Consider the following 72089-nt stretch of genomic DNA (forward strand, 5'->3'; position numbering starts at 1 on the left):
AAAGGGTGATAAGCATTTATATAACACCTATTATGTACAGATGTAGTGCTAAGTTCTTTTTAAAAAATATTCTCTCATTTGACCTTTACAACCCTGCAAGGTAGCCCTATTTTACAATTGAGGAAACGGAGGCAGGCAGAAGTGAAATGAATTGCCCAGGGTCACACAGCCAAGAAGTATTTGAAACTAGATTTGAACTCAGGTTCTCCTGATCCACTATCCCTCTCTCCCTCTCCCCACAGCTCAGAGCTCTGTGCCATTGTGCCACCTAGTTGCCTGAAGTCAGGAAGTCTTGAGTTCAAATATGGCCTCAGACATTGACTAGCTGTGTGACCCTGGGCAAGTCACTTAACCTGCCTGCTTCAGTTTCCTCAAATGTGAAAAGGATATAATAATAGTACTTACCTTCCATAGTTGTTGAGAGCATCAAATGAGACAATATTTGTAAAGCGCTTAGCAGTGGGCCTCCTGCCTAGTAGATACTCAACATACTTATTTCCTTTCTTTTTCTTTCCTTCCTTCCCACTTCTTTCCTTTCATCCCTCCTTCCCCCTTTATTCCTTCCTTCCCTCTTCTTTCCTTTCATCCCTCCTTCCTATTCTTTCCTTCCCCCTTCTTTCCTTTCATCCCTCCTTCCCCCTTTATTCCTTCCTTCCCACTTCTTTCCTTTCATCCCTCCTTCCTCCTTTATTCCTTCTTTCCTTCCCCATCTCCTTCTCTCCTTCCCCTCCCTTATGAACAAATTTTAAAAAAAAGCAAAAAACAAAAGCCCTCAAGAAACAACTGCATAGTTTGGCCAGACAAATTCTTACATTATCCAAGTACTAAAATGTATGTCTCTTTAGAGAACAAGTTGAGAGGGTGAGTGAAGCCTGCCCTTTGAAAAGGAGGGAACCAGGGCTTCACTCAGGCCCTTCCCCTCCCCACCTCCTTCCACTCCCCAGCAGTAGTCCCAGAACCTCTCTTGTTCAGTGTACTGACATCATTAGAAGATATCCCCAAATGGTAGCTTAGAGCAGAAAAAAATCATCCTGGCATTAGAGTGAGGAGCTCTGACTTCAAAAGTTATGACACTTTCCTGTGACTCTGGACAAGTCCTTTCAGGTCTCAAATAGGCACAAAAATTCTTTCATGACCTATTTGGGCTATAGGATTTGGAGGCAGAAGGGACATTGCTGTTTCAGTTGTATCTGACTTTTTATGACCTCATTTGGGGTTTTCTTAGCAAAGATACTGGAGTGGTTTACCATTTCCTTCTCCAACTCATTTTACAGATGAGGAAACTGAGGCAAACTAGGTTTAGTGACTTGCCCATTCTGAAGCCAGATTTTAACTCAGGTACTCCTGATTCCAGACCTGGCATTCTATCTACTGAACCACTTAGCTGCCCATAGGAAGGATCTTAGAGGTCCTCTGTCAAGGGTTCATAACCTGGGGTCCATGAACTTGTATTTTAAATATTTCAATAACTATATTTCAATATAGTTGATTTCCTTTATAATCCTGTGTATTTAATTTTATACATTTAAAAGCATTATTCTGAGAAGGCTTCCATAGGCTTTACCAGACTTGCCAAGGGTGTCTAGGACACCAAAAAAGTTAAGAAACCCTCACATAATTCAACCCTTTCATTTAAAAAAATTGTTTGTATCTTTTGTTTTAAGAACAATAATAATAATAGCTAAACATTTATATAGTACTTACCTTGTGCCAGGAATTGTGCCAAGCACTTTACAATTATTATCTCATTTGATTCTTACAACAACCCTGGGAAGTAGGTACTATCGGTATCATTATCTCCATTTTACAGATGAGGAAACTGAGGCAAACAGAAGTCAAATGACTTGCCCAGGATCATATAGTTAGTAAGTGTTTGAGACCAAATTTGAACTCAGGTCTTCCTGACTCTAGGCCCAGAGCTCTATTCACTGTGCCACCTAGTTTTGACATCACCTTCATTTCTAAATATGCCCCTCCAGCTTTCCCTGCTCATTGGGTTATCCCCTCTAAGGAATAAAAAAGAAATTCAGCAAAACTGTCTGGCTGCATATACATACACATACATATGTATGTCAGTATATATATATATATATATATATATATATATATATATGTGTGTGTGTGTGTGTGTGTGTGTACATATACCAATAGTATTCCATAGCCATAGTCTCTTATTTCTAAAAAGAACCCACTAGGGGGTGGCTAGGTGGCTCAGTGAAAAGACCCTCGCCTAGACCACTATAATAACTTTCTAATTGGTCTCCCTCCCTCAGGTCGAGCTCTCCCCACTCTCATCCATCTTCCACTCAGTTGCCAAAGTGATTTTCCATAAGCTCAAGTCTAACCATGTCTGCTACTCAGATAAATCCCAGTGGCTCCTTAATACCTTCAGGATCAAATAGAACATCTTTTTTGACATGTAAAATGCATCACAACCTGGCTCCTTCCTGCCTTTTCAGTCTGTTTACATTTTCCTCTACTCATTGGACCCCATCATTCCATTGGACTCCATGCCTTTTCACTGGCTGTTTTCTATGCTTGAAATGTTCCCATTCCTTACTTCCACATCTTACTTAACTTTCTTCTTCAAGAGAACTTTTCTAATCTCTCTTTTGCCCCCTTGCCTAAGATATTACCTTCTAGCCACCCTGTATATATGTTGTATGTATATAGTTATTTACATGTCCCTCACATCAGAATGTGGACTCCTCAAGGGAAGGAATGGTGTTTTTGTTTTTATTTTTATCCCCAGAACTTAGCATAGGGCCTGGCATATAGTAAATGCTTAATAAATACTTGTTGGCTAGCTAATTAACTTGGTAAATGACTAGTAATTCAATGTTACAACAACAATTTGTCAAATACTTATTTTCTGCTTCATGAAATGTTCGATGTTGGGCACTAGAAAAGAAACAAAGTTCATATACAACACAATTCTTGCCTTCACTCAGCTTACAACCCAGTAAGAAAATAAGATACAAATACAGTTAAATATAATATACAATATAAGATATGTATTACAAAGGTGCACAGTACTATGTAAAGCTCTGGGGGCAGATTGGGATATGGGACTGGAGGAAGGTCAGGGAAAGGCATCTTTTTAAAATGTAAGAGTGGGTGTGGCAAAGGTTCTCTTCTCTTTTAAGTTTTCTACTCTTGGCTGGCTCATCATAACTTGCACTCATGACATGTGGCGGGGATGGGAGGGGCCACCATGAAGATGATGGCCTCTCACAGCAACAAATCACTCTCAGAGTCCTAGGAGTAACCCTGGTATAGAAAAACATACTCTACTTAACTAATTCAGCTCCTGAGTGTCCCTCCCCCCCCCCCCACTGGTGTGCTTACCATTTAAACAAATCAGCCAAGAAAATACCATTTAGCCCTTGATTATGAACCATTTACTAAACAAGAAGGCAAAAGTAAGACTAATCATAATAGTCCACCTATAAACCTGGCTTACACTCTCCCACTAATGCACATAGTCTGTAGAGGAGAGTGAACACAAAATAGTGGAGACCTAGCAGGGAAGCATATGAGAAAGGAAAGTCACAAGCTTGGGGCAACTCACAACTCCAGATTGTAGACCCAGATGTTCTTGATCTCCTTAAATAATCTGTACCACACATCATCTGCTATGTAGGGCCTCTCATCTTCTGGGTCTCTGCTCTCTTTTTGGTTGAAATTACTTCTCTGCAGGTGGCTATTTTTTGGCCAATAAAGCAATGTTAAGCCCTTTCAGTGAAATCAGAGAGCTTTAGTCTGGTGTTTACAAAGCTTTGCAGATCTGCTCCCTTGGCTCAGCTCTGAGCAAATATTGGCACTCTCAGCAAAACAATTTACCTAAATCTGGAATCCACAGAGCTATCCAGATCTACTCACTAGGTTCTAAGGGGTTTTTTCCCCTCTCAAGCCAGAACTGATGGTAAAGATCAAGGTAGACAAATCTCTGAGGGATTTCCAGCTTTCAAGTTGTAGGAGACAGTTAAGGCTAGGACTGCCTAGTCTTTTTTTTTTTGGAGGCGGGTGGGCAGAGCAATTGGGGTTAAGTGACTTGCCCAAGGTCACATGGCTAGTTGGATTTGAACTCAGGTCCTCCTGACTCCAGGGCCAGTGCTCTGTTCACTGAGCTATCTAGACACCCCCTGCCTAGTCTTTTCTTTGCTCAGACAGCTCTTTAAACAGTGAGGGTTTTTCCTTTCTTTCAGTTAGCTCTTTTAGAAAAACTTCCCTCCATTTAGATCAGTTCCTAACAGTAGCTACCCAACCTGCCTTTCTCCAGCCAGTGGTCTCAAGTCAACAGCTGCTTTTTTTCTTCTTCCTTCTTTTTTCTCTTTCAAGTAGCTCACTTCTGTCTTCACCCAGCTACTGTTTCCTTCCTACACTCACTTCTGTGCTGGTGTTGGCTTAGATTCTATGATCATTCACTCCAGTCTCTCATTCCGTTGCTGAGTCCTGCCTCAAAACAAGGTTCCCTTGTGTGAAGTGACTCAAATCTAACTCAGTTTGAGAAGCCAAAATTCACATTTCTGTAATATGTACCTTAGACAGGCAACATATAATTTTCCCACAGTTGTCAAAAAAGTTCTAGTCATAACAGTTTCCTAGCCATAACCTTCAAATGTCATATGCAAATGAGCTGCTAGGAAACAAGACACTTTGGTTACCTTTGCAGTTAATAAATCCTTTTTCTCTAAAGAACTGCTTTCACTCAGGTCCTTTCAAAACTGTGTTTTTCCCCAAGTACTTTTATCTGGGAACAAAATTATATAGCCATAAAGTAATCAAATGTATGTCACATGTTCCAATATTGCATATACATGCATAGCAATAATATACTTTACTAAAACATATAAGTGATAAATGATGATTATTACATAATAGCATATATATCAATATTTTATGAATAATGAAAGTGCATTTCAGTCATAAAAATAATGAATAACATAAAACTTCAGTAAAATGTAGTTCTAAACTTGTACATGTTACACATATTCTATTAAAGAATTACATTTGGCCATGTTTGGCCAATAGCCTCTCCTGTTTTTCCTGGTGTATTTTTTATAAACCTAATCTCTGACTTAATGGTTATAACACTCTTATCCTGATTTCCCAAATTTCTGCATAGTTAATTATTAGTGTCATGTAATGGTAACTGAGCTCATAGATGACTCAGTTTGGTTACAGTCCCCTATAGGTGAACTCCCTACAACTGGGTATTAAGATAAAATGAGGTTGCTTCTGGGTTTAATGTTACCTCATCAGCTGAATTGGTATTCTTTTTAAAATAAGCTTTTATAGATATTTTCTATTTTTTACATCACCATATTATCCCATGTATCCTTTCCCCTATCCCTTCTTGAGAGTCATCTCTTATAACCAACAGTAATATTTGATGAGCAAAAATTTGTTGTTCAGTCATTTCAGACTCTTTGTGAACCTATTTGGGGTTTTCTGGGAAAAGATACTAGAGTGGTTTGTCATTTTTTTCTCTAGCTCATTTTACAGATGAAGAACTAAAGCAAACTGGGTTAAGCTACTTACCAAGCATCACATAACTAATAACTGTCTGCAGCTAGATTTGAACTCAGGAAGATGAGTCTTTCTGACTCTTGGCCTGGCACTTTATCCACTGAAACACCTAGATTCCCCAGGGGAAAAATAAGTCAATACAACTCATTGATACCTTGAAAAAATCCAAAAGCATATGCAACTTATAACACCTATGAACCTCCCACCTCCACAAAGGGGTAGGTTGGGGTATCTTTACATATCTCTTCATTCAAGTCCCACTTAATCTTTACAATTTCATTACCTTTATTTTTGATTTCTGCTTGAACTGGTGGCATTTTTCTGTGACTATGATGCACTGGGTTGAGTTCTCTGAACTTTTGAAGGTAACAATTTACAATTTCATCCTTATCACTATCACAATTTTTTAAGTTACTATCTAGCTCTGTTATTCAGCAGTAGGCAGGTTGATCCTTTTTCTACTGTGAGAAATGCTAGTAGTTTGGTTTTTACAGATTCTATAGGAACAATGGATGTTCCAAAAACAGATGTTGCACAGAATGTGCAGAAAGGTGTAAATCAGAATGAAGGGAGAAAGGGCAGAGTGACTCTATCCAATCATATAACTGGAAGAAATCTGTAAGTTTACCCTTGGAAGAGGCCTAGGCTAAGCTGACTCAAACCAGCTAGGGTCAAAGGGTGGTCACCAACTTTTCATTAACACTCACGCTTAACTAGCCTCATACTTATTAGCTGATACACCCGACATAGAATTAGAGCCTCATTATCCGATCATGGGTCTCATGTCGGCTCATGTATGGGAAGAGGGAATACACGAAGGAACAGATATGTAGTGGACAGGTCAGAAGGATTGTAACCCAGAAGAGCTGGAACCAATCCCAGTTCTGAAGGGAGGAACAGGGTAGGAAATTCGAATGGAAGCAGCATAAAAGGGCTTGCATTTGTCTGATTCTCTGTTGTCTTTTGAAGAGGCTACCCATTTATTCAGGAAAGAATAAATGTAAAATAAAGATAATAACTTTCCTGGCTCTTCAATAAGTATTGTTCCTAGACTAAGTATGTTTCTAATACTAGGAATCCATTTAGTTGACTATCCATTATTACTGTCTGAAAGTTCATCAGGAAGTTTGATTCACTCCCCAATAAGCAACAGATGGTTTTGGTTCATTGCCTTTGAATAGCCCTGAGCTTCCTCTGGGAATTGCTTGGAAACTAAAAAGTTGCCCAGTCTCTCTAAGTGCAACATGATAGGACATGGCTTTCCAGAAGGTTGCCATTTTGTGTGTTCCATGTATATGAAGGTTCCTTATCCATATCTTTATCATATCTCATACGAAGATCTTTACACCAAATATGAGCATTGCAATTACTTATTTCAATCCATATTTTTCTGTTCTATTGTCTTTACTTGACAATAAGCTTTTTTCAGCTTAGCCTTTAAAAATATGCTAGCTATGAGCTCCACCATCTTTTTTATTAGCTTCAACTCCAAAGAACAAGTCAACATTAATAAGTATGGAGAAAAAGCAAAACAGAACAGAGAAAAGATTGCACATGAAAAGTGAATTTTCATTACCTATAGGTTGCTTTTAAAATAGGTATATACTGAACTCATGTTCATTTTAAAGTTTCTTTGCTTGTCTATATTTTTTGAAATTCTTTCTAATCTCTTATGTGTATTATTTTTTAATGCTCCATTGACTATCTTTTTGTCCTTTTCTACTTAAAAAAAAATCTATTGCTATTTCCTCTCTCACTTCCAAATTCCCACTTCTATTAAAAAACAAACAAACAAACAACCTTGTAACAAGCAAGGATAGTCAAACAAAACAAATCTACATTTTAATTTGCATTTATCTTATTAGGAGTAGTTTGGAGCATTTTCATTTCACAAAATCTGTTTCTCTACAATTTTTATCCATTGTTGCTAATTCTGGGCCAAGCAAAATAAATAATCCTTCTTCTAATAATTTGAAGGAAGTAATTATATCCTATCTAAGTCTTCTTTTCTTCAGGCTAAATAAGTTAAATAAAAACTTAATTTTTTAAAATTCAGGGTTTTTTGTTAATCAATGAAAACTCATCATCTCTTCTTCCCACTTCTCTTTCTTGCATTCTTGAAAAAAAGAAAAACAAAACCCTTGTAACAAATGTGCATAGTCAAGATGATGCAGTTTGAAGGGGGGGGAGTACAGGAGAGGGTGTTCTGCAATGAATTCAAGGACTCAAGCATTAAGTCAAGGTGGCAAAGGTTTACTGTAATGCCAATATAGTGGGCAGAGTTCCTTAGGGAACTTGCAACTTAACAGGAATGATGCTACACCTTAAATAGGAAAAGTAGTGGATTATCTGACAGATATGCTATTTAGGTGATAACTTACAACCTTGGTCACAGGTGTCATTCACTACTAAAAACCAGAGGAAGGGGTTTCTCAGAGGTGTATTTTTGGTCTGTTATGTCTGTAGAGAGATAGCTTTGAGAGTTGATGACTATAGCTTGACCTGTGGATTGAATATGATAACTTTGGGTGTCAATACATGATAATTCTGTGGTTACAAGATAGTCTTGTTTTTACAAGAGAATTTCTTCAGAGGTCATTTTATTCTTATGATGGGAAAAGACAGTTTGTTTTTATTGGGGCTTGTTTATGAGTAATTGTAGGGAAAGGTAGTTTGTCTTACTGGGGCCCACTCATGAGTTATTGCTAGGCACAGTGTCCCTGGGTTGGGGGAAAAAACTGTCAGGGACAGTATTTTTTTAATCTAGGGAGAAATGTGATCTTGGAATTGGAGTCCAAGCACAAGCATGCAAGTACTCCATAAAAGAAAAACAAATTCCCAAATTAATTAACAATAAAAAGTTTCAATTGAGTCTATCACTTTTCTGTCTGGAGGTGGGCAGCATGCTTCATCACGAGTCCTCTGGAATCATGGTTGGTCATTGCATAGATCAGAATTCCCAAATCTCCCTAAATTGTTTGTCTTTACAATGTTGTACTTAGATTAGAGAAGGTCTGACTCTGAATTCTTTGAGATGGTGCTGCCACCACATACCATGAAATCCCAACAGTTCTACTTACTTCACTAAGTATCAATTCACACAAGTCTTCACCGGTTTCTCTGAAACTGTCTACATCATTTCTTTTAGCATTTGTGATGTTCTTATACCATAATTTGTTCAGCCGTTCCCCAGTTGACAGGTATCCCCTTCATTTCCAATTATCACCACAAAAAAATGCTTCTACAAATATTTTTATACAGATGGGTTCTTTTCTTCTTTCTTCGATCTTTTTTTTCCTTTGACCTACTATCGGCATTGCTGGGTTAAAGCTTGGGGGGAAGGGGCATACCTCCAAATTGTTTTCCAGAAATGCTGGACCAGTTCATAGTTCTACCAGCAGTATATTAATGGTCCTGTTTCCCCAGAGTCACTCCTGTATTTGTCATATTCATTTTTTTGCTGACTTTGCCAAACTAATGGGTATGAAGGAGAACCTCAGGATTGCTTTAATTTGTGTTTTTTGCCATTATGAGGGATTTAGAGTGGTTTTGGGTTTTTTTGTTTTTTGAAGGGAGGAGGGCAGGGCAATTGGGGTTAAGTGACTTGCCCAAGGTCACATGGCTGGTAAGTGTTAAGTGTCTGAGGACTGACTTGAGCTCAGGGCCTCCTGACTCCAGGGATCGTGCTCTACTCACTGTGCCACCTAGCCACCCCTAGAGGTTTTTTTTTTTTTTTTATAAAGCTATTGATAGCTTGGATTTCTTCCTCTGAAAACTGACTGTTCATAGCCTTTGACTGTGTGTCAATTGGTATGCATTTTAACAGTTCCTTCTGTCACATGATCCTAAGGATTCTACCTGCCATGTGTTCTGATCTAGGACTATCAAGGGCACCAAGGGGGTTCCTTCTGCTGCTGCATGGTGAAAAAAGTCCTGAACTGATAGTCAATTAAACTTGAGTCTCTTTGGGTCACAGTTTCCCCATCTATAAAAGAAAGCAATAGACTGGATGTTCTTCCAGTTCTAACTTTTCTGTTCTTGAAAAAGAGAACCCAGCCATCATGATGGCTTCCATTCCATTCCATTCCATCACTTCCATTCCCTCCTTCCCCATCGGAAAACCAGGTTTAAAGTTACCCATTCTGAATTTACCTGTAATCCAAATCTTTTTAATTCCCCATCCCCACCCCACTGGGGCATCAGGGCCTACAAAGTCAGTAAACGCTTGTAGCAAAGGAGCAATCATAAGAATAATAGCAATGTAAGCCCATTCTCACTGGTATGGGAGCCTGAATGAGGGTCAGGATGTAGTTGGCAATGGAGAGGAGAGCTCTTTAGGTCTTCATGTCCATCCCAGCTCCACAGTCTCTTCAGGTAATTCTGGCTTCCAGCTTTGAGGAAAAAAAAAAAAAGAATGACCCGGTCCCACTTCAGATTGCTGAAGGGAAAATTAGACTCTGGGAAGAAGCCAACATGAGAGCAGTTTAGTCTCCATCATGTCCTTATCCCCAAATTGCTACAAACTCCCCCTTGGGTGAGATCTTTGGTTGAACTTACCTCACTCCCACTGGGAGAACTCCTTCACTCTGCATTGTCTAGTATATGTTCTCTTACGTACATTTTCTCTGATTTCTTTTTTCCTACCAATTTGAATAAATTACTTTCTTGGCTTAGTACTATTTAAGTTCATTGTGGAACTAGTATTTAGTAGGAAAGGAGTTGTCATAGATATAATAAAGTTTGGGGTTCTGCTTCCCCCATTAATGAAACAGCAATCAGAAGTTAAATTGAGACTTAGGGCGGCTAGGTGGCACAGTGAATAGAGCACTGGCCCTGGAGTCAGGAGGACCTGAGTTCAAATCCGACCTTTGACACTTAACACTTATTAGCTGTGTGACCTTGGGCAAGTCACTTAATCCCAATTTCCCTACCTTCCCTCCTCCAAAAAGAAAAAAACAAGAAGTTAAATTGAACCTGAAAATTACATCCCATAAACTAATATTTAGGGGAGCAGATAGATATAATTCTAGCTTAGTACCCCCTCTCTCTGAGGACAGCAGAGTAGCCAAGCATCGGTACCTCCCCCCACCTCCTGGATCCCCTCTTGGCAGGATTTAAGGTCTCCCTTGGGGAAGGGTTGGAGGAAAAGAAGCTAGAGATGTCTATCCTCCCTCCCTTTAAGCCACACAATGAAACCCCCATGCTACATGTGGGGGACAGTCCTTGCCACAGCAATAATGGAACTCCCATTTCTATAGAGCTTTGAAGTTTACAAAGAACTTTCCTCGTTAACAGCTTTGTGTGGAAGCATTTTTTTAAAACCCCTTCTTAGTTCAACTGAAAATATTAACTAAACATATTTCTTCAATCTAAAAATCCTTTCCAGACTTTTTTCCTGTTTGAAAATGTGCAAAAAGTAAAGAACAAAGGCTAAAGTCCAAGGATCAAAGGTGGAAACCAAACTTCATTCTTATCTAGTTAAGATCATTGCTTCACCATCCCCCTCCCACTAAGGTAAATGGTACCCATGACCCACCTAAGAGCAGTACCCTCTTTCCATTCAAGGATTAAGATAATGATCACAGAGGAAGCTCTTTCAATCCTTGAGATGAATGATCAAGGAAGAAATAGAACAGAAAGTGGTTAAGCATCTATTCTGAATATCAAGATTCCTATATATAAATATCTTGGGGTAGAGAAACACCTGAGGGCATGGGGGGAGGGAATGGAAGACTAAACCAATTTGACTGTTGTGGGTGGACCTGTGCATTGGTACAACTATTCTGTAAAGTAATTTGGAAATAAATGCAGAAAGTTACAACTCTACCACTGCTAGGCCTATGCCCCAAAACTGAAAACTAAGGGGAGGCCCATCAACTGATGAATGACTGAATAACTTGTGGTAATGAATGGGATGGGATATTATTCTGCCATTTAAAAAAATGAGGAAATAGATGATTTCAAAAAAGATATGGAAAGATTTATATGAACCAATGCAAAGGGAAGGGAGCAGGAGCAGGATAACAATTTATATATATAATATCAATGTTATAAAAATGAACAAAGTTGAGGACTTTTATCAACTGATAAAAAGTGAATGAGCAAAACCAGAAGAATGATTTAGACAATGACAATAGCAGTGAATAGAGCACCAGCCCTGGAGTCAGGAGGACCTGAGTTCAAATCTGGCCTCAGATTAACATTTACTAGCTGTGTGAACTTGGGCAAGTCACTTAACCCCATTTACTCTGTCTTCCTGTAATGGGAATGGGAATTTGAAAATCTTCCCTGCCCCTTCATAGACCAAGGGGGAGTTTGAAGCTTCCCTGCTGTGAAGATAATCCCTGCCCCCTAAAAGGCTGAATGTAATCACATGGAGCCTGTGGTGGGAGGAATTTGCTGAGGACAAGCAGAGCCCACAGAGAAGCTGGTTCAGAGCTAGCCAGATGGTGGGGGAGAGAGAAGCTCAGGCAAGGAGATAGAAAGATGTGTGAGTAAATATAGATCTTGTATTGGTTTGTGGAAAGGATGAAGGATGCTGTGGCTCTCAGTGTTATTATGGCTTCTGAATATCTTTGGTACTATGATGGAACTGGCTTACTGGTTTTGGGATTTGGATTTCTGTTGTCTAAATAAATCCTTCAGTTCTATCTATCTGGAGAGGTTGACATATTTTGCAATCGACCATTATATGATACTTATAGTCACAGTATTTATTGTGACAATGGGAGCTATAAATATTGCATTGATGTCACACTTACCCCCTCCAAAAAGACAAAAAAAAAAGACTATAACAATAATGCTATAGAGACAAACAACTTTGAGAATGGTAGGAACTATCATCAATACAATGAACATTCAGTATTCCAAAGGATTAATGATAACAAAACATGCTATCCATTACATAGAGGTGGATTTAGGATACAGGAATAGGATTATATGTGTGTGTATATGTTTATACACACATATGTATGTACTTATATACATAGAAATTTATATATATGTATTTGCATATAACCATTGGGAGAATTTGTTTTGCCTATGTATATTTGTTAAAAGTAATCTGTTTTTTTTTCTTTTTCAATGGATTTGGAAGTTTGAGGGAAAAAATAGATTTCTGTTAATTTCTTAAAAATAGAAAGGTGGGAGAGAACTCCAGATGTGGAGTGTTGCCTGCACTTCAGATGAGATCACTGTATTATTAGTTTTACTGTTGGGCATAAAAGGAACGAGACAGAAGATCCCAGAGATTAAAATTGGAAGTAGATTTTATTGCAGCGGGACTGCTGGGGTTACATACCCAAATCAGACAGTAAATTGGCATGAACAATATGCCGATTTTTAAAGAGATTACAATAGTCAGGTTAAGCTGAAAATACAATCAGTGATTGGTCAGTGTATATTTGAATTTTCCCGAGATTTTCCTATGCTGAGGTACAGGGAACCCAGAGTGGGTGGAGATGGGGTGGGGGAGGGAGCAGGGAAGAATAAAGCAGGGATTTTACCATAGGCTGAAACCCCCACCCAGATCAATTAGGAGAGGGAAGGGTAAAAGTTATGCTAAAATGCCTGCTTACAGATCAGGGAAGGGAAGGTGGGGTTGTGCTCAACATTACTTCATTGTTTTATTTCATTATAAGACCTTTCAGGAAGTGGAAGTAATATGTAAATATTTGTAATGTTAAAACAAAACACATAAATAAATTTTTTTAATAAATGAATGAATAAAGCGTCAATTAAGTTCTTCCTCCATGCAAAACATTGAGAGAAGTGCTGGGGATTAAAAAAAAAAAAGGCAAAAAACAGTCCCTGCCCTCAGGGAACTCCCAGTCTAATGGGGGCTACATCATACAAATAACTAGGAGTATCCTGTGGTCTTTAGTGTGCAAGGGGCAAAGCAGATATTAATACTTCTTTCTGACAAAATCCAATGAGCTTCTGAAGCTGAAGCCTTTGACAATGCCAAGGACTCTGGCAGCAAGAACTTTCCTTTCTGTTCAGCAGCTGTGGCAGGAGCAGATGCCAGGGTGTATCTGTTATCTCCATAGGCGTGGCTTCCCAGGTTGCATCTCATGTTCAAGAGTCAGGGAAGGATAATTTCACTGGTGAGATCACACCTGGAGAGTAATTCTGGAGATCACATTTTAGAAAAGAAACTGGCAAGTCTGAGTATTTCCAAAGGAGAATGACTAGGAAGGAAAGGAAATGAGCATTTATTAAGTACTTACTCTGTGCCACACCCTGTGCTAGGTGCTTTTACAATACTGTCTCAATCTCATTATTTTTTTTAAAGCAATGGGGTGAAGTAACTTGCTCAAGGTTACACGGCCAGTTATTTCTGGATGTGGTGCTGAGTATCTGAGGCCAGATTTGATCTCCAGGTCATTCCAACACTGGAGCCGGTGCTCTTACTTGCTGTGTCAATCTCATTATTAACTAGATTACAAGGGGACTAGAGGAGACCATGTCACATAAAGACCAGTTGAAGAAACTGGAGATGTTAAGGCTTGGTTTTTTAGTGGGGTGGGGTGAGATAAGACATGGATTGCTATAGCCTGGTGGCCCCAAAGGGCCAGTGAATAGAGAACAGGCCCTGGAGTCAGGAGGATCTGAGTTCAAATCCAGCCTCAGACACTTAACACTTAATAGCTGTGTGACCTCAGGCAAGTCACTTAACCCCAAATTGCCCAGCCTTCCCCCCTGCAAAAAAAAAAAAAATAGAAAGAAGGATTTGATTTGTACTACAAAGCCCTTTTCTTTCTCTGGTGGTAAACCAAGGTTAGTTCTTTCATTATAACCCCTGCTTTAGGCCTCCTCCCAGTAGACCCTTTCACTTAAAGCCTCCTTGAAGCCAAGACACATGGTCCTGCTGTTTTTGAGAGAGCCAGTAACCATTACAGCAGTGGCTTCCTCCCCTGTTAGATGCCTACCTCCCTGCTCACCCTGGTACCATGTGGCAGCTGAGAGCATGGCCCTACCATTGTTTCTATTTCTGTTGGGTCTCTTCTTTCGCACCCTTAGGGCTATAAGAGCATTAGAGACAGAAGGGACTAAGCTTCCAGACTGTGAGATTTGACAGGTCCTGCTGTCAGAAGTCCAGTGAAAGTGTCAGGGAAACATTGAAGAGAGGACCTGCAGAACCCAGCCCAGCAGCTTATCAGAGCCAGAAGCCAAGAAGCTGTTCTCTGCATTGACCTCATCAGTTGGCTTTGATGCCACATTTAAAAGTAAACTTGGTAGGAGCAAATGCTTTGCAGTAATCTAGTTCAAAACTGGAAATAGTGGGCAAAGGAATAACTAGGAGTAAGTGACTGGGACTTTGCCCTAGGGTACCAAAATGTAGAGGGCACAAAAGTTTTAAATGACCATTTTTAGAGATGATACAATCTTTAAATTTACATTTCAATGGCACTTGTACTTCTTCTGTAATGAAGAAGCTACTTAGTTTAGCACCTGGTTAAAAAGAATAATTAAAGTAGGAAGATACCAGGTAGTAGCCATAGGCTAGCCTACCTCTATCCTATTCCTCCCCCCATTCTCATTCCTCAAAGTGACAGCTAGTCTAGTAGTAGCTTTTCCTATATCTTCAGGTCTCTCCCTGCTACTGGAGTTTGGGGTAGGGAGGAAAGAGTGGGATCCTGGAGCCTTCCCTCATGTTCAAGTGAATTTGTCTTGTTATTGAATGGTTTCAGTCATGTCTGACTCTCTGTGACCCCATTTGGGGTGTTCTTAGAGAAGTAGCTTGGTACTGGAGTAGCTTGCTGTTTCCTTCTCCAGCTCATTTTACAGATGAGGAACTGAGGCAAACAGGGTTAAATGACTAGTCCAGGGTCACACAGCTAGTATCTGAGGCCAGATTTGAACTTCAGTCTTCCTGACTCCAAAGCTAGTGCTCTATCCAATGGGCCACCTAGCTGCCCTGAATTTGTCTTAATCACTTGTATTTATCTTGAACCACAAATTATAAAGTTGACTTGAGAGGGTGCTGTGTTTTACTTACCCTGGGCATCAAAATTGCTAGCTATGAATTCAATATTGGGTTCCCCTTGCCTAGGAATCTTTGAGCAGAGACTGTAAGAACAATTGTTGGGGTGTTGTAGACGTGATTTTTCTCCAGGTATGAAATGGACCACAGACATCTGACATCCCCACCAACCCTGAAATGCTATGATTCTTCGACCTGGCAACCCTTAGGTCTATTCATTAGTCACAGTTTACATACAAAATCATCTCTCACCCAAGTGAGTCCTGAAGCCCATTTGGATAGGACTCTATCCTCATTGGTAGAAATCAGTATTTCTATCAATGAGGAAAGAGGCCCATTCCAATTGGCTTTGGGACTCAGGTTACATTTTCTCAGATTTGAACAAAAAGATTAAGGTCTTCAAATGGAATCTTTCATCTTCCTCTGGACATCTTGCTTCTCCTTTGCCCTTCTACAAGTTTTGTTGTTGTTGTTTAGTCCATTAGTCATGTCCAATTTTACATGACCCCATTTAGCGAATATACTGGAGTGGTTGGCCATTTCCTTCTCCAGCTCATTTTACAGATGAGGATACTGAAGCAAACAGGGGCAAGTGTCTTGCCCAGACAGCTAGTAAGTGTATGAGGCCAGATTTCAATTCAGGTCCTCCTGACTTTAGGGTCAGTGACCTATCTGCTGTGTCACCTCCTACAAATATGAGAAACCAAGAATGAATAAAGGTACAGATCTATCATCTGCCTTCACCATTCTCCTAAAATTTCCTTCCTGAGGATTGTCAATGGCCTTCTACCATACTGACCCCTGATATGTTTAAGCTACTTTTCCATACATTCCTTCATTTCATTCTTATTACAGCCCCATGACAGAGGCAGGGTCAGGGTTTTTATTCCTAGATTTGGAGTTGTGGGAGGAGGGATTAAAGTTGAATCCAACTCTGTTGCCTCTGTGACCCTGGGCAAGTTTCTTTAACTATCTCTACCTTAATCCTTCATCTGTATAATGAGGAGGTGCCTCTAAGGTGCCTTTGAACTCTAAATTGGTGAATCTCCATTTTTTCAGTGTAGGAACCTGAGAACCAGAAAGGGAGAGATTTGCTCCAAGTCACCCAGTCAGTGGCTAAACAGGACTCCTGACTCCTCCTTCCATTACACCACCCAGGCAAAGCAAGAGAAAAGAAGTAGAGGTATCCTCTGGTTCTCCCTTCTCTGTCAAGAGTCTGACACCTCCAAGACAGAATCTGGACCCTGAACAATTCAAGTCAATTCAACAAGGCTTTATTAAGCACCTACTATGTGCCAAGTACGGTACAAGTCTCTAGGAATATAAAGCCAAAAATGAAACAGTCCCTGCCCTCAAGGAGATTACAGTCTACTGGGAAATGGGGAAGAACAAAATCAGTTAACTATGGATAATACGGTATATATATAAGTACAAAGTAATTTGAGAGTGAAAGGAGAGCGCCCAAATAGCTGGAGAGATCGGCAAGAGGTGCAGGGTAGGAACTGAGTGGTGTTTTAGAGCAAGTGAGGGGCTTTTCTGATGCCCTTTCCCTCAGTAGTATAGACAGGAGTCTCCATCCACCTCTCTCCTCCCCTCAGCAAGTCTCTCTCCAAATCTTCCTTTTCTAGGCACCAGGGGATCAGAAGAACTCTTCATTCATTCCATCTCCAGCCTGCATTCATTCTTTTATCTTCTAACCCCAGACCCTTAGGCAATGTGGTTAAAAGAACCCTGGATTTTTTGAGCCAGGAGACCTGAGTCTCATTTCTTCATTTGTAAAATGGAGTTCAACTGTAGATAATAGTGTAAGGTCCTTTCCTGCCCTTGAACTTATCTAGGTAGAGCTTATATTTATTTTCAGTAACATTCCTATTGGCTAGTGCATGGTTGTCAAATTTTTGTTTAAAAAATAATTAATTAAATTAATTAAAAATTAGTTGATAATTAAAAATAATTCCCAAAGAGCTTTTTGTTAATGTGGGTTATACCCAGTTGTGTGCTGGTCAATGTTTCAAATTTTGCTCTCCTAAATTGTATGATGGGCATTAAGCTTTTAAATTTAATCTACATTAAGTTTCTCCATCACTTCCTTAAATATAGGCAATCAACAAAACAATAAATTAAGCCCTGATCTGTAAATCTCTGAGGTATAAAAGATCACACTGAAAAATTAACAATTGACTCTTCCCAACCAGTTTGAACTGGATCTAGCAGAACCCTTGTTAGATCTATTGATATTTTACTTTATTTGAAATGAAAATGTCACATCTTCGAAACTCTGATCAGACCAATGATTAACCACAATTCCAAAGGACTCAGGATGGAACAAACTGACAGAACCTGACAATGGACTCAGAGTGGAGATTGAGAGATATTTTGGGGGAGGAAATGGCCAATGCAGGAATTTGTTCTACATGACAATATATGTTTATAACAGGGATTTTCTTTTTCTTGCTTTCTCTATGGAGAGTGAGGGGGAAGTGAGAAGCAGAGAATGCAGATCTGAAAATAAAATAACTTTGAATTTTTAAAATATTGTCATAGTACTATTATGAAAATAATTTTGACTTCACAGACTTCCCCCAGAGAGGGTCTTGGGCCTGCCTCAGTCACACTTTGAGAACCACTGCCCCAGTGTGCCCTTAGAATTTAGAGCTGGAAGGGACCCTTAAGATGATTTTGTCTAATTGTCTGGTTTTACAGATGAAGGAAGTAAGTTAGTAAATACCACAGAATCACAGAATTTCAGAGGTGGAAGAAACCTCAGAGGTCATCTAGTCCAACTGGTACCTGAACAAGAATCACCAACAAGTGATCAGCCAGAGTTTATTTAAAGACCTCTAAAGAGAGGTGGGTAATCTATGACTTTTTTTTTCCTTTTTGGAAGGGACTCTTTCTATTTTTGGATGGAAAGAAAGAAGAGAAGGAGGGAAGATTTATTAAATGCTAACTATGTGCCAGGCACTATGCTAAGTGAAAACAAAGACAGTGCCCTTTATTTTTTTTAACATGAAACCCAAATCTGTGTCTCTGTGACTTCTCTTCATTGATGCTAGTTCTATCCTTTCTGGAGACAGGCAGAACAAATCTAAGCCATCTTCCATATGACAGCCCTCCAAATACTTCAAGACACCTACATGTCCCCTGCCCCCCACACCAGACTTTCTTTTCTCCAAGTTAAAACATCCCTTGTTCTTTCAACTGATCTGTTTCTATAGTGTTGGCTTCAATCCTCTTATAATCCTGGTCCCCCTCAGCTGGATGCTTTCCAGCTTCTTAATGTTCTTCCTAAAATGTCATGGGTAGAACTGAACACAGTGGCTCCAGATGTCATCTTGAACAAGGGAAGGGTATAGCAAGACCTCCTAGACTCTGGAAACTATACTTATCTTTTTATTTTTTTAAAAATTCAATTTTGTTTTATTTTCAGGTCCATTCTCTCCTCACACTCTACTCCCTTCCCTCCCCATGAGTAAGTAATAACAATAGAAGCAGCAGTTGTTATTCGGTTGTGTCCATTCTTCGTGGCCCCATTTGGTTTTTTTTGGCAAAGGTACTGGAGTGGTTTGTCATTTCCTTCTCCGGCTCATTTTACAGATGAGGAAACTGAGGCAAACAGGAGTAAGTGACTTGCCCAGGGTCACATAGCTAGTAAGTATCTGAGGTCAAATTTGAACTCAAGTCTTTGTGACTCCAGCAGGACTGGAGATGTATCCACTGCACTGCCTAGCTGCTCCAAATAAACCCAGTTACAAGCATATATAGTTAAGCAAAACAATTCTTTCACTGACTATGTCAAAATAAATTTTTTTAAATGTCTCAGTCTGCCCTCTGAGTCCACCATCTCTCTATCTGAAAGTGAGTAGCATGAATGATACTTATCAGTAATGCAGCCTAAGATTGCATAAATTTCTTTGGTTTCTGTCTTACAATGTTGACTCACTGAGTATTATAATACTCTAAAACCCCCTAGATGGAGGGCGGGGGAAAGAACCTTCGGCCTCAAAGCCATCTGTGGTCTTCAAGTGTGGCACTTTGACCAAATCTGAATTCAGTCAAAGGGCTGCACTTGAGGACCTAGAGGACCTCAGATGGCCTGTAGGCCACAAATTCCCCACCCCTGCCCTAGATATTTTTATATTTTGTATTGATGAAGCTGATTTTTTTGAGCCAAGCATAACATTTTACATTAATGTTCATCTCATCATTCTAGATTGTCGAGAATGTTTTGGATCTTGGCTCTCTCATTCAACTTGTTAAATATTCCTCCCAGACTCTCTCTGGAAGGCCCATCCCCTCCCATTGGTGAGTTCCTCCTATGGCCTCCATTTTGTGGAGCGGTCCAAGGGAGCCTTCAATCAATTCCTCACTATTCCTAACTTCAGAACTTCAAAATAATGCTACCTAGAGGAAGCTAGGAGGTACAGTGGTTAGAGTGCTGAGATGAAAGGATAGATCTGAGTTCAAATCCAGCCTAAGACATTTGCTGACTGTGTGAGCCTGGGCAAGTCACTTAACCATTTGTCTGCCATAATTTCATTAACTGCCTCCCAGGGATGTTATGAGGCTCAAGTGAGATAATATTTCTAATTAACACAGTGCCTGGCATTTATTCCCTTCCTTTGCCCCATCCCCTACCAGGTACCTCCATTCTTCCTTCTCACTTTTTAGCTCTCTTTTTCGTGTTGTCTTCCCCATTAGACTGAAAGTTTCTTTCACAATTTGAAAAAAGAATGTTAAAATTGTTTTTACATGTAACTGGGAAAAAACCCAAAATATTAAATTAAAAAAAAAACTGTAAGTTCCTTGAGGGAAGAGTCTGTCTTTGTTTTTGCTGGTATTTGTGTTCTCCAAGCTTAGCTTAGTGCATGGCACATAGTAAGCCCTTTATAAATCCTTCCTTCCTTCTTTCCCTCCCTCTTTCCTTCCTCCTACTTTTATGAATCTGCAAATGTGATAAATATCCTATACCTTTATCTAAGGCATTGATAAAAATGTTGGAAAACAGGCCCAAGGAGAGATCCCTTGGGCACTCCATTAGAATTATCCTTCCAAGTGGACATCAACCCATCAGTAATTTCTTTTTAGATCTAGTCATTCAACTAATTCCTCTATTTACCTATCTAGCCCTATATCTCACCATCTTGTCCAAAAGGATAGCCTAAGGCTTTTGTCGAATGTGATGCCCAAATCCAGGTAAACAATACTGTATCAAAAGTATTACAATAGTCTGCCAAAAAAGAAATGAAGCTGGTCTGACAAGTCTTTTAAAAAACATGTTTTAGCTGGATGTAATGGTACATACCTATAATCCTGCTCCTAGAAGAGAATGAGGCTGGCAGACACTTGAGTGAGGGAGTTCTGAGCTTCAGCAAAAGCAAAGCCAATTAGGTGTCAACAGCATCAATCACTAATATGGTGGCAGGAGCCCAGGAGAGGAGGAGAGCCACCAGGCCACCAAAGGAAAAGCAAGCTGGCCAAGCTTCAGCGGCACAACTGAGCCTGTGAATCCCTTCTGCACTTTCAGTCTGGGTGAGATTGGGACACCCAGTCTTAAAATAAATGAATGAATGAATAGATAAACAAAACCCAAGTTTTACTGCTGTCTTTTACATTACAATAATTTTTGGTTATATCCCCTCCCCACTCCCAACTCCTGAACCCTCTCTGGAATTGAACCTTCCCATATAAGGAATGTAGCAAGTGTCTGCTATGTGGTTTGTCATCATGGAAGAGGAATGGGCCAGGTAAATTCCCATGGGCCAAAACAATGTGCAAGACATTGGAAAACAGGGCTACCTGCCTGTGGGTACACAGATGTAGAGGACTCCATTTCCTTTTTCTTAGCCCTTTGTAGGGATCTGCTATCTGCCCTATAGGGAGCAAAGAGGTGTAGCCATTGGACTGAGGCTTGGGGGGCAGGTGGCAATGGATTTGGGAATTAGGAGGGTGACTGGGGGTGACCAAGAAGAGAGACCAGTGCTGGCACTAGCACTGGAGAAACACTCTGATCAGGAGCTAACGTGGAGCTCCAAGCAATGAGAGGTCCAGAGTTCCAGAGACTGTCGACTTGGCAGCTGGGTGGCATGATAGACAGAGTGAAGGACTTGGAACGAAGAAGACCCTAGTTCAAACCTTACTTTAGACACTTACTAGTTATGTTACCCTGGGCAAATCACTTCCCCTCTCCATGCCTCAGTTTCCTCATTTGTAAAATGGGAATAATGGTAATAGCACCTACCGCATAGGGTGGTTGTAAGGACCAAATTAATTAACATATGTAAAATATTGTACAAATTATTTTTAGACTACTTTTTTTTTTAAGGGCTAAGCCTTTAGTCATGAAGATCTGAGTTCAAATATAGCCTCATACACTTAGTTACGTTATCCTGGGCGAGTCACTTAATCTCTCTGTACTTCAGTTTCCTCAACTGCACAATGGACATAATAATAATAACACCTCACAGGGTTGTGGTGAGGCTCAAATGAGCACTTAGCACAGTGCCTGGTACATAGTAGGTGCTTAATAAATGTTTGTTCCCTTTTCTCACCTTATAGAGAAGCCCACTAAACAGATGAGCTAGGGGCAGGGAGACCAATGTCTCTTCCTGTGCTTTTCTTTTCTTTTCTTTTTTTTTCCCAGGGGGGAAGGCAGGGCAATTGGGGATACATGACTTGCCTAAGGTCACATGTGTCTGAGGTTAGATCTGAATTCAGGTCCTCCCTGACTCCAGCACCACCTAGCTGCCCCCTTCCTGTGCTTTTCTTGCCTGGCTAGTTTGTGTTTTTATGTCCAGAGCTGGGGCCTTGGACTCCCTTATTTCCTTTTCACAGTCTTTTGCAGGTGCTTTGGGATCTTTCCTGTTACAGACTGTTTGCCTGGGATATTGCAATACCTTTCTGCTTGGTCTCCATGCCTCAAGTCTCTCCTTGCTCCAGTCCTTCTTCCACTCAGCTCTCAAGCTGATCTTCCTAAGGTTCTGGTTTATGTTACCTCCTTATTCAACAAACTCCAGTGGTTCCCTATAACCTCCAGGATTAAATGGAAGTTTTTTTTGGGGGGGGGGAGTTCTTCCTTTTTTGCTCATGCCTCTCTTGTTTTTTAAAAATTTATTTATTTACTTTTAGTTTACAACATTCAGTTCCACAATCCCTTGATTTCCAAATTTTCTCCCCTTCCTTCTCCTCTCCACTCACCCCCATGGCAGCATGCATTCTGATATAGGCTCTACAATACCTTAATATCAAACCTTAGTCAAGTTGTAAAGAAGAATTATAATCAATGGAGTGAATGAGAAAAAAGGAATGAAACAAAACAAAACACAAAAGAGGGAGAGCAAGTAGTTTGCTTCAGTCTGCATTCAGACTCTGTAGTTCTTCCTCTGGATGTGGATAGCCTTTTCCATCATGAGTCTTTTGGAGTTGTCTTCTAACCTTGCATTGCTGAGAGGAGCCCAGTCTATCAAAGTTAGACATCACGGATACTATGCGTTTGTGATTGTGTACAAAGTTCTGGTTCTGCTCTCCTCACTCAGCATCAGTTTATGTAAGTCTCTCCAGGTGATTATAATAGAAGTTTTTAAAGCCCTTCATTACCTGGCCCCTTCCTACCCTTCCTGTCTTCTTCTACCTCACTCCCCTCAATGATCTAATGACATTGACCTCTTGCTGTTCTTTAAACAAGATATTTCACCTCCCAATTCCAGGCATTTTCATTGACTGTCCTCTATACCTGTAACTCTCACTCTTTCGATTTCTACCTTCTAGCTTCCTTCAAGTCTCAGCTAATGTCTCAGGACCTCCCCAATCCTCCTTAATCTTAGTGCCTTCCGTCTGAGGTTATCTCTAATTTATCCTTTCTGTATCTAGTTTGTGTATATTTGTGTGTTGTCTCTCCCATTAGGTTGTGAGCTCAAGAGCAGGGATTGTCTTTTGTCTTTCTTTGTATCCCTAGAATTTACTACAGTGCCTGTCACATATAAGGTTCTTAATAAATACATATTGAAGTGAATAGACCCCTGGCCCTGGAGTCAGGAGGACCTGAGTTCAAGTTCCAGCCTCAGACACTTGACACACTACTAGCAGTGTGAGTTTGGGCAAGTCACTTAACCCCAATTTCCCTCCAAAAAGAAAAAAAAAATTTAAATAAATGCATGTTGCCTTTACCTTTCTCCAGGCATCTGAGAATGGGGAGTAGAGTCAAGAAGAAGTACAAGAGATAGTAGTCTAGGTGGCACAGTGTGTAGAGCACCCGCCCTGGAGACAGGAGGACCTGAGTACCTGAGTTCAGATATGGCCTTGGATACTTCCTAAGTTGTGTGACCCTGGGCAAGTCACCTAACCCTGTTTGCCTCAAAAAAGAAAAGAAAGAGACAATAGCATAGAGGGCTCCATATGGGAAGCACAATTTTCCTTACATTTTTAATATATCTAATCAAATATGTGGGTTACACCATGTTGATTGTGTTTTATGGATATGAAGAAGGAAATGGAGAGGGGAATGTCCAAATGCAGTTGGGAGAGAGAATTTCTATTTTTAAAATAATTCTAAGAAATACTTCATCATCTTCCAGTCTAAATGCAGAGCCTATCCAGCCTGAGTTTTGACTTGTTTGGCCATTTAGAGCCATGTGGGTGCTGGTGCATGTGCATTTTAAATACTGTTAGGAGATATTGGTTGGTGCCTTGGGCATACCACCACCTAGTGGACGACTCTGATTTTACATGCTCTCCCTTTCCGTGGGTTTAAATAAGGAAGCAGGCAGCCAATTTGAATGCTTTTCCAGAGACTTCACGGTGTCATATGAGGGCATCCACAAAGTACACAAAGTCCTCAAGTGTTATACTAAGAAAGACATTTTGGCAAAATAAACATAGCAGATAATAAGTGCTTAATAAATGTTAGTTGAATGACCTATCCAATTGGATAATATATACAATGCTCTTCCTTACAATCCCATTTCTTCCGTATGAAAAGATGTGGCCAAACTGTTTTTGATGGAGTGATGCTAGCTCTTGGTGACCAGTACCTCCTTTTTTAAATGTTCACCAACCATACCTTTAATAATAAGTTCTATAATTTTGACAGAATTTTAAATCGATTTCACCAGTCTGCCGTTTGCAGACTCCTTTCTTTTAATATTTGGAATTTGTCCTTCCCTAGTCCTTAAGTACTTCTGTTTTCCATGATCTTTTTAAAAATAAGTTTTTAATGATTTTTTTTGATGTTTTAGATTACTACAACTTCCCCCAGTATCCTTCCTCCTTCCAGAAAGTTATCCCATATAAAAATGGTACTTTTAAAACAAACAAAAAAAAATGAAAGAGAAAGGGAAAAAAATCAGCATAACTGATCAATATATTGAAAAAGTCTGAAAATACCTGCAATGTACAATAGTGGTGGGCTCCCCACCTCTGCAATGAAGTAGGGTGAGAATGTCTTCTCATCTCTCTTCTTTTTGATCATGCTTGTTCTTTGTAACTTTGCAACATTCACTTTTGATTTTTTTGTTGTGGTTGTTCTTTCTGTTTACTTTATTATGGTATCATGTATGTTGTTTTCTTGGTTCTGCTTACTTCATCTGTGTCAGTCTGTGTAGATTTTTTGATGCTTCTCTGTATTCATCACATCCATTACTTCTTACAACATAGATTAGAAGGATAGCAGTGCCCTTGATAATAATACAGAAGTTTGGAAGATAATAATAATGATAGCTAACATTTACATAGCACTTACTATGTGCCAGGCACTGTGCTAAGCAATTTACAAATTAGGATCTAATTTGATCTTTACAACACTGGGAGGTAGGTGCTATTGAGATGAGGGGGTTTGGGGAAAAAGATGGAGAGTTCAGTTTTGGATGTATTGAGTTGTTTGTTTTTTTGGAGGGGGGAAGTTAGGGCAATCGGGGTTAAGTGACTTGCCCAAGGTCACACAGCTAGTTTTTGTGTTGTGCCTGAGGGCAGATTTGAGCTCAGGTCCTCCTGACTCCAGGGCCAGCACTCTATTCACTGTGCCACCTAGCTGCCCTGGATGTATTGAGTTTGAGAGGGTGTAGCAGCAAGCACCCCAAGCGTCCTCAGGGTTTTCAGCTACCACAGGTTCTTGGATCTGCTTTGTTAAAGGAAAGCAACTCAAAATGGGTTAACAAGCTTACTTTAATCAGTCAGACATATATCGTTTACCTTGTTCAGGAGAAAAGGTCAGCACCCTGAACCTCAAAGTATACAGGCAGAATTATCAAGACAGAAACATCAAGTAGACAGATTTCTAAACTGTCCAACCATTACATCCATACCCAGTCAACATCTGGGTTTCCACATTCTGGGTTTTTCAAAGCCGGGGGACTCTCAACAACGGCTTCCCAGAATTCAGATCAAATCACAGAACACTTCTCAAAGTGAGTCCCAAAACAAAGCTACACATCAGGGCTTATATAGCCTTCTCCTGGCTCAGAGAATGTAACAACCTTATTGACCCACTGGCCAATCAAAAGTATCTACTGAAAAACCAGCCTCCCACCCCAGGCTCCAGGTGCACGTTAGCCTAGGGGCAGGGAAGATCTTTAAATCTGCATTTCCATTACAGAGGGTTATGGGACATCCTGTTTGAAATATCTAATAGGTATTTGATGATATGAACCTGGTACTCAGGAGAGAGACTAAGACTAGATCTGGGGGTCATTGGCATAGAGAAGACAATCGAACCTATTACAGTTTTTTTGCAGGACCAAACTTCCCCCATAGTTTATCTCTTCCTACATAGTAGAGAAGGCCTTCTTGGCCTTCTCTATAGAATTTACTCTTAACTTAAGAAAGACTTAATAAAACTACACTTATATTTACAGAGCCTTTCTCATATTAGCAAAGAACTGGAAACAAGGTGGATATTCATCAAATGAGAATGGTCAAACCAATTCTGGTACATAAACACAATGTAAGGAGGTACTGCTACTACTACTACTACACATTTATATATAATACTTTAAGGTTTGCAAAGTATTTTTGCAAATTGTATCTCATTTTATCCTTACAACATCTCTGTGAAGTAGGTGTTATTATTACCCATTTTACAGATGGGGAAACCGAGGCAGACAGATTAAATGACTTGCCCAGAAACATGTACTTAGTAAGGGTCTGAGGCCATATTTGAACACAGGTTCCACCTCAATGCCTCAGAAATGATACAAATGAAGAATTAAAAGACACATAGTGAGATACATGAAATAATACTAAATAAAATAACCAGGACTGTGTATAAACAATATACACAAAGATTACAACACTTTAAATGAGATAAACAACAACAACAAAAAACTGAAACTGAACCCTCAGCTATCATAATGATCAAGAAGCTTGACCTTAGAAAAGAATCGAGAAAATATCCTTTCTTTGTGTAGATGGGGTACAATGGAGACAGACGATCATAACTGCTGTTAGATTCAATTGATATGTTTGATTGGTTTTTGTTGATCTGATTTTTTTTTATTTTTGTTACAAGAGGTGACTTGCAAAGTAGGGGATGGAGGAAGGATATAGTAAGAAATAAAGGTGATGTAAAAGGAAAATATCAATTAAAAAAATAAGAAGTAGGAGGAGAGTTAGGCTCTTAAGATATCCCCAACTAATGGATAGAGCTCTGAACTGAGATCTGGGAGATCTGTACTTGTTAAGTTAATTGGAGCAAATTGTTTTTCCTCTTTAGGCCCCAGTTTTCCTTTCTATTGAAAGAGGAGGCTGAACTGGCTAGTCTTTAAATTTCCTTTCAACTCTACTAGTCTTTCAATCTCTGTTTCCATCTCTTACTGTTAATCTAGTGAATTGATCTCCATAGTAATTCCAAAAAGAGTCTACTCTTTGCAGATGTTTTTACTTGATTCTAGGGGAGATACAGAGGTTAGATAAGACACACATGCCCCACATAGCACTCACAATGGCACTTGAGTGTAGAAGGAAAAGACTTCAACAGATAGAATTGGGGAGAGGGTCCTTTCCAGCATTAGGATAACATCAATAGTATGATGGTAAATGTTTAACAACCAGCTTCTTTTTCTCCCTCAAAAATAAGTATGTAGGACACACTGTTAAGTTTAATTTGCTTTATTAAAATTTTTTTTCCATCACTTTCTTAAGTCTGGACATTCAACAAAACAATAAATCAGTCCCTGGTTTATAGAGTTTGCTGATTTCCATGATGTAAGTGCTCACCTGATTCCACTGGAATCACAGACATAAGACAAAAAAAAATATATACCCCCAACCAAAACCAAAGGAATCAAAACTACAACTCACATGAAATAAACAAATATTCTTTGGACCTAGAATATGTAAAAACTAGAATAAAAGTATTACTGAGACACCTTTGCTGAACTAAAAGTCCATAAACACAAGGTACCTGGATACCATGAGGAACATTCAATACCAGATCAGCTCTCAGATCCACAAGGCTGGGAGATGAAACTTAGAAAGTTTCAGCCAGGGCCACAAGGTCCCCTCCATGCTCACTTTTACTGCATAGAAAATATTCATGTCTTGTTGGTCCTAAGGAGAAGAAAAACTTGGTTCAGTCTATGGACCAGAGGAACTTAAAACTTAGGAAAGGAAGAGATTGATGGTCTCCTGGGTAACCAAGGAGGAAGCTCCTAGATGTCTGTCTTTAAGCCAGCTTAGGCCAGCATCTGGGAAAATTCTGCCAAAATGCCCTGGGAAAAATTACTTGGGAGTGTGAAAGCTAGGAAGTATCTCGGTTAAATTGAGGCAAAATGTCCAAAGGACGAGAGTGAAGGTGGAATTTCAACTCATGCAGACCCTGTAGGGACTAGGAAGGGACAGAGGTATATGGTAAAGACATTTTAGGAGTGGGTGGGTCCTTGACAGATGGCGCTTGGGGGCCTAGAGTTTAAACTTGCAACCCTGATAGAATGGGCTGGATAAAATGAAGTGTAAGAAAAAGGTCCTATATGACCCCTTTTGGTATTCATTAGCTAATGACATGGGAGGAAACTATGTAAACTTAGTGGGTCTCACTAATCTTGAAACTATCTGTAAGGCCATTATAAGCACAAAATATCACTGCTCTGGGCAGCTAGGGCAGTGGAAAGAGCACCGACCCTAGAATCAAGAGGACCTGAGTTCAAATTTGACCTCAGACACTCCCTAGTTGTATTATCCTAGGCAAGGCACTTAACCCCATTAACACCCCCCCAAAAAAAAGTCACTGCTCCCTCCCCTCCTCTTAATTTTAATCTCAATGGCCTTTTTATATCTATATTTAGAGTAAATAAACACAAATTAAAGACCAAACTCGAAATATGTTTGAAACCTGTGAGGAATAGTGAAGAGTAAGTCCTTAAGCTACTTTGGTCAATGAAGATCTTTAGAAAATTTAGCTAAAAATTTAACAATTGGCTCTCCATAGAGATAGTTCCAGCACACCCCTGGATAACACAAAAAACAACTTGGAGCTGGGAAAAGGAAGAATAAGAATGGAGGATGGAACATAGTCCATTTCCTCTAGAATGTTAAATATTTAAAGGAGTATATACTTAAAGCAATGCAAGGAAAGCCTGGACAGGAATGCTGTAAACATATTTCAAAGGATCTTATCCATCAGGATTGAAAGTTTTTACTTCACTAGACAATGGGGACCTATTGAAAATTTTTAAGGAGTGACAGGATTTAGAACAAAATAGAGCCTCCAGCACCTGACACAATGCAGTGCACACTGTAGGCATTCAACCGATTTTGAATTGAAGTGAGTTTAGTCCAGAGTATTCCAGACCATGGGCATGCTATCCCAGAGTGGTACAAAGCCATGGGCAAAATTGTTGAATATTTTTAATACAACTTCCACACAAATACAATCACTTCTTTTGATGAAAACACAGTTCAAATCAATCAACAAACTGAGATTAACATGGCAAATTTGCACCAACAATGAGACTGTGGCCCAGCAATTATTTGCCAGGGTATGTGCAAAAAAGGTCAAATTTGAGTCAGCATTCTGCAACTTATCAAAGGTATAATCTGCCACCATAGGCTTATGACACAGATAGTTGTGTGTTATACTGTTGGCTACATTTGAATGTGACATATTTAAATTCAAAGTGAAAAAAAATTTGTGTAAAAGTTAAAAGTACCAGAATCTTTTCTATTTTATAATAATTTATTATGGTAAGTACAACATCATAAGCTAATTTATCCTTTAAAATGCAAGTTTTTTAAGATTGACAAATTCAAGAATGACTCTAATTAATCATTTAAAATATTCAACAATTAAATTTGCATTCAATAATTCATTTTTAAAATAATCTTTGTTTTTAAAAAATAATACCCCTTTGGGATAAATACATGACCAAGTTTGTAGATAAAATTTACAGGCACAACTGAAACTTGTACAAACAAAGCCAACAGAGACAGAGCAAGTATTAGAAATAGAGAAGCACAGTAAAAAAAACAAAAAACCCCAAAGCCAGGAAAGACTATCCACTATATTTATCCTTGGAGTTCCCAAATATTAATTGATGGAGAGAAAAGACCACACTTAAAAGAAAAAGTTTCTGACATCGAAGGTATGGCATCGTATAAAACTACTTTTAGAATTGTTTGGTGTTAAAAAAGAGGATCTGATAGGAGAGAAATATGGATGTTAGTGCCAGCTATTGATATGACAAGTCATATACCACGCAACTTTAGATGATTCCATTTGAAGATAATACACTGAGGAGAATTGTCCATATGTTTGAGAAGACATTTGCAATCAATCAATTAAGAAACTATAATCTTCCTATTGCAAATAGATGAAGCAACAGATGTGGTTAAAGATGTTCATCTGATTACACATGTATAATATGTTATTGAAACTCATGTTAAGGGTGATTTGTTACTTTATAAACCTACTGATGGCAATGCCACATCAAGAGGAATTTTAACAATGATTGCTTAATGCAAATGATAAAACATGGAAGATTTGTACTGACAAAGCTCAGTTGATGTCAAGATGAAAGACAGGTCTAAATATACACTAGTTAAAAGTGTGATGACTCACACAGAAAATTGGACATATTACATGCTTCCAAAATACTTATGTAATGGAGGTATAGTACACGTGCAGATGCCATTAGCCTGTTCAGATGGCATTTCCATGTGGACCATGCTAGGAAGCAGATGGTGACTCTCCATGTGGAAGACAGTAGGGAGCTGCTTTCGGGAGAACTGACAACACTTAAGAGAAATGCTTTGGAGAGACTGGAGCATACATGGATACTCGATACCTGCTTCAATCAGCAAACCACATGTTGAAAGGGAGACTTTTTGACTGGCTGCTGAGGGGTTCAAAAAGACCTGTCAGTGAAGTATCTTTGCTTCATTCAGTTATGGCGGATCTCAGTGACTCCTTCAGTATTGGCATCTGGTAAAAAGGAGTAGAGTCTCTGACCTTAGGAGTTTCAAAAGTTTGGGAGAGCAAGTCATGGGGTTTAGGGAGTCAGAGCCTAGGTCAGGAATTGTAGCCAGTTGAGTATCAATGTTCTGATGAGAAAGGAGTGATCTTTGGGAGAACCTTTGGCTTCGAGAGGAACTGAAAGTTGAGGAAAGATTCCATCCTACAGAAATGCTGCCTTTGGAAAGGAACACAGTAGAGATCTCGCTATGTAAGAACTGAGCTAAGTTTTGAGCCTCATTTCTTCCTGTTCCTCACTCTGGGGAGTGGTTTAAAGGGGATTATGCCCCTGAGGTTTGGGGGAAAACATTTGTATTTTGAAAACTTTGAAGTAACTATCTTTGTAAAAGTTGGTCCAATGTTAAATAGAACTGGGGGTGTTAGCCACTGGCCCACTGACAATGAGGGGAATACTCCCAGCTGGGGCTTGAGCTAATGGGAATAAGATATATCAATAGAGATACCCCAACCCTTTCTAGGCTCTAGTGTACCTTCAGGGGGTGGTATAGCAGTCTGACCTTTAGAAAGTGGGATTAGAGCATATGTGTTACACTTCGATTGAGAAATACAGATGAAGAGCTATGTACAATTTTTTTAACTTGTTAGAAGAGTAATCAATTTTATTAAAAAAAAAAAACAGTACTTCCAACAGAAGTCTCTGCAAAATTGTGTATGATACAAAAGAAAATAGGGCATTTCCATATTGTTGCCAAACATTCTGGCTTTCTCATGCCAAAATACTTTGAATGGTATTTGAGCTGAAAAAAAAAAAGAAATTGTTGAAGAAATTCATTTTGTAATAATGTCCTCCTGAAACATGAGTATTTGGCGGATTTTTTTTTTAAATCAAGTGTTCTTGATAAATCAACACAAGATCTTCAAATTAATTCATTCTTTAATCCACAAAGATAAAATAAATGTATTTAACAAAAAGGGATTATGGATAACTGATTTAGAAATAAATTAATGTTTCCCCATTTTAAAAAAAAAGTCTATCCTGCAAATAAAAGAGAAGAAAATAAGGACCTCATTATTAATCATTTGGATGGTCTAATTTTGTAGAAAGTTCTTATTTCAAAGAACTAGATATTTATAAATTTGAATGGGTAAGGAACTCATTTAAAATAGACAAATATGATACATTCTTACTCCATAAGAAAAATTGCTAAGAGACCTGTCTTGTAATGATATATTGTAGTAAATATTTGAACTTGAAAAATCGGGATATATTTTGATTCTGAGTGAATAAAAAATTCTCTGACTCATTGAATAAAGGGATATGATTATTAACTCTTTGTATGAAATAGAATTTTACTTAACTATTATAAAGGCAAAATATTTATCTTCATAGATGAAAAAGCATTACAAGTGGTGATATCATTCATGACATCAGGTTTTGAGAAACTGTACCAAAACGCTAGCCCATCCATTGCATTCATATTAATGTTATTGTGCTTATTATTTTACAAGTTGTAAATAAGAAAGTTTTAAGAATTTTATCAAAGTATCTGTATATGTGATGCTATTAAAATTCACTTCTATTATAAAATTGTAACAAATTCTAAACTATTTGAATAAATTATTATAATTTTCTTTAGTTAAAATATCGCTTCAATTATTGAAAGGTATTTCACTGTGGTTTATCATATAACAATTATCAATAAAGGTTATTTAATGCATTAAAAGACTTCACTTGAATAAATGAGCTAAGAAAATTGTGTGGATTATTTTATGTAGAGTACATTATAATTTTTTGTAAGAAAAAAAGGTGGGTGGGAGGGAATGATGCAAAAAGTTTGTAAACCATCTTGGTATACTCCTTGAGAGTAAGGCCTACTATACCAGGGGTGGGGAACCTTCAGCCTTGAGGGCACATGTGGCCTTCTAGGTCCTTGGGTGCAGCCTTTTGATTGAGTCCAAGAATTCAGTCAAAGGGCCCTGGGGACCATGAAGCCAACCTTGGCCTATACCATATATTTGTGCTCTTAGACTCTAACACAGGGTCTTTCATATAGAAGATCTTTACTGTTTCTTGCATTGAACTGATTCATCCTTGTATTAAATTTATTTGTTTACACTTCTTATCTCTGCTGTATCACCCACCCAATAAATTGTGAGCTTCTTGAGGTCATTATCTATGTTTTTTATCCTTAGAGCCTCGAATATAGTAAGTACTTAAAAAACAACAATGGAAGAAAATGACGGAGAGTCTGTAGGAAAACAGGCATACTAATTCATTATTGGTGGAACTATGAATTGGTTCAGCCATTCTGAAAAGCAATTTGGAACTGCTCTCTAAAAGCCACTAAACTGTGCACATACCCTTTAATCTAGCTATACCACTATTAGGCATATATACAGAAAGAGACAAAGAATTCATATGTATAAAAATATTTACAGTAGTTCTTTTTGTAGTAGTAAAAATCTGGAAACTAAAGGAGTATCCATTTATGGAAAAATGGTTGAACAAACTGTGTTATATAACTATAATGGAATGAATGTAATGGCCTGTAATTGTGAAGTATAATGTAATATAACTGTGCCATAAAGACCAAAAAGACAGTTTCAAAAGAAATTGGAAAGACTGATCAGTATGAACTGATACAAAGTGAAGTGAACAGAACCAAGAAAATAATTTAAACAATGACAACAGCATTATAAAGAAAATCAACTTTGAAAGACTAGAACTCAGTTTAGTGAAATAACAAATTAGGATTCTAGAGGACCAAAGATGAAACATACTACCCACCTCCTGATGGAGAAGTAATAGACTTAGCATGCAGAATGAAACACATTTTTGGACACAGTCAACGAGTGAATTTGTTTCACTTGACCATACATATTTGTTGTAAGGGTTTAGGGGTCACTTTTTCTTTCTGTTTTTTCTTTCATTTAATTGGGGCTGGGAATGAAATAAAGAGGAAATAAATACTTGAAAAAAAAATAGTAGGTACTATTTGTATATTTGTTATTGATTCTTTCATCTTTGTAACATGATTGAATCTGGCCCTACATGCCTAGGGCCAGGCCTGTTCCATTTTGACTCTCCCCGCCCCCTTCTCTAGTAACCTGAAGAGCTTGATAGTTATCTCTCTTTGCCATTGGCTAAAGCCCCCACCAGCTTGTATTCCTTTCTCCTCTTGTTTCTGGGACCCCCAGTAACTAGCACTCCAGTTCCATTTAGCCACTTAAAATCAGATTACCTTTTTACAAAGGGATATTTACTTCAAAGATACAGGAAAAACAAATACACAAACATTTTCCTCAATACTCTGAGATTATAATCCTCAGATTTAGTCCTACCAAGTTCAAGTCCAAAGCCAGCAGTGCCAGCTTCTGATGGGCTGGAGGCTTCTGTTGGGCCAGAGTCCAAGACCTGTGGGCATATCTACTGTACTGATCACAACAACTGGCCTGGATTCCTGGACTCTCAGACTGCCATGGCTCATGGGTCAGATTGGAGACTTTACTCTCTGCACTTAGAATGGAAAAAGGAAGAGAAGACCCAAGATCCAGACCCATTTCTTGGGGCTATATGGCCTAAGGGGGTCATGGCTTGCTGGCCCTCTTGCCTTACCACATGGTATGACTGAAAATAACCACCTTCACTTTCACTTTCAGATGTGAATTTAACAAAGCCATTGCTATTTTAAAGTTGCCAGTTCTTAGCACACAGCTAGAGAAAAAGTGAACTACCTAACCACATGGGAGGCCAACATATATGCTTCATCTTCAGTGGCCTAGGTATGCACCAAGCTCCCATTACATCTTCAGTCTTAGCCAGGGAAGGGGAACCTGCAGCCTCAAGGCCAGGTCTGGCCTTCTAGGTCCTAGAGTGTGCCCTTTTGACTAAGTCCAAGTTTTATGAACAAATTCTTTTATTAAGGGGATTTGTTCTGTGAAGTTTGGATTCAGCCAAGACTGTACTTGAGGACTTAGACGGCCATGTGTGGCCTCGAGGCTACACATTCCCCCCGACTGTTAGCCTTTCATGACCGAGTTCCCAGATTATTGAGGTATCCCTATTTGTCAATTTCTCTAGCCACCCTTCAGTCTGTGAGCTTTCTCTTATGCTGTCTCACTCTCCTGAAATGTTCTCCCTATTTCCCTCTATCAAAATTCCATTCCTTCTTCAAGGTCCAGGATTGAAGCCAAAGGATCATAGGCTGAGAGATAAAGCAAAAAAGAACCCTGGAAGTCATATAGTCCAACCTCCTTTTTTATAGATAAGGAAACTGAAGCCCACAGAAGTTAAATGATCACACAGGTAATAAGTGGTAGAGACAAGATTTGAACTCAGGTCCTCTGACCTCAAACACAATGTTCTTACTACCACATTACCTCTTCTCCTACTTCTTCCATGAAGTAAATATTTCTGAATATTTCAAAGGGTCTCACTGATTGATTCCACTCTTCTCTGAGTTCCAATAATACTCATAGTCTATAGGACACAAAATTGCACTCAAATTAAATTAGGCTCAATGAATATAATTAATCCCTTACTATGTGTATGGCACTTTGCTCAGTATGTATTGGAAATGCAAAGACAAAAATGAAAAACAGTCCCTGGCTTCAAGGAACTTCTGTTTTACTGAGGGAAGAACACACACACAGATAAGTGTAATATCAGGCGATTTTAATCAAGAGATAAGTGTAATAGAAAGCAATTTTAATTGAGAAAGAGCACTAACATTCTGGAGGGCCAAGAAAGGCAGGATTTTTGGTAGGAAATGGTGCCAGAATTGAGACTTGAAGGAGCCTAAGGATTCTAAGAAGTGAAGGTAAAGAGAGGGAGTATATTATAGGCACCAGTAAGACTTTGTGTAATATCTTAGAAGCAAAAGGTAGACTATGAGTCCTAGGAATAGCTAATGGAACAGTTTGGTCAATGATCCCCTTATATGTTTATTGATCTATACATATGCATTATATGCATGCATGCATGTATATTACAGTGATCTCATGCATTATATAAATTACGATTTGTATATGCACATGCATGTACAAAATTACAATGTATGCACATATATACATATAGTTATGTATGCATACCCCATGTACACATACATGTGTGTAAGTAGGTAAGGGGTTTCTACACCCACCATAATTAATGTAAAGTCTTTAATTAATTTGAAAAAATTAAAATGCTTTGATCATTGGATAAGGACAATACAGGGGACATCTTGTGAGTGATTGAAAGAATCAAACATATCTCTAGGCCTATATATAAAACAGTAAGCCAGTTGAGAAGTATGCATTCCAGCAAGAGGCCAGTCTAATGATAGAGAGATTCCAGCTAAGTCCCTGAGAAGGAATTATTTGTGGGTAAGAGAAAAGATTTTTCTCTTCCCCAAGTATCCTAGGTGACTGTGTGAGTTAAGGAGATACAGAGATCCTATAAAAGGTCCTACCCATGACTATGACTTGAAGTTGGTAGCAATAACCCAAGGAATTGGGAGGTAATTAAGCAGCAGCTTTGAGATGGATATATCTAGGCAACAACCTTGTAAGCAGTGCAGGGTCTGAAGACATTACTAATAATACATGATGTTTTCCTTTTCTTTAGCAGTACAAAAGAAAACCACCCCAGCAATGGATTAATTTTTCCAGGATAGAAGTCTTGCCCAGTCAGGGCAAGAGAACAACTCGTCTACCACATATCATGCCCCACAGTAAACTTCATAAATACTCTAAGAAGGGAAAGAAAAGAGGACTTTCAGGGCCAGAAGTTGGTAGGTACCCTTTTGCCATACATGTTCTCTATGCATGTACTTCGCTTATTATTTTACTTTGAGTTTGCATTTCTCTACTCAAATATCTTCTTTTTCAAGGGGAGAGTATGACCTAGACTTCTGGGGGAATGTTATGTATTGTGGCTTGTGGAAGACAGTACAAGCAACCAATATTTCCAGAGTTACCCTTGAACCCTAAGGTGATTAATTGATCCTTTGGAGACCCCAACCAGTTAGTTTGAGTGCTCACCTGGGGAAGTGGCTCCAGAGGGGGTGTTACCTAAATATTGATTCTTTTGATCCATTTTTTACACACTAACTCATCACTACAACCCTGTGCAATAGATAGAGCAAATGTAATTTTCATGGAGTTTACAAACAAGGAGATTGTGCCGCAGAAAGGTTAAGTGAATCGTTGAAGGTCACAGCTTTCTTGAATCCTAGTCTGTTTCTTACACTATACAAATCTTTCTAGCGCCACAAAAACACCTCAATCTTCCCTCCAATAAAGTTAAATTATCTGGGATGCTGCATGCCTAATCTGTTGCTTTGTATTTGAGTAGGGAGAGAGGGGGCAATCATAATTGTAATTGCCAGTCTAATGGTTTTTCCTTAGTCTTCATCCTTCTTGCCTTCTCTACTTCATTTGATTCTTTTGACCATCCTCACTTCCTGGATGTTATCTCTCCTTTGGGTTTCATTGGTTCTTTTCCTACCTTTCTTCTGGCCACTTTTTCTCAGTCTCCCTTGAGAGCTCATTCTCTATGATATGCCCCCAACTGTAGGTATAAACTGAGGCAGTCTCTCTCCTGAGCTCCAGTCCCACATCATGAACTGCCATCCAGACATTTTATTAATTTCACATTAAACACATTTCCACATCAGTCATGTTGTGAAAGAAAAATCAGAACAAAAGGTGAAAACCACAAAAAAGAAAAAACAAAAAAGAGAGATGTGTGTATGCTTCAATCTGCATTCAGACTCCACGGTTATTTCTCTGCCATCCAGAAATTTTAAATCAGATATCCCAGTGATATATCAAATTCAGCATATCCAGAGCTCAACATTGTCCCTCATCCCACATATCCAATCAATTGCCAGTCTTGATTTCTTTCTGTTTCTTGTTATTATTACATCTCTGACAAATGACTCAGTTTCTTCCCTTACAGAGCCCCTACCTTGGCTCAGGCTGTCATTACTGTTTCCACGAACTATTGCAACAACCTCCTAATTTGCCTCCCAGCCTCAAGTCTCTCTTTGCTCCAACCTATCCTTCACACAGCTGCCAAAGAATTTCCCCAAATTGCAGACCATGTCCATTCCCTACTCAAACAACTCCAGTGGCTCCCTGTTGACTCTGTGAAAAATATAAATTCTTTACAATCTGGCCCTGACTTATCTTTCCAGTCTCATATATTATTCCTTTCTCCACATTCTACATACAGGCCATATAGAGCTTCTCTTTGTTTCTCTCACATGGCAACTCATTTCCCATCTCCAGGCCTTTGCCTTGGCCATTTCTTATGTCTACACTGTATTTCCTCACCTCCCTCTCATAGAATCCCTTACTTCCTTCAAGACACAGGTCAAACACCACCTTCTACACAAAACCTTTCTTGATCCCTTTAATCTTCCCTCCTTATTTGTTCTATATATACTTATATATGTTCATGTCTATACCCTATTCTAGGCTGGGTCTGACTCAGGACAGTCTCCTGGCTGTTTAGGTTCTATAGTGAAAAAAACAAAAGAGAGACCCCTCATAAGTTATTCAACAATTAACAAAGGGAGATTTATGATTTACTTAACCATAGCTGAAAAAGGATATTCAACAAGGATTGAAAAAAGAGGACACCTCCAGTGGACTCAGCCGAATGAGTTCCCTTTCCTGATTTATCCATTGGGATCTACCAGCCAAAACTCTGTGTACCCAAATTACTGATTACTTTGTATTCAAGTGAGGAAGAAGTGACATCAATAGTCTGAACCTTTAGTCCCTGAAGCCAAACCTCCAGGAAAGTCTCAGTACCTTTTAAGGAAAAACTAGCCTGATCTATAGGGAGGGGGGAAGAGAAGGAGGAGTTAGGACAGTAGTTCTCAAATTTGTTGTCTTAGGATCTCTTTACTTTCTAAAAAACTATTGAGGAACACTTTATGCTCTTAAAAATTAAGGACCCCAATGAGCTTTTATGTGATTTATTTACTATAGTAGAAATTAAAACTAATATTATTTTAAAATTTATTAATTCATTTAAAATAATAAAGCCATTAAATGCTAACATAAATAACATTTTTATGAAAAATAACTTTATCTTCCAAAATATAAAAAATTAGTGGGGAGTGGCATTGTTTTTATTTATTTTTGGAAATCTTTTAAATGCTTGGCTTAATAGAAGAAAGCTAGAATCTCATATCTGCTTTTTCATTCAATCTGTTAAATATGTTACTTCAGTTGAAATATATGAAGAAAATCCAGCCTCATACAAATAGAGAGGTGGAAAAGGGAGAAGTATTTTAATAGGTAAATAATATCCTAGTATTATTATAAAGATAGTTTTGACATTGCAGACTCCCTGGAAGGTGTCTCAAGACACACCCATAGAATTGTCTTTGTATTACTAGCCTGAATTTCTGACACATAGTAGGAGCTTAATAAATGATTGTTGTTGGATTGATTAAATCTAGAGTTTTGAAAGGCAGTTATAGATAGAAGCAGTCTCCTCTATTAATCAATTAATCCATCAGTAAGTATTTATTAAGTTCCTCCCATACAACAATGGGACAGCAAGGTGGTACAGTAGAAAAAGTACCAGGCCTGGAATCAGGAAGACTAATCTTCCTGAGTTCAAATTCCATATCAGACACTTACCAGCAAGTCACTTCACTCTGTTTACCTCAGCTTCCTAATCTATAAAATGACCTGGAGAAGGAATTGGAAAACCACTCCAGTATCTCTGCCAAGAAAATCCCAAATGGGATATACCATATACCACTAAACAATTAAACAATCCCTTCTTACAATGATCTTACTTTACTTTCAAAAGAGGGAGACAAGTACATATAAAATATATATATTATAAATTACAAGTTAATAAAGGAACAAATGAATAGAATCAGACTGTTATATCTTTCCCTCAGGATACAAGGGGTAACTCCAAGGGGCTCAAGATCCCCCCCATTGTTAGCACTCCAGTTCTGTTTAACTACTTAATATCAATTAACTTTTACAAAGGGATAGTTACTTTGAAGTTATAGTAAGAACCAGTTTATAATCCTTTCCTCCAAAACCTCAGTACTCACTTTCCCCTTTATCACCTCAGTATCTGGAGAGAAGAATAGGCCCTGTTCTTACTTTGCATTGTTTCCACCGAGATTAAATTCTTGATTGAGTCTTCATCTCAGTTTTTGCTGGCTAGGGTCTGGAACTTCTGAAGATTGTTCCTTAGAGCACTGATATTTTGCAGGCTGCCAACCCGCATTCTAGAACACCTGCAAATGAGATTACCTCCAGATCTTTCAAAGCTCACAAGGTTACCAAGGGCTCCCTCCTCCCTTTTACCTGAGAGGAAAGAAAGCAAACACAGATGGTTGGTGGAAAAAAACCCTTTCCCTTATAGCATTGTCTTTCAGCAGACAGCTGTGAATAAAGAGTTCACACCAAGAGGGCCCAGGTGAAGGGAGAACAGGCAAATAAAGGCCTAGGTCAAGGCTGCCAGGCCTTTAAAAAAAAAAGTATTTTTTAAAATATGAATTCATAATCTGACCCTCCTGCTACTGGCTACCTCCTATTTGGTTGTTTTTAGGTTTTGGTTTTTTTTTTACATTTTTTGGAGAGGGGAAGGCAGGGCAATTGGGGTTAAGTGACTTGCCCAAGGTCACATGGCTAGTGAGTGTTAAGTGTCTGAGGACAGATTTGAACTCAGTTCCTCCAGACTCCAGGGTCAGTGCTTAATTCACTGTGCCATCCAGCCTCCCCTAGCTACCTCCTATTGAACAGCAACAAAAACAAAATGAAATCCTCATAATCATTAATAGTTCAATAAATCAAATTTCCACATTGGCCATGCCCCAAATTATATATCTTTCTACATTCAAAACTTCACCCAAAGGGTGCTACTGTACTTGTTTTCTTACAGCCCTTCCCACATTTATCATTTTCCTCTTTTGTCAGTTTCATGGGTGTGAGTTAGAACATTCAAGTTGTTTTGATGTATGTTTTCTCTAATTATTAGTGATCTTTAAAATTTTTTTCACATGGTTATTAGTAGTTTGGATTTTTTCCTGTGAAAACTATCTGTGTCCTTTGATCATATATCTGTTTGGCAATAGCTCTTAATCTTTTTTTTTTTTTTTTTGCCTTTTGGAGGGCAATTGGGGTTAAGTAATTTGCCCAAGGTTACACAGCTAGTTTTTTTTGTGTGGGTGTTAAGTGTCTGAGTCCTGAACTGAACTCTGGTCCTCCTAACTCTGGGGCCACCTAGGAACCCCTCTAAATCTTAATCTTACAAATTTAAATAAATTCCTTATATATCTTAAATGTGAAGTGTTTGTCAGAGAATCATTGCAAAGATTTTTCATAGTTACTCATTTCCCTTCTAATTTTAATTTGTTAGAGTATTTTCATGAGTGTGCAAAAGTTAAAAATTGTATATAATCAAAATTTCCCATTTTATGTTATATGATTTTCTCTATTTTTTTTTTGTCATGAACTTTCTACCTGTCTATAGAATTGAAAGGTAATTTCTCCCTTGTTCCTCTAATTTAATATGTGACCTTTTATACCTAGTTTATGTGTCCATTTGGAACACATCTTGATTTATGGTGTGAGGTATTGGTCAAACCTAATTTTTGTCAGGCTGCTTTCTAGTTATCCTAGCAATTTTTGTCAAATAGTATGTCCTTATCTCAGTATTTGGGATCTTTGAGTTCATTGAACACTGTGCTATGGTGCTTGTTTGATTTTGTATGTTGTACCCCTAAACTGGTCTAGTGATTGATCTATTAAATAAATACCAAATCATTTTAAAAATAGCTACTTTATAGTACAGTTTGAGATTTGGTACTGATAGATACCTTTATTTCCCATTTTTTTTTTCCAGGCAGCTAGGTGGTGCAGTGAATAGAGCACTGGCCCTGGAGTCAGGAGGACCTGAGTTTATATCTGGTCTCAGACACTTAACACAAAAACTAGCTGTGTGACCTTTGGGCAATTTCCCTGCCTTTCCCCCCTCCAAAAGAAAAAGACAAAAAAAATAGTAAATTTATTTATTTACTTTTAGTTTACAACATTCAGTTCCATAGTCTCTTGAGTTCCAAATTTAATCCTCCCTCCCTCTTCTCTCCCTGCTCCCTATCCATGGCTGCATGCAATTTGCAATATAGGTTCTACAAATACCTTCACATTAAACATTAGTCAAGTTGTAAAGAATTATAACCAATGGAGTGAACAAGAAAGAAGGAACGAAACAAAACAAAACACAAAAGTGTTTCTCTAATTATTTAGGTCTGTATTACTAAAAAGTATTTTATAGTTGGATTTATATAGTTCCTGTGTGTATCTTAGTAGGTACACTCCAAAGTATGTTATAACTTCTGTAGTTGTCTTACTGTAATTTCTCTTTCTAGATCTTCCTGTTAGATTTGGTTGGCAATATACAAGAATAAGGATGATTTATGTGGATTTATTTTATATTTATATTTAGTTTTATGTTATCCAGTGTTGCTGAATTTCTTTTTTCAATTAATTTTTTGATTGGCTTTGTAGGTTTTGTAAATAAATCATTATGTCATATACAAAAATAATAATTTTGCTTCCTTAGCTTGCCTATGTTTATCTCCTTGATTTTTCTTATTTTATTGCCACATATAGAGTTTCTAGCACTATGTTAAGTAGTAGTGGTGATAATGGCTATTCTTGATTTATCCCTGATCTTATTGAAAAAATCTTTATTATATTTAATGTTTGCCCTTGGAAAGATAGATATTATTTATTATGTTAAGGAAAAGTCCATTTATTCCTGTGATTTCTAGAGCTTTTAATAGAAACAGGTGTTGAATTTTGATAAAAAACCTTTTCAGAAACTATTAATATAGCCATATGGTTTTAATTATTTATATAATAAACATGATTTATTATTTATATCGTCTTCTTTATGTTGAACTAACCGAGAATTTGGGCTATAAACACAACATGGCCATGGTATATAATTTGTCTAATATGTAAATGTAATATGTAAAATGTAAAGTAAAATACTTGCTAACATTTTTTGGGGGGGTCAACATTCAATAAGGATATTCATCTGCAGTTTTCTTTCTCTGCCTTGTCTATCCTTTGCATAGGGAGCAAGAAGATATTTGTACCACAGGAAGGGATTGTAAGGGTACCTTCTTTTTTATTATTACAAACAGTTTATATAATATTGCAATTAATTGTTCTTTTCATATTTTATTGAATTCACCTCTGTATCCTACTCAGTATGTAGTTTTTTCTTTGGGAGTTCATTTGTGACTTGTTCAATTTCTTTTTTAAAAAATTGAATTATTTAAATGGCCAAGTTTTTTTGTTTGAATATTTTACATTTTTGTAATTACTCAACTGTTTTCTTCTCAGTTATGTTTTGTTTGTATATTATGAGCAAAATGGTTTCTGATCATTTCCTTTTCAATTCTTATGTGTTCTTTTTCACATGAATAATGTGGTTTTCTTCTCTTTTAAAAAATCAGATTATGTTAAAGAGAGGAATGGAAGGGACTAAGAACTTATTAAGTTGCTACTAAATAAATATTCCAGGTACATTGCAGATATTATTTCATTTTATCCTTATCTAATTTTATTTGTTTTATTAGTAATTTTTAAAAATCTCATTTTATTTATAAATTCAATGGTCTTTTGCTTTTAATTTTATTGACCTCTTCTTTAATTTTCAGAATTTCTCTTTTGCTAAGAATTTTTTATTTTTTGTTATCCAAGTGTTTTTAAGTTACGTGCTTAATTTATTGATTTTTTTTTCTGTTGATGAAAGATTTTTAAAAATTCCCCTTAGGAACTGCTTTAGCTACATCCTGTAATTTTGAGTATATTGTCTCATTATTGAAATTTTCTTTGATGAAATTTTCTATTGTTTCTACAATTTATTATTTGATCCACCAGTTCTTTAGAATTATGTTATTTGGTCTCCAATTATGTTTTAATTATTTTTAAAGAGCCAATTATCTAATATAATTGTTATTGAATAATGATCAGAAAATGATGTATTTAGTATTTCTATTTTTCTACATTTTTTGGTGAGGTCATTATGTCTTAATATATTGTCAGTTTTTGTAAAGGTGCTATATACAGTTAAGCAGTATGCAAGTTCCTTTCTATTCCCATTCAGTAATTGCCAAAGATTAATAATCAATTTTTCTAAAGTTCTATTCAGATCCCTTTTTTCTTTTTCTTTTTTTTTTTTAAAGCAATAGGGGTTAAGTAACTTGCTCAAGGTTACACGGCCAGTTATTTCTGGGTGTGGTGATAAGTATATGAGCCCAGATTCCATCCCCAGGTTATCCCTACACTGGGGCCAGTGCTCTTACTTGCTGATCCACCTGGCCACCCCTGACTAACTTTTTTCTTGTTTATCTTTTAGTTAGCTTTATCTAGATCTCAATAGGGAACATTAAGATTCCCTAAGCTTTAATTTACTTTCTGTTTCTACCTCCAATCCAATCAGCTTTTCCTTTAGTATTTAGATGCTATGCTATTTGATGTGTGTGTCTGTGTGTATGCACCCAGTGTTGCTATGGATTCATTGTCTAAGCAAAAGTTATTTCTCTGCTTATCTCTTTTTTTTTCCACAAATATATTTTCTGTATCCTTATCCAAAATCATGATTACTATCCTAGATTTTTTTTTAAGTTTAGCTGAATTGTCATAGATTTGCATCAGCCTTTCATTTTAACTCTGTGAATCTTTGCTTTTAATGTGTGTTCCTTATAAATAAATAAATGTCAGATTCTGTTTCTAAGCCATTTTTCTATTAATTTTATGAGTGAATTAATCCTATTTATATGTTGACATTTATGATTATTGTTAATTTCCTCCTATGCAGTTCTTTTGTACTTTTCCTCTCTCTTTGTTGACACACTTTCTTTATAAATCTGAAGAAATTAATAAAAGAGGGGTGGCTAGGTGGCAAAGTGAATAGAGCACCGGCCCTGGAGTAAGGAGGACCTGAGTTCAAATCCAGCCTCAGACACTTAACACATAAACTAGCCATGTGACCTTGGGCAGGTCACTTAACCCCAATTTCCCTACTTTCCCCCCTCCAAAAAGCAAAAAAAAAAAAAAAGGAAGAAATAAAAAGGAAATTAATAAAAGAGAAGTTTGCCTGATAACTGTGATCTGTAAATGAAATATCCTGTTTCCTCTCTGTTGCAACTTTTCTCTTCCTCTTATTCCAAGTTTTGGCTTTTTCTTTCTTGTTTTTAATTCTTCCTTCATGTTCCTCTCTCCAACATTTGAATTTGTTTTGTGACTATTCTTTTACCTATGCTGTCCTCCCTTTTACACCCCTCTCTATTCATCCCTTGTCTCTATCCCCTCTAATTTCCCTGTTGAGTTTAATGTTTCTGTACAACAAAATTTCTCTGTATGTGTATGGGGGAGTGGGAGGGAGTATATAAATAATTGTAACAGTGTTTAATATTCTTCTTCCAGTTCAAATGAAAATAAAAATAAGTTCATGAGGTGCCTTGATTCCCCTACCCCTTTTGCCATTATTACATGTTCTTCATCTTATGCACCTTTGTTATGTGATAGTAATTTTCCTTCCCTTTCTCCTCCTTTATTCCTCCATGAAGTCCCCTGCCCCTCCCCTTTTGTCATCTCCTAAGGCTATCAAAATGAAGCAAAATCACCCTCTAGGCCTTGTGTTATCTTGTTTCTAAGCCATTTTTTCCTATCAATTTTATGAATGAATTAATCCTATTTATGTTCTTTCTATGTTTTCCTTGATGCTTGTGTTTCCATTTGAAAATGTCTACTCAGTTCTGGCCTTTTGATCAGGAATGCTTAATAATTTCCTATATTCTATTAAAAGTCTATTTTTCCTCCTGTCAGATTATGCCTAGTTTCCCCAGACAGGTTGCCCTTGGTTATAACCCTTTATCTTTTGAAATTTGTAATATTGTATTTTAGACTATTGTATTCTCCTCTCCATTATAGTAGTAAGTGCCAAGGCTTATGTGATCTTTACTGTGGCTCCTTAGTACTTGAACATTTTCTTTTTGACTATTTATAGTACCTTTTTTCTTTGATCTTGTAACTCTGGATTTTGGCTATGACATTCCTGGGGGTTTTTCATTTTAGAGTTTCTTTCAGGAGGTGACTAAGGGATTATTTCTATGTTACTTTGACTTCTTGGTCTAAGAATTTGGAGCAGTTTTCATTTCTAATTTTTTGAAAAAGGATATGAAAACTTTTTGGGGGGAGCCATGATTTTCAGATACTCTGATAATTCTAAGATTTTCTCTTCTTGACCGATTTTTCAGGTCAGTTGTTTATTCTAGGAAGTTGATGGCTTGGTGATAGAGTGCTGGGTCTAGAGTAAGGAAGACTGAGTTCAGATCTGGCCTTAAACACTAGCTCTGTGACTCTGGGCAACTCAGTTAAACTTTGTCTCAGTTTCCTCAGTTGTGAAATGGATATAATAGTACCTAGTTCCCAGGATTGTTTGAGAGGATCAAATGAGATAATATTTGTGTAGCAATGAGCATAGTGCCTGATACATAGTAGGCACTTAATAAGTGCTTGTTTTCTGTTCTGAATAACTATTGATTAGAGAAATGCAAATCAAAACAGCTCTGAGGTACCATATCACACCTATCAGATTGACTAACATGACAAAACAGGAAAATGATAAATGTTGGAGATGTGGGAAAATTGGAACACTAATGCATTGTTGGTGGAGTTGTGAATCGATCCAACCATTCTGGAAAGCAATTTGGAACTATGCCCAAAGGGCTATAAAACTGTATACCTTTGACCTAGCAATACCACTTCTAGGTCTGTATCCCAAAGAGATCATAAAAATGGGAAAAGGACCCACATGTACAAAAATATTTATAGCAGCTTTTTTTGTGGTAGCAAAGAATTGGAAATTGGGAGGATGTCCATCAATTGGGGAATGGCTGAACAAGTTGTGGCATATGAATATAATGTAATACTATTGTGCTATAAGAAATGATGAGCAGGTAGACTTCAGAAAAACATGGAAAGACTTATATGGCCTGATGCTGAGTGAAATGAGGAAAACCAAGAGAACACTGTGCACAGTAACAGTCACATTGTATAATGACTGACTTTGATAGACTTAGTTCTTCTCAGCAATGCAAAGATCTAAGACAACTCCAAAAGACTCACAATGGAAAATGCTAACCACATCCAGAGAAAGAACTTTGGAGTCTGAATGCAGGTGGAAGTATACGATTTGCTTTCCTTTTCTTTTGTTGCTTTGTTTTATTTCTCTACTAACTCTTTACATCATGACTAAAGGGAAGATATGTTTAATATGAATGTGTAAGTAGAGCCTATATCAGATTGCATACTGTCTTGGGGAGAGGAGAGAAGATGGGGGGAGAAAATTTAAAATTGAAAATCTTATGGAAGTGAATGTTGAAAACTAAAAATTAATTAATTATTTATTTTAAAAATAAGTGCTTGTTTTCTTTACCCCTCATATAATATTTCTTTTTTTTTTTTTGCTTCTTTTTTTTAGGTCAATTGGGATTAAGTGACTTGCCCAAGGGTCACATGGCTAGTTTTTGTGTTAAGTGTCTGAGGTTGGATTTGAATTCAAGTCCTCCTGACTCCAAGAGCAGTGCTCTATTCACTGCAACACCTAGCCACCCTACATAAAATATTTCTTAGATTTTCTTCTATTTTTTTTTGGATCTTTAAATTTTGTTTCCATGTCTCTTGTTGTCCTATTGAGTCATTGTTTTCTGTCTGGCCCATTTTAATTTAGGAGGCATTTAGTTCTGCTGGTGAGATTTTCCATTGTCTGTTCTAAAGGAGCAATTCTTTCCTCCCTGGCTATTCCATTTTGTATCTCTTCATTTCTTCTAAGTAGTGTTATAATTTTTGTTTCAAGGATTATACTTTTTTTCTCTGAAGCTTTACTTGGACTTGTTAGGTAGCTAGCCTCCTCAGGGTTTGCTCCCAGGCATCTCTTAAACCAAGCTATTTCCTTATGATATTCAGTTTTCCCTGTTTTTTTGATATCATCATATTGAAAATCTAGATTGGGAAGGTGGGAAGGTCTTTGCTTGGATCAAGTTTCATAACCAAATGTTGATGGACAGGACCTGACTGGTCCTGAGCATGGTGGCCAAGAATAGGCCCCTCCTTCAAGGGATTCCAGGGCTGTTCTGGGGTTGAGCTTTGTTTGGGCATGCTTTCTTGCTAAAGATGTTTGAAATGGCAGGCCTGGAAGAAGGCAGATGTTCTAGTGGCCTTTGCCTAGAGCCTTTCTCCTACCATTGGACTGGACCATTGATGATGAACAGATTTGAAACTTTCTGGAGCTATCCTGTGCTCTGCTTTCCATTCACCAGGCTTGTCGATCTCAGGATCTTCATAAGATTCCAGGGGTGTTCTGTGAATCTCTGGGATGGAAGAATCTACAGGTGATTCTTCTCATTTCTTTTCAAGATTGGTGCATTTCTAATCCCCACTAGGGGATTTGTAGGAGATATGGGATCCTGTTACACACCACCATCTTCCCATAATCTCTCAGGCCTTTTTGAAAATTTCCACAGTCAAAGAGCTTCTCATTTACTTCATGGTGAGCAGACCAGAACCAGTTACAGAAAGTCTGCATATGCTCCATAGCCTTTCCAAGGCACTTCCATTTCCCTACACTCCTGGAAACAGGAAGTAGACTCCTCAGCCTCTCCATGTGAGGAGATATCATTAGAGTCACTTAGCATAGGCACACCAGGGGAATCAGGAAAGGATTCATGCAGCAGATGGCTCTGAGCTGTATTTTTTAAAAATAAATTTTTATTAATATCTTTTTTTACATCTTTTAAATTTCCCCTTGTATTTTTTCCCACTCCCACCCCCAGAACCATCCCATATAATAAAGAATATTTTAAAAACCCTGAGCTACATCTTAAAAGAAGTGAGGGAGTTTTAAGACATGTGAGATCCTTGATGGCAGAGATAGTTTCCCCTTATATTTACATACTCAGTGCTTAGCATGGTACTCAGCACATAGTAAGTATTTAATAGATGCTTTTTGATTGGTTGAAAAGCAGGTTGTATAGGACTTCAAATACCAGGCTAAGGAGTTTATATCTTATCCTAGGCAGCTAGGTATTCCAGTGGTTCTTAGAGTCAGAGACACTCTTCTTCCAGAGTTCAAATCTGGCCTCAGACACTTATTAGCTGTGTGACCCTGGGCAAATCACTTAACTCAGTTTTCTCATATGTAAAATTAGCTAGGGAAGAAAATGGCAAACCATTCCAAGTATCTCTGCTAAGAAAACCCCAAATGGGGTCATGAAGAGTTGGACACAACTCAGCAACAACACAATTTTATCCTAGAGGCAGTAGGAAGCCACTGAAAATTTTTTTAGCTAGGGAATGACATAGGTTTTTGAAGATTAATTTGGAAATTATGTGGTTGATAATTGGAGAAGAGAAACTAGAAACAGTCTTCCCTTATAAAGTAGAAGGATGTGACTCAGGTTCATGAGCAGCCAGGACTCACTCACTTACTCAATCAAACAAACAATCAATCAATCAATAATTCTTCTAAGTGGTCTTAAAGAGCCCATTCCCACCTTATATCAGGAGACAACTTCAATTCAGAACAAAGGCCTTCTTATTGGGTGGCAATCCTGGCTTAACAGTTAGTAAAAGGAATAGTAACATACATTAATGTGGAATTTAAAGGTTTACAAACCACTTTACACACAACCTTTCATTGGATCTTTTATTTTTTTTTTGGAGGGCAATTGGGGTTAAGTAACTCGCCCAAGGTTACACGGCTAGTTTTTTTTGTGTGTTTCTGTGGGTGTTAAGTGTCTGAGGCTGAAACTGAACTCGGGTCCTCCTGACTCCAGGTCCAGTGCTTTACTCACTGTACCACCTAGCCACCTCTCCCCTTTCATTGGATGTTCACAGACAGGTGTGGGAGATAATATTTTCTCCAGGGTGTATGGGGGTGTTCTGGTGTGAGGGCCTGCTGAGCCCTTTTCAGGGTTGCTCATCTACCTTTGGTAACCATCTTCCACCCAACTATATCACCTGTTACTCCAAGAATCTGTAGCAAGTCTACCCTAAGCAGCCCTGACTGTTGTCCTGCTACTGGCCTTCAATCAGTGAGGCTGATGACTTTGACTTTGTGCAGAGCTGCCTCACTTAAATCCAACTGCTGATTTTCTATTGTCAGAATAAAGGCCTTATCTGTCAGAACACTTGGTATTTCGGAAGACTGTGCTACAATTCTAGCACCTTCACTCTGTTTGCCTCTAAATTATCACATGTTAGGATGTAGTTGTCTATTTTGTTAGTATACGGTTGTTGTATGTTGTCTCCGCTATATTTTGAGCTCTTCTAGGGCAGGGATTGTCTTTTGCTTTTCTTTGAATCACTGGGGCCTAGCACAGTCACATAATAGGCCTTTAATAAATGCTTATTGACTGATTGATTGGTTCACTAGAACTGAAACAGAATATTTTTGTCTAGGGCAAATGCGTGCGTGCGTGCGTGTGTGTGTGTGTGTGTGTGTGTGTGTGTGTGTGCATGTGTATGTGTATCGGGACAAAGGGGAGAAAGGGCAACAGGGAGGACAGCCTACAGTCCAACAGTAGGTATAGCCATGAGAAAAGAGGGGACAATTGGGTCTTTGTAAACACTTGGGTCAGGAGGAAGGTGGCAATACAGGGATGGGACCTAAGTGAATGTTCTAAGGATGAGGTTTGTCCTACATGGTGGTATAGGTCAGGTAATTGCTAAAAGACAGAAAAAAAGGACTATTATAAATACTCAAGTTAACTAAAAAGTACATATGAAGAAAGACTGTATCTGCATCCAGAGAAAGAACTGATAAATAGAAGGATGTATAGAATAATTTTACATATATATACCTATTTGTGGCTAATGGTGGTTATCTCTAAGGCAGTGGGATAGGGGGAGTAAGGGAGGGAAGAAAAAAATGAAAAAAGAAGTTTACACAATAACTTTGTTGAACATTTAACAGGAAGAGCAAGTTATACATAGTAGATTTACAGTTTCATATGCGATCAATTTTTCTTATTATACTATGTTATGAAAATGCTTGTTTTATTCCATAAATTAAAAATAAACAATTTTTTAAATGAAAAATTAAATATTTTTTTAAAAGGCTGAAAGACAAACATATGGGGATGGCAGTCAGTGTGAGGGCCTCTTCCTGTGGGGAAGTGTGTCCCACTGCAATCCTAGAAGAAATCATGCCACCCTAGATGTCAGCACCTTGGGGAAAAAAAGCTCCATTCCCTCTATCATTGTTACAATCCTGTTATGAACAACATTCTTATGAAAGGGTGGCGACAAGAGCCCAGAACAATTTCTAGGTGTATCCTTTTCAGGGTAATATATTGAAGGGAAGGAAGGGGCAAATGAAAAGTGGTTTTATTTATTTGTTTGTTTGTTTGTTTTTAAAGAAGGAGGAGAACTGGACACACTCAAATAATTGCTCAATAGGTTCTGTGCCTGATTTTCATCTCATTTATTTAGAAAACATTTCCTTGGGTCTACTAAGGCCCTTGTGCTAGGCACTAGAGAGAATACAAAGATAAATATATCAGTCCTTCCCCAGAGGAGGAAATAAGCTATGGACACAGACAATTATATTAGTGTATCCCTGCTCTTTACCAGGCTACTGCAGTTCTTGGTATATCCTGAGTTCTCTTCTTCCTAGCCTTCATTTTTTTTCTTCCATAAATTTTTATTTAATTGAATTTTCAGTGGAAACTGATTTTCCCTTAGATAATATATCTAACATTTCAGATAAATTTCATTTCTGGCATTTTCTTCAAGCACTAACGTTATATGCATGATTTTCTTCTCCTTTCCAACTTACACATTTGATGTTTTGTGTTCTGATGCTCCATTTTCTAAGGTTCTTCTCCACTCAGTAATGGGTTTGATCAGCTATAGTCAGTATATCTGTATCTTCTGCAGTATAAAGCTTTCTAAATTTCACATAAATAAATTAGTCAGGACAACAAAGCAACCAATCACAGACAATTGCGTTTAGCAAGATCTACTTTTATAGAAAAAATTGTACAAAGGTCATAGTGTTTCATTGTTCTTGTAATTTTAAAAATTTTACTTCATTTTTTACAAAAGAACAGATGTTGAAGCTTTTTTTATCAGGGGAGCTGTTGAAAAGCATCTTTGAGATTTTGAGATCTAGTTGGGGACATTTAATGGTCTCTGGAAGAACAAATCCAGGGATATGTGTCTTTCTGTACTTTTTTCTCCATCTCATTTTAATTAAAAAATTTCTTTTCCTTATCTCATTTTTAGTTTCTCCAGATAAAGCACAGACTTTAGAGATTTAGCTGCTGGTTTTTCTCCAATTAAGAGCTAAAGTTTTCTCCCTTGCTTCTCCCTACACCTATAGATTTGCCCTTAAAATATAAACATGAGGAAATAGGTTCAGATAGGATGATTGACTTGCCCTGGGTTACACAGTTAGTAGGTAACTGAGGCAGTATTTCAACCCAGGCCTTTCTAATTCTAAGCCTAATGTTCTATGTATATAATATCCTACCTCTCAATTTCCTAATTACCCAACAGGCTTTTCACATCTTTAATCACTTTGGGCAAATCACTTCTTTCTGAGCCCATTTCCTTTCCTGTAAAATAAAGGATTTAGGGAAAACAAAAGATTTCTAAGGTGCCTTTTGGTTCTGATGTATATTTTTATTCAATTCATTTCCAACATTTATTAAGCACCGACTATGAGCTTGACATACTACTTGATTACTAGGGATAGAGATATTTTGAAATGGCATCGTTGAACCCTCAAAGATACTATATCCTACCATGTACATGGGTTGAATGAAGTGAGGATGCTTTAGCTGTCTCTCTCAGAGGCAGGCTGGGCTACAATCTGCCCATCACATGTTCCAGAGGGAACCTTGAGGGGTTGGGGCATCTCTCTTCTTTACTGCCATCTGTGTGAACCCCAGATGGCTGTGTTTCCCCATTGTGTAGTACCCCAGTTGCATTTAACTAGAACATTAATTGGCTTTCCTTTTGTTTATTCATTTATCTGTTTGTTTATTTATTTTTACAAAGGTGTATTTACTTCAAAGGTAGAACAAAGACAAGAGTACAAACACTCCTCCTATAATTCTGGGGGTGGGACACACTCTCCTTGGTCTCTAGGGGGATAAACTTAAAACTTAGCTCAGTTCCTACATAGCACTGACTCCACTACGTTCATGTTCAGCTAAGGTATGACTGCCAGGTGAATCCTTCCATTGGACTGAGGTCCAGAAGGTCACTCCTGAATATTTCTGTTTGCTCCTTAGGGCATGGATGATGCCCTGACTTTAAAACCAGGCCTGGATTCAGACCCTCAGTTTCTTGTGGATTGACCTCCTACAGAACTCCCAAGGCTGGAGACTCCACTACCTCCATCTTGAATGGAAAAGAACTGAAGGAAGAGACCAAGGACTGGGGGCCTATTTCTCTAGGGTCCTATAGCCTCAGAGGGAGGGGAGAACCTAAGGCCTTTCCCTTAACAGTATGGTGTCTTGCCAGGTGCTGTGGGGCAAAAGTAACCAAATTTGGCCAAAAGCCCTGGCTCAAGTAGGCAGGCCTTGCTGAAGATGCTGATAATTCTAGTTATAGAGTCAATTGAAAAAGCTTCTTCTTAGCCAAGCAGTTTGCCAACTCAGACCAGTTACAGAATGCTCATACATACATAGCCTCTCCAAAGTGTTCCCCTTACATATGTCTCCCTGAAGCAAGCTCCTTGGTTTCTTTCACATTGCACCAACTGAGCCAAGACACCAAAATGAAGATTTTTTAGCAGGCATTTGGATGTGTGGGACTGGAATTCTACATTCTTTAAGGTCAATCCCAGTTTTGTCATTCTGAATTCTATGGTCTTTCCCAGTCCAATATTTTGTGGTTCTATAGCTTCACAGGAGAATCAAGAATCTAGAATGGTGTTCACACTTTAGAACCACAAAATGTCAGACCTGAGATTTTAGAGGCCTTTAGTCCTATTGCTTTATTGTTCATTATTCCATCCCATCCCTTTCCAATTTATCAACAGTTTGGAAAGATGGACTAGGGGGCATGACTATAAAGGAAGAAGACTAATTTTTTCCTTCACAAACAGACCAAAGGACGATTGTACAAAGAGTGCTGTCCTTTTAAGCCAGGCGGGGTTCTTAATCTTTCTCATATGTGTCACAGCAGACCTCTTTGGCAGTCTGGTAAAATCTATGGACCCTTCCTCAGAATAATGTTTTTAAATCCATAAAATATTTAAGATTACAAAGAAAACTAATTAAAGTAAAATACATTAATTAAAATATATATATATTTTAAAAGTTCATGGACCTCAGACTAAGAACCCTTGTTAAGCAGTCGCCTTCTCCAATAATGTCTGGACTGCTCTGGAAATTGCCTTTAGAATCAGCTTATAAAGGAAAGAGGCTGTAAAGGAAAGGTGTAGAGACTATTGCTTTAGTTAGTATTTTGAACAGCAAGTGAAAGCACAGTTGGGATCAATGAATCTTAGGCCCTTAGACCTTGGAACACAAGGCTTTGTCAAAGGAGACACCTCAGGACATCTTCCCATAGAGAGAGTGAAACTCAGGAAATCCCAGGGTTCCCTGAGGCCTAGTTTCATGCTGCTAGGCAATGCCAAGGGAGAAAAACATGTAAGGGTGGGGGCTGTGAGTAGCTTCCAGCTTCCCATTTTAACTATTTATCATCTATTACTAGGTGCTAATCTAAATTGTTTCTATCAGCTTAAGGAGTACAATTTTTCCTGGGCAAATCCTAAATTAGGATTCTAATGGTGATCATATCTTTGGCACCACAAAATGAATATTTTTTCAAACCCTCCTCTAAGTGTATTTTATTTTTCTTGAATTTAGACTTTGAAAGCTGTACCCAGGGTTTGGTTTTTCTAAAGTGACACAGTGCAATTATAGTGGAAAAAAAGAGTTTGGAGAAATGGATTTGAATCTTTGATCTGTTTCCTATAGGACAAGGTGCAGCACAAAGCCTGTTCAGGCTTTGATCTCTTCATTCATAAAACAAAGAGATAGGACTTGGTGAGCTGGCAAACTCTCCCAGCTGCATATCTCAGGCCCCTAGGACCAAGCTGTGAAATACAGGCTGTCCTGTGGTCAACAAGCTGTTTATTAAACTTTTACTATGTTCCAGGCATTTTGCTAAATCCTGGGGGATATAAAGGCAAAACCAGTACAGACCCTCAAGAAGCTTACATTCTAATGGGTGTGACATGTCATAAAGATCCACAAGGGAGAGGAGCACAACATGGATGGTCTTTCCAATGATATACAAGAGAAAGAACATGAATGGCCACCATGCTACATCACAGAAAAGGTACCCAAACATGTATGGTCCTTCATGATACAGGAAAGTATACAACATGTATGGTCATTGTAATGGAATACAAGGGAAAAAACCATGAATGGCCACTTCAATAATATGTGAGGGAAAGGTACACAGCATGTATGGTCACCCCTAATATATGAGGGAAATGAATACATGTATGATCATTGTAATAAAGTATAAGGCAAAGAACATGTAAGATCATTCTGATGACATATGAAAGAAAAGGGTACAACATATAATTATTTTTAATAACACATTAGGGAAAAGGCTCTCATGCATTATCATTGTAGTGATATATGGGAAAGAACACATGATAATTTAATGACATGTGACACATATGGATATAGAAGGAAAAAGTATACATGTATGATGATTGTAATAATTTGTATAGGAAAGACTCTATATGATCACTTTGATGATATGTGCCAGAAAGAAGTACAACAGGCATATGTTATCATTTTGATGACATGAGGGAAAATATGTATAACATGTACAACATGTGTGATGCTTTTACTTATTCTAAATGTGGCATATATGGGAAAAACTCTGTATGGTCACTAATGCTGTATGAGGGAAGTGAGCACAACATTTTGATGACATATGAGGGAAAAGGCGTACAACGTGTATGAGTGTAGCGATCTGTATCTGTACGGCCACTCTAGTGACAGGAGAGAAAGTCGAACACCATGTGAGACGCTGGGTACTGCGGATGCCCAGGCCTGGGACCCTCTCCAACGGTCCCCATCTGTAAAATGGGGACAGCAGCCCCGGCACGTGGCGGCGTGGCCACGGTTACTGCCATGTACACCAGGATCCTCGGGCCGCGGATCCATTCCTGACTTTCCAGGCACATGACTCAGCAGCGCCGGCCGCTGCCGGCCCCCTCCCCCTCCACTCCCCTCCCCCTCCCCTCGCGGGTCTCCGCGTGGCCCCGCCCCCTCCGCGGCTCTGCGGTCCCCGCAGCCGGAGCGGCTTCAGTCCCTGGAGCGGAGGACCCCTGGCGCGGGGCTACCCCGGCGCTGCTGCCGCCACAGCTGCCACTGCCGCTGCCGCCGCCGCCAGCCGGGAAACGGAGCCCGGGCCGGCGCGGGGCCCCGCCGCCCGCCCGCCCGCCGGGGTGAGTCGGTCGCTGGGGGCCCGGGCGGGTGGGATGGACCGAGCCCGCAGCATGTGGGCACTGCCGGAAGTGGAGGGGTGCCCGAGCTCGGGGCGGGTTGGGATCCTGGGAAGCGGGTCAGGGGTCGGGGAAGGGGTGGGGGCCGAGCGAGGCGTGTGCAGGGGCTGCTCCCGTCCCCGGGAGCCTGGGGAGGAAACGTTGCCATGGGAGGGACTGCAGGGATCGTCTCTTCTGGAGCTCGGGCCCCTCGTTTGGCAGAGGGAGAAACTGAGGCCCAGAGAGGGGAAGGGACTTGACCGTGGTGCACAGCGGAGGCAGTGGCGGGGCCACACCTGAGCGAGGCTCTCGGGGTTGTCCGTCCGGTCTGTGTGAGATCCGGCAGGAAAGAGCCTCCTGCTGTGCCACGGAGCGGGTGCCACGGCGCGGGTGCCACGGCGCGCGGCGCGGAGAAGGCCCTTGGAGTAATGGGCAGGAGCGTGACCTTGGGCAAAGCGCCCAAGCCAGCTGGGCCTCAGTTTTCTCATCCGTAAAATGGCGATAATAAGTGTGCAGCACCCGACTTCACCCATAGGCAGACCCTCCTTGGGGTTGCCGAAAGGGAAAATGCTTTATACGTCTTAAAATGTTCCAGAAATTGGAGCAGTTACGGTGATCTTCACTCTCAGTTCCTAATTCCACCACTGTTCTGGTCCCCAAACTGCTAGACCCTGCCCCTTTTACTAATTGATCCAACCTTCCAAGTCCGGCCCCTCCCCCTTCCCCTGTTACTACATACATTAGGTACTTCTCACGCTCTTCTCCCCTCCCCCACCACTAGATCATAACCTCTTGGAAGGCAGGAACCTTTTCCTTTAATAGTTTAAAAAGTCAAGTTAGAAAAATTGAATTCAAGTCAACCTCAGCACCTTTGCAACTTATTATCGGTGTGACCTTGGGCAAGGCGTTGGACGTCTGTGAAATAGGGTTAATCACATCTCTAGTAGTTTGTATGCTTGCTGATGCATTCCTGGGCTTGGCCCACCCTGGAAGCATAAAATGCTTTGCTACTTTCTGAAAGCTCTGGTTGCATTGTGGACCACTTGTAATTGCCAAGATCCAACAGGGCCTTTTTGCTGAGTAAGTACTTTATAAAAGTAGAATTCCTCCTAGTTGCTCAGGGAGGCTCTCCATTAACAAATCCCCCTGGGAAACAAAGCTTCTTTTAACTGAGGTAAGGGGGGAGGTCTGGGCCCCCTTTCCCTGAGGAGATGGAGAAAAATTTGAGCTGAGTTGTACTCATTCATTCATTCAACAAACTTCCTGAACTCTTAGTCTTAGAAAGGTCATAAGTGTGGAGCTGGAAGGAATCTAAGAGGCTATCAAGGCCAGCCTACTTCTTTTACAGATGAAACCAAAGCAGAGGGTCACAGAAGCAGCATTAGAACACAGGTGCAGCCCTGTTCCTAGCTAGTAGTAGTAGTAGTAGTAGGTAATGTTTAGAAGTACTTTCAGTAACCCTTTGAGGTCTGTAGTATAGATGCTTAATAAAAATGTTTGTTGAATGAATACATTTTGTGATGAAACAGAGGCTCATCTACTTTAAGGGACTTGTTGAACATCACACAACTTGTAAAAATTAACAGTACTAGATTTCAGTACTGTAGTTGTTCAGTGCTTTGAGTCATGTCTCACTCTTTATGACCCTATTTGGGGTTTTCTTGGCAGAGATACTGGAGTAGTTTGCCATTTCCTTTTCCAGCTCATTTTCCAGATGAGAAAACTGAGGCATACAGGAATAAGTGATTTACCCAGGGTCACACAGTAAGTGTTGGAGTCCAAATTGCCACCAGAGTTTTAATGCTAGCTGTTATTTCCTTGCATTATCAGTAGCAAGTCTCCTGACTTCTTGGACCTCAGTTTCTCCATTTCTAAAATGGGAGAATTGAACTGAAGCCCCTCCCAGCTCTAAATCCTGTGTTCTTATCCAACTGGTCTAGAACCTAAGTCTTTGAGTAAATATTCCATAGCTCTCTCTCCTCAACCAAACTTACTAATTGTTGAAGGCCTTCAGCTTAGTTCGATAGGTGATAGAGAGGGGAGGACAGAATCCCCTTCTTCACTTAAAGAGCCCCAAGTTTAGTGATATAGTTAAGACTGATGCCACTTGCTATAATGCAAAAAAAAGTAAGATGGGAGGCAGAGCTGGGAGGGACCTTATGTCCCCAGAGGAGAAAACTGAGGTTCTGAGAAATTCAGTGTCTTCCTTGTATGTTTTGTTCTGTTATTTACCCTCAGCAGTCATTTTTCCCAGGCCCATGCCACCCAGCTTGGCACATACATAGTACAGATGTGCTTAAGAAATGACTTGTTGATTTGCATTTATTTACTTAAGGTCTCACAGATAATGACCGAGCTGGGGTTTGAACACAGGTCCCCTGACTGAAGATTCTGTTGTTCTTTAATTCACCAAGCATTTGTTGAGTGCCTTCTGAGTTCCAGGCTCTGTCCTAGGTTTTGAGGATATATGACAACAAAGGGGAAACAGTTCCTGCCCTGAAGAAACTTATTTTCTACTTGGGGAGTGTGAAGAGTACATGCCCATAGAAAATGAAATATAAAATAATATACTAAGTAATTTCCTGGGGAAGGATACTAGCAACTGAAGGGAACCTGATAGGCTTTCCCAGGGAGGTGGGACTAAAGGAAGCTGGGAGTCTGATGAGGGGGAGGAGAGGAGTGAGGACTTTCCAGGCTTGGGGATGGCAGTGGAGTGTGAAGATGGGATGTTGTATGTGAGGCCAGTTTATCTGGTATTGAAGAGGTTGTGGAGGTGAGTCACGTGCTATAAGTCTAGAAAGGTCACCTGGATGTAAAGGACCTTAAAAGCCAGACAGAAGCATTTGTATTTTAACTCAGGGCAAGAAGAATCCACCAGAGTTTCTTGGGGGGGGGGGGGCACACAGTCAGATCTGTGCTTTAGGGGGATTGAATTGGCAGCTGTGTGTAAGCTGAAGAAAGGAGAGACTGGAGGCAGGGAGGCCAATTAGGAGGCTGTTTCTGTAAGTTAGGCCAGAGGGGATGATGACCTGAACTGTGGGTGTAGGAAAAAGGGGCCTGGTGCCATATATAGTGTAGAGGTTGTGGAATCAACAAAACTTGGCAGCTGGTGGTGAGCGGACAGTGGGGCAACACATCCCAACCCGTGTTCAAATCTGACCTCAGATACTTCCTAGCTATGTGACCCTGGGCAAGTCACTTGACCTTAGTTTGCCTCAGTTCTATTAAACAGTTTTTCAGCTGTAAAATTGGAGTAATAACAACATCTACCTCATAGGGTTGTTGAGAGGACTGTGGGATAATATTTGCAAAGTGTTTCACATGGATCCTGACACATAGTAGGCGCAATACAAATGCTTATTTTCTTCTTCCTTCCAGGGTGATATCAAGGTTATAAACCCGGGTGACTGGAAACACAGTAAAACCTTTGACAGAAAAAATGGTTAGGAAGAAGGGAGGGTTTTTTGGGGTAAAGATAATGAATTCTGTTTTGGACACAGTAAGTTTCATTGGCGAGTTTGACATGCCCACAAGACCAATCCAATAAGATGACTAGTAATGGGGACTAGAGTTCAGGAGGAAAGGTCAGAACTGGATATGGAGATCTGGGAGCCTTCTGCATAAAGGGAATGTCTGGGAACCTTCTGCATAAAGGGAATGACAGTATCATTAGGAACTGATGAAATCAGCAAGAAAGAGCAAGGTCCAAGACAGATTCCTGAAGTAGATCTGTGGATAGGGGTCAGGACAAAAATGAACCTGTTAGAAAATTGAGTAGAAGTGGCTATCAATCAGTATTTACTAAACTCCTATTATATGCTAGGCACCTTGCTAAGCATTGGACAGAGCGAATTGTGCCCCCCCAAATCTAGGGATGAAGGAGGGGGTCCTTCAGTTTCAAATGCTTCAGCAAAGTCAGCATAGGGTAAGTACTGGTGAAAGGCCTTCAGATTTAACAATTGGTAAATCATCAGTAACCTTGGAGAAAACTATTTCAAATGGAAAGTGCATTGTAAGATTTGAAACGTGGGGACAAGTTTGAGGAAAGCAAGTGTAGTCAAGGAAAAGTACCCTATAGACAACTTTTTCTAAGATCATAGTGTTACAGATATAGGACTTGGAAGAGACCTCAGAAGCATTCTAATCTGACCTCTTCACTTTACAGATGACAGAAGGGGAAGAGAGATATAGGAAATTAGTTTGGGGAGATTGTAAGATGAAGTGACTTTTTAAAAAAAGTTTAGTAGTATTTTATTCTTTCCAATTACACATAAAGGCAATTTTCAACATTCACTTTTTTGAAAGATTTTGAGTTCCAAATTTTTCTCCCTCCCTTCCCCTCTCCCCAAGACAGCAAGCAGCCTGATATAGGTTATACATGTGCAATCATGTAAAACATTTCCATATTAGTCGTTTTGTGAAAGACGAAACAGAACAAAAGGAAAAAAATCACAAAAACAAAGAAAAAAAGTGAAAATGATATGCTTTGATGTACATTCAGAGCCCATAGTTCTTTCTTTGGATGGCATTTTCCATCACGAGTCTTTTGGAATTGTCTTGGATTATTATATTGTTGAGAAGAGCTAAGTCTATCATAGTTGATCATCACACAATGTTACTATGTACAATGTTCTCCTGGTTCTGCTCACTTCACTCAGCGAAAGTTCATGTAAGTCTTTCCAGGTCTTTCTGAAATCTGCCTGCTCATCATTTCCTTTTTTTTTTTCTTGGGGGGGTGGGAAGGCAGGGCAGTTGGGGTTAAGTGACTTGCCCAAGGTCACACAGATAGTTTTGTGTTTTGTCTGAGGCTGCATTTGAACTCAGGTACTCCTGACTCCAGAGCCAGTGCTCTGTTCACTGTGCCACCTAGCTGTGCCCCACATAATTTCCTTTTTTTATATGTCATTTTAAAAATTTACTTTTAGTTTTCAACATTCAATTTTACAAGACTTTGAGTTTCAAATTTTTCCCCCTCCCTCTCCTCCTCCTTCCCCAAGATGTCATGCAATCTGATATAGGCTATGCTTGTACAATCTTATTAAGCATATTTCCATATTAGTTATGTTGTGAAAGAAGAATCAGAACCAAAGGGGGAAAACTACATGAAAGAGAACACACACAAAAATGTGCTTCTATCTGCATTCAGACTCCACAGTTCTTTCTCTGGACTTGGATGGCATTTTCCATCATGAGTCCCTTGGAATTGTCTTGGATCATTGTATTGCTGAGAAGAGCTAAGTCTATCATAGTTAATCATTGAATAATGTTGCTGTTACTCTGTATAGTATTCTGGTTCTACTTCACTCAGCATCATTTCATGTAATTTTTCCAGGCATTTCTGAAATCTGCCTGCTCATTGTTTCTTATAGAACAATAGTATTCCATTACATTAATATACCACACCTTGTTCAGCCATTCCCCAACTGATGGACATCCCCTCAATTTCCAATTCTTTGCCATCACAAAAAGAGCTGCTATTAATATCTTTGTTCATGTGTGTCCTTTCCCCCTTTTTATGTTCTCTTTGGGATGTAGACTTAGTAGTAGTAGTATTGCTGGATCAAAGGGTATGCACAGTTTTATAGCCCTTTGGACATAGTTCCAAATTGCTCTCCAGAGTGGTTGGATCAGTTCACAACTCCACCAACAATGCATTAATACCTCAATTTTCCTACATCTTCTCCAAACTTTATCATTTTTCTTGAGTGACGGTTTCTGAAGGATGGAGTAGACTAGGGCATGTTTAAAGGCAGCAAGGAAGGAATCCTTTAGATAAAGAGGGATTGAAGATTAGAGAGAGGAGATGATTATGAAACAGTTTGGTTTACTGGGAGTGGATGGAGTACCAGTAGAAGAGTTGACCTTGCTGAGGAAAAGGACTACTTCTTCAGCAGAGACTGAAATAAAAGGAGGAGAGGATGAAGAATGAAATGTAAAGAAGATGGAGCACACAGCAAGTGTTCTCTCTTTTCAGTAAAGAATGAGTAGAAGTCCTTAGGTGAGAGGGTGAGGGAAGAGAGATGTATGAAAGGGCAGAAGCCAATGTTGTACCCCATCCATTATGTGCTGTGTTATAGGGGATACTGAAATTCATTCCCTGGTCTTAAGAAGCTCAGAATTTAGTAAAGGAGTTAAGACTAGTGCCTGGAACATAGTAGGCGCTTACTTACTGGTTGACTGCCTCAAAACTATGAAACAAAAGCAAACATCAATGCGAAGGACAGAGGCAGAAAAACAGTACTGGATGAGATAAGAGGAGGGGGCAGATTACTTGTGGTCTAAGCAGCCAAGAAGACTTCAGGGAGGAGGTGACCCTCTAGCTGGGCATGCTGTGCTACTACAGACATTTGGGGGACACAGAAAGTAGAGGAAAGAGAATGGAGCTTGCTTTTTTTTTTTTTTTTGGTCGAAGAATTACTGTTAAGTGACTTGCCCAGGGTTTCACAACTATCAAATGTCTGAGGTCAGATTTGAACTCAGGTCCTCCTGATTCCAGGGCTGGTACTCTATCTGCTGTACCACCTACCCGCCCTGAGAATGGAATGTTTAAGTTAAGGTTGGTACACATGTTTAGGCCTCTCATGGACAGGCTGGGGCCCAGACCTGACTGAAGTAGGTTGGTATTGTGGAGGGGACAGTGGCATGGGCATAAGATCTGCTCACAATTCCCAGCTGTGCTGCTAGCTGACCATGTGATTTTAGGTAGTCCTCAACCTTTGGGCCTGTTTCAGATCACATAAAATGAAGCATTGGATTAGATACTTTCTAGGACCTCTGTTGGTTCTAAAATTCTAGGGTCTGTAAAAGTTGTCAGGGTTTTGTTATGACCAGTCAAGGAATTTGGGCTTCTTTCATGGGCAGTGGGAATCCATTGAAGATTGTGAAGCAGGGGATTGGCAGAGATAGAGCCTTGGGAAAGTGAGCAGAGCAGCCAGATGGTATGGGATCATAGGATTTAGAGCTGGAGGAATCCTCTCTAGGCCCCTTCTGGAGGGAGGAAGCTTTGGAGAAGAGGCTGCTGAAGGAATCTCCTACAGAAAGATGAGCTTACATCCTAATACTTTCATTCAAGGACAAAAAGCACTTAGCTTGTCCACTGGTGCAGCAGGACAGAACATTAAATATTAAAGTAATGGCAGGACAGCAATTCGTTCCATGATTGTTTCTGTCCGAATCAGAAAAGTGGAGAAGAATGAGATGGTGGCAGTACCCACAACAGTGACCAATAATTCCAAGTAGCAGGATTGGAATTAGCCATCCTGTCTGTCCCCTTTTCACCCAGTCATTTGCCCTAGAGACTTCCTCATGGCTTTGGTGCAAAAGAAGGGGAACCCGAGAGGGAGAACTGGCCGCTCTCTGAAGTACTTTGGTCCATGTGGCCACCCTCACTGACCAGGAGCCGTCCTATCTCCTATACTTCCTGCCCTCTGCTTCCCACTTCAAACTAAGGCGGAGCCATGATAGACATCACCACTGATCACCACCGATTCTTATATTTGCCAGAACATCAGGGACTCGTCCTTATATAGAAGTTCTTTTTTTTTAAAAAGCCTTTAAGTGCCTCATATACAAAGCTCTGGGTTAGGAGCTGGGCATGCAACCCTGACATTTCTACCTCCTCCCCCCCGCCAAAATAAAGGTAATTGGTCTTTCCTGGGGTGGGGAATGCACTAACTGCATTTTTACAAATTATTAGTACTTATAAATTGAGGAAGGAAAAAACACTGACACCTAACAGTAGCATGGCCTTGGTGGGTAGTGTTAGCTTTGGCAATAGGAAAGCCTGGATTCAGATCCAGCTTCTGAGACTTTCTAGCTTTGTGGGATAACAAGTCAATTAACCTCTCATCTGTAAAATGAGGTGGTTAGATTAAGTGACCTTTCTATAGTTGCTTTCAGTTAGAAATCTGTGATTCTGTGAACTGAGCTGGGGATGGGGGAAGGTCAGGTTAAGAAAGCTACCTGGAAAGAGGTGTCAGCTGACCTGAGCCTAGAAGGAAAAAGACTAAGATTCTAATCACTAAAGAACCCTTGTCTGTTCTCCCTAACTCAGTTCTCCTCTTCTTTCTATTACCAAGGCCAAACTGGGCCCCCAATTATTGCAAGCCCCTCATTCCTTTTATTTTGGACTTTTTCAACTGCCTTCTTTCTTTACTTCACTTCATGTGTGAAGTGAAAACAAGCATTCCTCCTGCCTCTTAACTCCTCCCCCCTCCAGTGCTAGATTGGAAAAAAGCTCTGTATTTGGAAGTACAGTTATCCCTTCCACATCGAGGGGGCTGGGGGCACAGAGCCCTCGAAGTCTGGAAAATCTGAGTAAAAATTTTTGTCCCTCCTGTTGTACCAGAGAGGAAGTGTGGATTTTTTTCTTTTTCTTTTATGGGGTGAGTACGATACTTTATTGTAAAATTTGGACTGATATTATATAACATGATACAAATGTTTTAATACATTTCTGAGTTTCTAAACTTTTTCAGTGTTATCTGCTGGCCTATGTATGTCATCTGCAGCTTTCTCAGAACTACTCAGAAATTGCCATTTAATTTCTTGTGCTGACCTGTGACATATTGAAACTGAGATGGGGGAAGTTGAGATGTGAAAGGGAAAACGTAGAGCTCATGAGTTTGAATCAAGATTCCAATACCTGTGTGACCTGGGCAAGACACATCCTTCCTACAGAACTTTGTTTTCCTATCTTTAAAATGAAGAGTTTGAGGGGCGGCCAGGTAGCACAGCTAGTAAGAGCACTGGCCCCAGTGTTGGGATGACCTGGGGATCGAATCCGGGCTCAGACACTTAGCACCCACCCAGAAACACCTGGCCGTGTAACCTTGAGCAAGTTACTTAACCCCGACTGCTTCAAAAAAAAAAAATGAAGAGTTTGGGGAGGGAGGTCCTAAGTCTTTTGTTAATGATAAAGCAAGGTTCAAAAAATGCCAATGAGCTTTGTTTGGCACAGAATACAAAACATGGACAAAACCAAACCAAATTGGGGGAAGGCAGGGTAGAATGAGGTAGGAAACTGGGAGGTATAGAGCTGACCTGGATGGGTAGGAGGTAGTTCAGAGTGAAGGAAAGAGAGGAAAGCGCTTTCACCTCCTAGGCAGCCCACAGCTTACAGTCCCCTGGCTTCCCTTCTGCAAGTGGATTCATGGTCCACACTAGTGTTGCACTGGGCCACTTTATTATTTCCCTGTGCTTTGCAGACACCCAGGGTGACCTTAATGCTAAGCTGAGGCATCAGAGGAAGATTTTTGTAAAGAACCCTGAGCATAGCAGGTGCTTAATAAATGTTTGTCATATTAAATCGAATGAGAATTTCCTGATCCTTTGAGAAGAGTATTTTTGGAGAAGAAAAGAATTAAGGAGGATGTGAACCCTGTCTTAACTTATCTGAAGGGCTGTCATGGGGAAGAGGGATTAGATTTATTCTGCTTGTCCAGAAAACTAGTGCATAGCAGAGGGCAGTGGAAGATTTTGGCTTGGTGTTAGGGGACTATTCTTCGTAATCAGCTCTGTCTAGAAGTTGAATGGCTAGTCTACATTCTAGTCCCTGTTCTAACTTCAGGGGATATAAAGAAAGGCAGAAAAAAATAGTTCCTATCCTCAAATGTTTTACATTCTAATGGGGGAGGTAACATATACATAGATAAATACAAGATAGAGGTTGACAGGTGCCCTAGTGCATAGAGCACTGGACTTGAAGTCTGGAAGACAGACCCGAGTTCAAATCCTGCCTCAGACAGTAGGTTTTCCATCACTCTTACTAGTTTTATAACCTCTTGTATTCTCTGTTTTCCTCATCAACAGAAAGAGAGAGTTGAACTCAGAGGGCTCAGTTCAGTTATTATCCTCAGATCTATACAGAGTAGCTGGTAATCTGAGAGGGGAAGGTACAGAGAGCTCATAGGATGGGCAAAGGCCCGATGCAGAAGGAGAGACTTGAGATAAGTCTTCAGGGAAGCTCATGGGGCTCAGAGACAGCAGTTGGGCCAGTGAAGTGAAGATCCCAGAATGCATGGAGGGAGTCAGTATAAAAAACCTGCACGTGGTCAAGCCAGGAAGAGCTTTAAATGACAAAGTAATTTATATTTGATCTTGGATGGCATTAGGGAACTATTCCAGTTTACTGAGTATCAGGTTAACAAGACCTATAGTTGAAAAAAGTCACCTTGGCAGCTGAGCTGGAAATCATTCACTCAGTCAGTAAATGTTAATTAAGCACCTACTATGCACCAGGCCCTGTGCTGGATAGATTGGAGTTCTCTCTCACTGGAGGGCTTCATCTAAAGGCTGGACAGCCACATGGTCAATTAGGAGCTATGCAAATGGCACGGACTGAGATGGAGGAGAGGGGGAGACTCTTGTCACTGAAGGAATTCAAGGTGATTAGGATGGAGGAGATTTGAGCTTGACTAGATGAACCCTGAGGTCACTTCCAACTTGGAGATTCTGGGATTCTGGAGAGAGTGGGGTCCTAGAGAATAGGGTAATTCCCTTCCATCAAGGCTAATTTCCTTGTTAGTCTTCCTCCCTGTGGGAGGTGGACAGCTAGGTGGCTCTGTGGATAGAGCTTGGGCCCAGAGTCAGGAAGACTTCCTGAGTTCAAATCCAGCCTCAGACACCTAGTATCTGTGTGACCCCAGGCAAGTCATTTCACCCTGTTTGCCTCTGCTTCCTCATCTGTAAAATGAGCTGGAGAAGGAAATGGCAAACCACTCCAGTATCTCTGCCAAGAAAACCCCAGATGTGGTCACAAAGAATTGACATGACTGAACACCAAATTGGGAGTTGGGGTAGGCTAAGTAGGATTGAGGATGTGTTCAGAAATAAAGATGCATGTAGAAATGGAGAGACACAGCATCTTTTTTCAATTCTCCTGTTAATTTATCACCTCAGGCAAGTCACTGCTTCCACCCCAGACAAATAAAGGGTTGAGCTTCTTGATGATGTCTGTGGTTCCTTCTAGCTCTGATATTCTCTGTGTTGAGCTCCCTTCTGACTGCGACTTTGTATACTCTGTGATCTGAGGTCACAGCCTGATCTGACATTTTATGTTCTAAGGGTGCTAGCCTCCTCCATTCAAAGATCCTTGCCAGTGCTAACATTCTGTGTTCTAAGCTTCCCGAGATCCGATGGTCTTTGTTCTAAGGACCAGCTCAGACATTCTTTGTTCTTAGGCCTCTTTCCCCTTTGCTGTTCTCTCTTTCATATGCTAGTGTTCTGTGTTTTAAGGTCCTTCCAGTTGTACTGTTCTGTTCCGGGGGCCCTTCTAGCTTTGTGATGCTCTGTTCTAAATGACTCTTAACATTCTTGTGTTATATGTTCCAAGTTTCTTTCCAGCTCTGTTATGATATGTTCTAATTCCTTTTCTGTCCTGATAGTACTTGATATGGTGACTTTCTATGTTCTTATTTCCCTTCCAACCCTGACATTTTGAGGTCCCTTCTAGCTATGACATTTTATGCTCCAGGGTTCCTTCCTTTAGAAGTTGTGATAGAGGAAAGATATCCACAGTGGGTTTAGGGAGAGTGAATTTCAGAGAGTTCACAGGAAGCATAGAATATAGCTCAGGGCCAAAAATTCTACTGGGGAATTTGGGCCAGAAGAAGTGGAAAACTCAAGAAAGTTCGGCACAAAAGCAAATGATTTCATTTAAAGAAAAGAGGGAACCATCTAAAGAGAATAGATAAATGATATATCAACAAATGTAGAGTTTTTAAAAAATTAATTTTTATTGTTTTTGTCCTTATATCATCCATAGCTCTGAATATCTGTATTTCTTCCTTTGCCCCAAGATTCATACATTGTAATAAATGAGGGAGAGTTTAGTAAAACTAAATTAAATCTGAGGGCAATGAGGTGGCCAGGTGGATAGAGTGCTGGGCCTGGAGTCAAGAAGACCTGTATTCAAATGTGGCTTCAGACACTAGCTGTGTGACCTTGAGCAAGTCACTTTACCGGTTTGCCTCAGTTTCCTCATCTGTAAAATGAACTGGAGAAGGAAATAGCAAATCACTCCAGTATCTTTGCCAAGAAGACCCCAAATGGGTTTTGGATTGGAGTCAGACAGGCCTGAAAAATGACTGGACAAATTAAGTCTACCATTTCTGACAATCATATGCTGCATTCCACATTGACTGTCTCTCTTCTTTACATTTTCACACCTCTTCTTCAGGGCCAGCCTGGGTCATTATAGATACCCAACATTTAGTTGATCAACTTGAATTTTTAAAAATACATGTATAGAATGCATATGGAATCACAGGTAGGTTATGGAGAATGGGTACTAAAGAGTCCCCTGGCCCTTTAAGAATAGTGTTAGGAGAGCTAAAAATCCACTTGGGTGCTCTGTCTGGCTGTGAGGGCAAAGCACAACCCAGAAAGGCTTTTTTTAAGTGATGTTGGGGGCACCAGGAAAATCAGAGAAGGGCTAGGACCAGAGCTTGGACTGGATGAAAGGATGATATGGGGTCACAAAGAGAAGGTGAGTAGAATACTCAGCTTTTACTGTGTCTCTGTGTTTCTATGGAGTTAGATGATCTTTGGACTGGGAAGGATAGATGAAAAATGGTTAACAGGGAGTTTGTTGAAACCTAAGATATGTGAGTAGATAGTAACAGGGTATCTATTTGTCCTCAGTGAATTTAAGACACCAGACCCACTCAGATGAATTACATCCCAAGGGGTTTGGTTTTTTGCTTTTTTTTTTTTTTAACCAAACCAAAAAGTGTGTCTGTGGTCTGTCATTTCTGGCAGTCATATGCTGCATTCCATGTTGATAGTCTCTCTTCTTTGCATTTTCACACCTCTTCTTCAGAGCCAAGATGGGTCATTATAGTTACCCAACATTTCTGGTGGATGTGATCAGCCATTTCCAGAGATGTGTGAGAAGTTGTACATCCTGGGAGAGGTGTTGCAGTACTAGATACAGGCCAAGATTTTCGTGTTTTCTAAGAAGTAGAGAATCCAATTTTTAGACTGGAGAGCTTGATGCCAGTTTGATTCCTGACAGTGTCTTGGAACATTATTATTTTAAATTTGCATTGATGTTTTTGTTGTTTCTACATTAACTTCATTTCCAAATATATTCCCTCTAATCCCTTATTTAAAAAAAAAAAAAGAATCGGGGCGGCTAGGTGGTGCAGTGAATAGAGCACTGGCCCTGGAGTCAGGAGGACCTGAGTTCAAACCTGGCCTCAGACACTTAACACTTACTAGCTGTATGACCTTGGGCAAGTCTCTTAACTGAAACTGCCCTGCCTTTCCCTCTCCAAAAAGAAAAAAAAAAAGAATTTTTAAGAAGTGTGTGGGTGGGATGGGAAGGAAGCAGTTCACCAAAATGAACCAGAACATCAATCAATGTTTGCAATATAAAAACCTTAGTAAAAGTATAGTTTGTGAGAATTTAGAAAAGATAAATAAATAATTATCATTAAAAGCCAGCATGGTTTCTTCAAGAATAGATGATTGCAGATCAACCCCACTTTCTTTCTTTTTTTTTTTTTTAAGCACTCGGGGTTAAGTAACTTGCTCAAGGTTACACTGCCAGTTATTTCTGGGTGTGGTGCTAAGTATCTGAGCCTGGATTTGATCCCCAGGTCATCCTGACACTGGAGCTGGTGCTCTTCTTATTCACTGTGCTACCTGGCCGCCCCAACTTCTTTCTTTTTTAAAAAATACATTTTATAAGTTTCTAAAATAAGTTTTTATAGATGTTTTATTTTTTACATCATAATTTTCCTCAGTATTCCTCTCCCAGCACATTTCTTCCTTCCTTTCCTGCCTTCCTTCCTCCTCTCCCATTTCCTTCCCTCTCCACTTTCTTTTCTTAGTATTAGTAGATTGGGGATGCTTTAGAAAGCCTGGAGGGTTTGACAAAAGCCTGCCCATTTTGTCCTCCCTCATGGAAAGAGGGAGATGATAGGATGGTGAGATGGATTTGGAACCAATTGAATGACTAGGTGCAGAGAGGTAGCCCTTAAGAGGTTGATGTCCTGTTGGAAGGAAGTCTCTGATGTAGTGGCTGCCCCAGGTATTCATCTGTCCTTTGCTCAAGCTTACAAGATTATGCTTATCATATTTGCAGATGACATGAAGTTGGGAAAGATAGCTCATCCTTTGGATGTGTTAGGATCTAAAAAGATCTCAGCTGGTTTCAGTGATATGATGAGGATAAGATGTCTGCAGCATGTTTTGGTGGGTGGGTTGTAGCCTCATTGATGTGGACCTTCTCTCCTTTGGTGCGAATTGAAACCCATCCTTGCCTTGCCAACCCTGTGTGAGTTTTGTCCATCCTGTTGGAGGTCTTCCTTTAGCTCTTTGGCCATTTAATAAGTATAACTGAAGTGTAGTGGCTGTCCTGTATTTTTCTTAGACCTCCTTAGGAGGACAGGACACCTTCTTTTCCACTTATTTATTTCCTCTTTGATTTCCTTTGAATTTTTTCTTGTACATAGGATATCATGGAATCATGTTACAGTCCACTTATACCTGGCCTATCCTGAGTTGTTCCATTCAGGTCACCTGAAGCTTTGATTCTTCAGATGTTAAAAAAATGGGGTTTGTATCAGGGAGCCCTTAAGAATTGTTTAAGATTGGGGACAGCTAGGTGGCGCAGTGAGTAAAGCCCTGGCCTGGGAGTCAGGAGGACCTGAGTTCTGTTCCAGCCTCAGACACTTAACATACACACAAAAAACTAGCCGTGTAACATTGGGCAAGTTACTTAACCCCAATTGCCCTCCAAAAAGAAAAAAAAAAGAATTGTTTAAGATTCATGGCTCTATTTCTTCATTCTAGCCTACTTTTTTCCTCTTAAAAAATTCTAGACCCAACTCATATCTATATGGCCCCTATAGGTAATTTTTTTGTTGTTAAAATTTTTTTCATCTTTCAAAAATATATATTGATATGTTAATTCAGAGACTGGCTATCCTGCTGCATACCATAATCTGAATAGTAGCCAGTCTTCATCCATTTGTTTTTTTCTAGTATGACTTATTGGGCTGGTTTAATTGGCATAATAGTGGTCTCATTGAAGAGGCCCTGTGATGTTCTGAGACTTAATGCACTCAGCAAAAGATGAAGTCACCAGCAGATGTGAGCATCTGGAAGACCTTACCCTCTCTAGGGAATCTCACTTTTATTTGGACCTTGCTTAGAATATCTTCATCTTAGCTTGGTTCTAAGAATCTTGTATAATCTTAACATGCATAAGACATGACTTACTCTGGGAGAATTTGCAGCATTTTGCTTTACATAAACAATAAACACAGTAGGGGGTAGCTTGGCACAGTGGATAGAGCACTGGCCCTGCAGTCAGGAGGACCTGAGTTCAAATTCAGCCTCAGACTTTTAACTAGCCATGTGACCTTGGCCAAATCACTTAATCCTAATTGCCTTGCCTTCCCCCCTCCAAAAAAAAAGATAAGAAATAGACATAGTTGATAGTTACCAATGTCATTTTAATCACCTTTTTTTGGGATAGTAATATTGTCTCTGATTTCTTCCATTCTTTTGCTCTCTTTCTTTCCTTAAGTATATTAAAAAGTGTGAAGGATTTGGAATGAAAGAATCCAGGTTCAGATTCCACATGTGGCACT

Source organism: Petaurus breviceps, unplaced genomic scaffold (genome assembly GCF_028583685.1).
Source record: "Petaurus breviceps papuanus isolate PSGF00001 unplaced genomic scaffold, PetGlider_PUasm1.0 90994, whole genome shotgun sequence".
Taxonomy (NCBI): Eukaryota; Metazoa; Chordata; class Mammalia; order Diprotodontia; family Petauridae; genus Petaurus; species Petaurus breviceps.